General features: G+C 38.8%; 2 protein-coding genes and 2 long non-coding RNA genes across 6 annotated transcripts; 2 read left to right on the top strand and 2 right to left on the bottom strand.

Annotated features, from left to right (window-relative positions):
• Positions 1–14,150: 14,150 nt before the first annotated feature.
• LOC104107524 (uncharacterized) lies at positions 14,151–39,117 on the bottom strand. 3 transcript variants are annotated; one of them, XR_011413896.1, is made up of 6 exons: positions 38,899–39,117; positions 30,627–30,690; positions 22,621–22,684; positions 15,608–15,676; positions 14,618–14,681; positions 14,151–14,360 (listed from the first exon to the last, which is right to left on the bottom strand). It is a non-coding gene; the product is annotated as an uncharacterized lncRNA (long non-coding RNA). The 3 variants fall into 3 exon arrangements; XR_011413895.1 differs by lacking the exon at positions 30,627–30,690; XR_011413897.1 differs by lacking the exons at positions 15,608–15,676; positions 30,627–30,690.
• Positions 39,118–40,521: 1,404 nt separating this feature from the next.
• LOC104107516 (coatomer subunit epsilon-1) lies at positions 40,522–44,102 on the top strand. Its single transcript, XM_009616347.4, has 7 exons — positions 40,522–40,764; positions 40,861–40,950; positions 41,739–41,890; positions 42,867–43,002; positions 43,079–43,234; positions 43,487–43,566; positions 43,847–44,102. The coding sequence occupies exons 1-7, from the start codon at positions 40,597–40,599 to the stop codon at positions 43,938–43,940; spliced, it is 876 nt and encodes a 291-aa protein (XP_009614642.1). The 5' UTR covers positions 40,522–40,596; the 3' UTR covers positions 43,941–44,102.
• Positions 44,103–45,813: 1,711 nt separating this feature from the next.
• LOC138904847 (two-component response regulator 24-like) lies at positions 45,814–46,537 on the top strand. The gene is made up of 2 exons (XM_070193348.1): positions 45,814–46,062; positions 46,364–46,537. Exons 1-2 carry the CDS (start codon positions 45,814–45,816, stop codon positions 46,535–46,537), a joined length of 423 nt encoding a protein of 140 aa, XP_070049449.1.
• Positions 46,538–50,396: 3,859 nt separating this feature from the next.
• Positions 50,397–51,523, bottom strand: LOC104107510 (uncharacterized). Its single transcript, XR_688814.4, has 2 exons — positions 51,140–51,523; positions 50,397–50,656 (listed from the first exon to the last, which is right to left on the bottom strand). It is a non-coding gene; the product is annotated as an uncharacterized lncRNA (long non-coding RNA).
• Positions 51,524–72,089: the final 20,566 nt, after the last annotated feature.

Below are 72,089 nucleotides of genomic sequence, written 5' to 3'. Positions count from 1 at the left end.
CACAGACTTGTTTTCTTTTAGCCATAAAGATATGTCAGGTATCCCAAAGGATATCGCCACGCACAAATTGAACGTTGATCCACTCTACCACCCTTCCCCCTGGTGAGGCAGGTTCGGCATAAGTTCAACTCTACAATCAATGATGCAGTGCATAAAGAAGTGGAAACTTTGTTAGAAAACGGCTCTGTTAGAGAGCCGAAGTACCCCCAATAGGTCGCCAACGTAGTCATGGTGAAAAAGAAGAACGACAAGTGGCGTATGTGCGTAGATTTCACTGACCTAAACAAAGCTTGCCCCAAGGATTCATTTCCATTACCTCATATTAATCAACTCATCGACGCAACAACCAGGCATGAGTTGCTAAGTTTCTTGGATGCCTACTCGGGCTATAATCAGATCCTAATGGAGGAAGAGGACCAGTAAAAGACCACCTTCATCACCCACCAGGGGACGTACTGCTACAGGGTCATGCCTTTCGGACTGAAAAATATGGGGGCAACTTACCAAAGGTTGGTGACAAAGATGTTCAAAGAACAACTCAGAAAAATGATGGAAGTCTACATCGACGACATGCTGGTCAAATCCAAAAGGAAATAAGATCACATCGACCACTTGAGATAAGCTTTCGGCATACTCAGGCAATACTGCATGAAACTGAACCCCGAAAAATGTGCATTCGGCATGGCCTTAGGGAAATTCTTGGGTTTTCTAGTATCACATCGAGGTATTGAGGTCAATCCCGACCAAATCAAGGCCATTGAATGGATACCATAGCACTTGACCACCAATAAGCAGGTCCAGAGGTTGACCGGCCGTATCGCCGCCCTTTCGAGATTCATCTCACGATCCTCTGATAGGTGCCATAAGTTCTTCGGCGTACTCAAAAAGGAGAACGGCCTCCAATGGACCCGTGAGTGCGTCCAAGCCCTGAAAGAGTTAAAGGTGTATTTGACCTCGCCACCGTTGCTCTCAAAACCAGAACCGAGATAGCCCCTCCTCGTCTATCTCATCGTGTCCGAAGTAGCTGTGAGCGTAGTCCTGGTCCAAGAAAATAAAGGTACGCAATCTCCCATCTATTACATTAGCAAAACACTAGTTGATGCCGAGACAAGATACCCACATCTCGAAAAACTGGCTCTGGCTTTAGTCGTAGCTTCATGAAAGCTTAGACCGTATTTACAATGCCACCCCATCTCGATCGTCACGATTTTCCCTTTAAGAAGCATTTTACACAAACCCGAGCTATCGGGTAGGTTAGCCAAATGGGCTATTGAACTAAGCGAGCATGATATTACATATCGGCCGCGAACGGAGATAAAGTCACAGGTCCTCGCATACTTCGTCGCCGACTTCAGTGCAAATAATGCCCGTAGTCGAAAAAGAAGCCCTCCACACTTCTCCCCAAACACAAGACCTCTGGGTCATGTACATCGATGGCACGTCTAACGCGTCAGCATCCGGACTAGGACTCGTCCTCGAAGTCCCAATAGGAGAAGTGATTCGCCAGTCCATAGATTGCCCGGACATGACTAACAACGAGGCCGAGTATGAGGCCGTAATTGCAGGACTGAGACTTGCACTCAAATACGGAGCGAAACGACTAAGATTGCACTGCGATTCCCAACTGGTCAACCAAGTCACAAGGACTTTCCAAATTAAGGAGCAAAGGTTACAAAAGTACCAGACTGAAATCTGCAAGCTACTACCTGAGTTCGACGAATATCAACTCAACCAGATCCCCCGAGCACAGAACACCGGAGAGGATGACCTCGCCAAATTAGCAGCAGCTACCAAAAATATTACAACCGAAGAAAGAAATGTGGTCCACCCCCTCAACTCGTCGATAGATCAAATCGAGGTAAGAACCATAAACCTGACTTAGGACTGGCGCAACTGTATTATTACATATTTGTAGGACGACGTACTCCCCAACGATAAAAAAGAGGCCAAAAAGCTGTGAATGCAAGTAGTGAGGTATATCATCATCCACAACAACCTGTACAAAAGGACATATGGCGGCCCTCTAGCAAAATACTTAGTCCCAAATCTGACACGGTGCGTCCTTGAAGAAGTACACGAAGGCCACTGTGGATCTCACTCCGGTAATCGCGCTCTAGTCAGATGCCTCGTACGTGCAGGATATTACTGGCCCACCATGAAAAAGGAGGTCGCGGACTTCGTGAAAAAATGCGAGCAATGCCAGTACGCCCCAATGATCCACCAAGCAGGAGAACACCTACACTCAGTAACTTCCCTTTGGCTGTTCATTAAATGGGGAATGGATATCGTAGGCTCCCTCCCGGCAAGACGAGGTAACGTACGATTTCTCTTGGTTTTAACTGACTATTTCTCTAAATGGGTGGAAGCATGAGCATTCACCCAAATACGCGAACAGGAAGTGATCACCTTCATATGGAAAAACATCATATGTCGTTTCGGTCTCCCCAAAGAAATCAGCTGTGACAACGGACCCCAATTTGCAGGAAAGAAGGTCGCTGACTTTTTTGAAAAATGGCACATCAAAAGAATACTCTCAACACCATACCACCTCACGGGCAACGGGCAAACGGAATCCTCCAACTAGTCAATACTGAGCATCATGAAGAAGAAACTCAAAGACGCCAAGGGACTGTGACCGGAAATATTACCAAAAGTACTCTGGGCCTACCGAACAATGCCAAAGACGAGCATAGGAGAAATGCCATACTCGTTAGTCTATGGGACTGATGCAGTAATATCAGTCGAGGTCAGGGAGCCCAGCCTAAGATACTCTCCCGAAAGGTGACCCCAAAACGATGACAGTAGAATGCAGGAACTCGACGAAGTCGAGTTACAAAGAGATATGGCCTACGTGAGAATGGTCACCCAAAAGCAACAAGTGGAACGCTATTATAACAAAAAGGCAAAGATCATACCACTCAAAGTTGGGGACTACGTGCTTAAAGCCAAAACACAAGCAAGCAAAGACCCGCGGGAAGGCAAACTAGGAACAAACTGGGACGACCTTTACAAAATCATGACAGCAACAAACAAGGGGTCATTCACACTAGAAACAATGGAAGGAAAGCGACTACCAAACAACTGGAATATTATACACCTCAAGTGCTTCAACTTTTAAAGGATGAGGTCCCCAAAGTCGCACTCTGTTTCCCTCACTCGAGTTTTGTCCCAATTGGGTTTTCTTGAGGAGGTTTTTAACGAGGCGATGACGAGGATACTTCAGGATTGAAGTGCACACAGATGAAAGCACCGTACGGCTAGTTCATTGCTCGACCTCTCAACATTTCTCCAATTCGACCAATGAAGGGACTAAATAGACTGGGACTGAAATGCCAACCGGCGCCCAGAAAATATGTAAATCTCTCCAAGCATATGAATAAAGCATAAATACATGAGTTTATTTATGTTTTCCCCAAGCACAAGTTACATTCGACCTCGTTCGAATTAACGACCTATATCGGCCCGCAACCATAACTAAGCGCAGGTTACATTCGACCTCGTTCGAATTAACGCCTAAATCGGCCCTCGGCCAAAACTAAGCGCAGGTTACATTCAACCTCGTTCTAATTAATGCCTATATCGGACTTCGGCCATAACTAAGAGCAGGTTACATTCGACCTCGTTCGAATTAACACCTAGTCAGCCTTAGGTTATATTTGACCTCATTTGAATCAACACTTAATCGGCCCCCGACCATAAATAAACATGCGGTGTGTTTGACCTCATTCAACCTACTCGAACAAAGTTATTATGACTAAGGCAACCAAGCAACAAAATCAAAAAAGCATACAAACCCGAACAGAAGAAAAAGAATCAGGTATGAAAAACAGAACTAACATTTCACACTTAGAATATTTTTTTACAAAGGCTCGAATACACGCCTACAAAAAATACACACAAGTCTGCGATTAAACAAAAAAGAAGGAAAGGAAAAATAACTAATCTCCACCTAGCCCAGTAGCACCACCAGCTTGATCGCTCAGGCCATCTCCATCTACCTCTTCGCCGTCACCATCACCAGCGGGATACTCATCCTCGTAACAGGTGTCCTGTTCAATCCGAACCACGCCTGTACCCTCCTCGTCATCATCGACCTTCGGTGTAGCAGGATCATAGCCACAAGCAAACCGAAGTCTACATGCCTTAGCACGGGCATCCTCGAAGTCGTCTTATGAAACAACTCTCGCCTCTATCAAATCCCTAAATATATCCAGCTGGGCCTCGGTGTGAATCCATTTCTAGTACAAATCCCGCAAAACATCAGGAAAAGCAGAAGTACGGGAAGAAGACGGCTGAGCCAATAACTGTGCCTTCTCGGCCTTGAGAGCAGCAACTCGATCACAATGTCCTGAAGCCTCTTTTTCCAGCTCCCTTATCCACTCATCAAGCCGCTCCTCTCTGAGCCTGGCCTTCTCTAGAGCACTCTCCCACTTAGATCGGAGAATGCAGATCACGATCTCCAAAGCCTCCGCTTTCCTCACTTCTGACAACTGGGCCAACTCCGCCTTCTCCAAACTCGCTGCCTTCTCGGCGACCTCGACACTCAAAGTGTCCGCTTTGAGTTGACACTCCTCGAGCTCGACGCGCAATGAAACCACTTGGTCTTGAAGGTCGGCACATTGGGCCTCGACCTCCTAACTCACCTCAATCTCTTCCTCTTTATCCCTCAACTCACCCTCGAGAACACAGCATTTTCTGATGACTCTTATCAACTCGTCATCCTTCTCCTTTAGTTCATCTCGGAGAGCCTGGAAGTTGTCGCTCTCACCGAACCGTCTGTAGATCTCGCGATGCTTGTTACTGTATTCACGATATTTCTGCTCCATCTTCTAAAAAATAGCCTTACGCCTCTCCTCTCATCGGCGCTCTCAATCTCCAAAATCACAGTCTGAAAGAAAAATGGAAAACAAAGAGTAAGAACAAAACTTTGAAATCGCCATACAAAAACGAAGAGGGATCGAAAAACTTACCCTAAGAGCGAGGCCGGCTATGCTCTTAGATAGAGTGGCATCCTTCAACCTTTCGAGGGTTTTACCCTCCATATAGAAACAGAGGGGACCAAGAGAAGGGACCACGTCCTCCGTGTCAACTAGCAAATCCTAATATATGGGGATCGCAATAGTCCACGTGGTCCCCTCCAACCTCACCTCGAGTCGGGTATGTCCTTCCTAGATCATCCTCACCTCTTCGGCGTCCATGTCAGAGCCCGTCTCGTAAGTTTCCTCGGCTACGTATTTTCCTTTTAAGTCGGCCCTCGAAGGAAGATTCTCGGCCGGTCGCGAAGCCGATGGCTCGTCCTACCACAGGTCATCAGGGATTCTTGCTGATTGCCCTTCAAATCCCATCACGGTCTCAAGGAGAGATGTACTCTCTTCAGCTTTAGACGATGGCAGAATCACTGGCAGCAATTCGGCATCACCTTCAAGCTCTATGGTCGTTGTTTCTCAAATGACAAAATCCTCCATCATTGATCTCCTCTTGTGGGGAAGCAAGTTACCTCCACTCGGCGACGATTCCTCTTCATCATCCTCGTCTACTAAATGATGCAAAGGGGAAGTCGGGAGTTTTTCTGCAGATGTAGTCGACAACCGGCCAGACCTAGCCATAGTAGAAAAGGAATAAAAATGGACAATCGAACGGGCCTGGTCGCGGTCTTAATGGGAACAAACCCCGAAGAAGAAGAAGCCTTACTTTTACAAAATGAAGGAGGAGGGGACTTCGGTCTATTCGAAGGTCCTTGGGCTGAAAAAGAAAGATTAACACGGTCACTTCCTATGCAAAACTATAACGAGCAAGCGACCATGAGGCCAAAACAGTATGGATATAATAACTAATAAATAATAATAAAAATACATAGATGAACTCACCGGTCGCAGAAGACGCAGACTCGAACCTCTTGAGAAAGGCCGGTCATTCACGAATCCCCACTGTGTGAGGCAGAACCTAGCAGACCCAGTCATGAATGTCCCCCACCAAATGAGGGGGCGTAGTCTCAGCTGCACGAAGAAGGGACGAAATGTCAGACTACGACTGAAACAGGCAAAACAAGTGCTTGACAAAAAAGATACTTACGGGCGTAATTCTAGGTCTCAGGGAATCCGCTCGCTTTGGACACCACGTCCTCGGTTTTCACGAAAACATAGTTGAGCCAGAATTAACGATTTGCCTTATCGTACATCTTCACCACCAGGCACTTACTTCCTCGGTGGCGGAGGTGCAACATCGTCCCCCTATAGAAACTAGGAGCAAAAAGATGTATCAGGTGGCAGAGTGTGACCTAGACCCCGCCCAATTCCGCAAATTTTGTAAGCATGCAGATAAGCATGTAGATGTATGGAGAGAGTTGGGCCGGGCAAATGCCGTAATAGTGACAAAACTCCTCCGCCAATGGTAGAATAGGAAATGAATAACCAACGTAGAAAGAACATGCATAAAATGCGCAATACCCGATGCAGTGTATTTGTACCACATCGCACTCCGCTGGTATCAGATCGATATGGGAAGGAATTTTAAACTTAGCCCTAAGCTCGGCGAGATCAATATCCTTCATGGCTAATTCCGGGACCTCATGGTCATCCTCAGGAATCTTTGAGAAATCAGACCTAATTTTCTCATTACGGGGAACTATCTCCTCCGCCATACGGAAGTTCTCTTCTTTAGCGGCGATAGAGATCCTATCTGTGTGAGGGGGTATCAGCACCACCAAAGGGGTAGGATCAGTTTCCATACCGGGAACAGAGGACGCCTTAGTCATGATTAATTAAAGGAAGATGTTCGAACAAGGAAATGTTAGAGGCAGCAAGAATCGCTAAAACCAGTAAGAAGTTTCAAACAATGGAGAAAGAAGAAGATGCAGAGTTTGCTGGGTACAGGAAATTTCGTAAATGTTGAAACGTTACCCATACACCCTAATTTATTAGGATGCAGGCGTCGAAACCAAGGAACTAGCCATCATTACATGACACTATAACCAAAGCGGCAGGCTCTATCGGAAGGCGCACACGAAACAAAGCAACATCTCTGGAAATTGCACCATAATAACGTTAGATGCCATGACGTCACCTTGATTCATGGGATTTGTAACCCCAGAACTTACGGTTCACAATGGGACATGCTACCTACTTGCCTTAACCATCACAGATCATTCATCTCGTCTAAACACTTCGATCACGTTATGCAAAGTCCGCTCATCAAGGCCGTCTGGTGTTGGCCTTAATAAGCAGAGGGAGTAACTGTATAGGCCAAAATTCGCCCTAAAGATATTTAACATAATATGACATTGAGGAAAGAGTCAGTTGAGGTCACCCAAGAAGCAACAAAGTCTTGGCCGAAGTGTCGACATGAGCCGTAGTCAAGATGCCGACAGACCCGTAATCGAGATGTCAACAAGGGGTGAGGTCGAATATTGATGATAGGAGCTGTAACGGTTAGTTTGTCAGGATGGGATATTAAAAGAGAATATTCTAGTGGATATTCTCTGCACTTGTACTATTAGGGTTTCTTAGGAAAATATCCCATATATATAGAAAGAAGGGACAATGATAGGGGTATGTAATATTCATTTCGATAAGAACACTTTTCAGAAGAATATTCTATCTCTCTTGCGAAAATATAAATATTACCTTTTGATAAAGATTCTTGCTCATATCATTCCACACTTTTCCACCAGATCCGAGGATTGTTTAAACAAATCTTGGATCTTTCTGTCACTCATCATTGTCAGGAGTAATATTCGTCCGATCCATCTACTATTTGGTGAATCGTTCTCCCTATTTACTTAAATATTATTTATTGTTATTTATTTATAGCTACACCCCCACAATTTCTTATACGCTAAGAATATTTTTCACTTATTGTCATTAATCATTTACAGGATTTGTCCCCATTTTCCACACGTTTTCAAGATTTGCATCTAGTGTTATTATCCTTAACTTGATTTAACCCATTATTACATAAATTTAATAGTGCTTACCCGTAAAATAGTATAGTTTAATTTGTTCGTGGTGTCTAGACAAGTGAATTAATTTGATCCAAAAAGTAATGAAATAACTAATGAAATATAAAATACTCAACCTTAAAATGTAGATGAAATGACAGAGCTGACGAGTTCGGGAACAGAGTTTCCAGGCACGATAATGATGAGATCAAAGAGCGAGAAAGCAAAATTGTATTAGAATTCTGTATAGAATGTATTGTAAGTTAGCCACAAAATTCATGTCCCTTACAATGATCATTGAGCTTATAATTTATAGCTATGAAGAATGCCCTAGGGTCGTGCCCTTCTTTAATATCAATTATGAGGAGCATTGATGAAGACGTAACGGTGAACATAAATGCCAAATTCTCTGTAACGGGATGTTGATATTTAATGTTGTGGAATATTCCTCATTGAATGCTACCATGCGTAGAGTATTCAATGCCTTCACGAACGTTATCTTTTTCGGTGACACACGGGATATCTGCGTCAGGTTTTTTGTCCTCCCGGGTTAGGTTCCACGTGTCCCCTTCTTGGGTGGCCACGTGTCATAACATATTTTACCTAATACAGATAGTCCCCCTTCCTTCTAGTGACATAACTTTGTGTTACCGAGAAGTTGGTAGAAATATTATAATTCCTTTTGAAGGCCACTGACGGTTGATTAGACGCATGTCTCTCCGTATTTAATGCCCCGAACATGCGTTTTCCCATAATTTAGCACGCCTTTTGCTGGTTATCGAGGTAATCATAGCCAAGGATTTAGCCGCTAAAACTTTACTTATATGTATCAACTTCCCCCTTTATATTCCAACTTCCTTCATCTTATTTCGCCTACTGAATCTTCATCTTCTTCAAACAAAAACCCTTTCTCTTTTTCGATGGCTTCCTCCTCAAAACGTACTGGTTCTTCAAAAGGCAAAAACAAAATCGATGACTTTGTTGTTCCAACCCTAGAATCCATCATACCAAAAAGACTCAATACCGCAAAGGATTTTGAGGAGAAATTCCCTTCTGCTAACCCTCGCACATGGGCTGTTAGCAGGTACCCTTCTTCTATTCGTCCTTCCAGTATTCCCGTTGTAGAGGAAGATTGTCATTTCCATGAATTGGATATCATCGCTCCCGATCTATCGGAGCGAGTGACCCTTCCCAAGGAAGGTTTTACATACTTTTACATGTATCCCTTTACTTTGGGTGCATTTTCTTTGAGTGGAGAGCTTGATTCCATGATTGTGGAATTTGCCTCCGCTATCAAGTGTGTTTGGCACAGGTAAGTCCTTCTGTGTGGAGGATGGTTGCCTGCCTTCGACGCTTGTGCCAAGAAAATAGAGAAGAGCTAACATTAGCTCACATGATGAATCTCTACTCCCGCAAGATTTTTCGGGCGGGTATGATAAATCTCTGTAAACGAGGACACCATGCTTTGTTGACTAGCATGGATGATGAGTGTGATCGCAAGTGGACGGAACGGTTCTCCACGGTTGCCACTAGCAGTATCATTCCAACAACGGCTTCATCCTTTCCGGTCGCTTGGAACCGTGATCGTAAAATCTCTAATATTTCTTCTTTCATTAAATATTCTTATGTGGTCGTATTTTCATTCTTCGTATGTTTCAGCAACTCAATGGGTCTTGCCGGTGGTGAAATGCTTAGGCCGGTGGGTTCAAAAAAATTTGGACATCACAACACCCGAAACTCGCTTGTGGAAAGAGCTGACCCCGAAATACGGGTGGAAGGCCAAAAATCATGGTAATTTGAACTTACCTCGCTTCCATATTTCTCTACTTTACATATCAATTGAACCCTTCTAACTTGTTTATGAAATTTGGTCTACCTACGGGCTCTGTTGCTGTCCCCGAGGAGGACATTTTGGTTGATCCCATTGATGTAGTGAGGCTGCTTTAGGATGCTCTCGCTTGAACAGGTATCTTCGGGCCTGCTTCGGGTGCAACCACATCTTCACGGAGTCCTCGGCCAGAAAATAAGCAACCGAAGAGAAGACGTTCCTCCGTGGCCAGGGAGAAGAATAAGCGGGTGAAGACTATTGTCCCTGAGCTATCTTCGGTGGCGATGACGCCTGGTCCTCCTTCCGGGCCGGTCATAGACACTGTGATAATTGATGATGATGAAGAAGCTAGTGATAAGGGATATTCTCTTCATAGAAGGCGATTATCCTTATCATCTCAACATGTTGCTCAACCTATTGAGACAGTCATAGCAGCTGAGGATGATGTCTCGGCACTTTGGGGAGAATTTGATTTGGTAGATAATGCCAACTCCCGTTCTCGGGCCCAAATTATTGTGCCCGGTACTGCGAGGCAGAGTACCGGATCCTTGCCGTCTTTGGTTGGCGAGCACCCAACATCCAGTGTTGATTTTGACATAGTTGCTTCTCATTCTTCTACCCCATCAGCTTCATCACCACCTTTTTCCAATACCAACAACTGCTATATTATTTTCATCTTCATCCACTCTTCTACCAGCAACATCATCTCCAGCGGTCGCACCTGACCATGAAGAAGGCATTCCTCTTCCACAGTACCTAGTTCATGGAAATTTGGGGCAAAATTATGCTGCCCCTTCTGAAGATCCTCAGATAAGGAGGAATGTTGCACTTTCGGTCTCTACCGGGTGCAATCTTCTTTCCCGGCCGGTGGAGCTTGCTAACTATCTGAAGCCTTTGGCTTCAGAGAACGATTGGGAAAAGATTCAGACACTCTCGGGGGAGTGTTTGTTGAATAATGCTATGTATAACGCCGCAGCGGTACGTTTCTTTCTTCCTCTGTTATTTCTCCTTCTTTCGAATGAATGTATTTTAAGTTTTACCTCTTCTTGTTTTGCAAGCCAACTTCCTTGCTTCTGAGGGCCTTCAAAGGTTGAATCTTGAGAAGGAAGGACTTACTTCCGAATCAGATTTTGGTGGAACGGGACCAAACCATTCTCTGTCTCTCCAAACTGGAAACCAGAGCCACCAAGGCCGTCATTTTGAAAGCTCGTTTGTAGCAAAGCGAGCAAGAAGTGATAACCCTCAGCTAAGAAGTTGTCCCGTTGAGGGTTAGATTTGATAAAGCCAAGGCTAAATGGGCTGAAGTCCAGGACGCCATTCTTATTGCAACCGAGCGCAAGGTTGTTGCTACTGAAAGGGTAACTAACTAGGAAGTAGCCTTGAACTCCAAAGTCGAAGAGCTTGCTTCCGCGGGGGGCGAAACATGCCCATCTAGAAGAGAAGTGCAGGAAAATTATCGAGCATAACAGGCTCTTTAGTTCAACTGTTCATGAGCTTGACGTCAGCCTTAAATCTGTTAGGTCCGCCCGAAAAAATCTTTCTATCGAGATAACCCAACTCAAAGAAGAACTCAAGCGCCGAGAGGCTTCCCTCGTTGTTGAAAAAACTTACGACATGTACATCATGAGGAGAAAAAACTTGGAAGAAGCCAAATATGGTGTCATTGATATTGATGCTGAAATTGCTAAGGCACACGAGCTTAAGTTAGCTGCTAAGACTGGCCTTCCATCGAGGTCCGATGTATCAGGCCTATCTGGTTCTGGTTCCAAATTTTTGGGAACTGAAGAAGAATCGGAGGACGACAATATTGAAGATCAAATTGGGGAAAATCTCAAGCCATCGGTGCAACCGTCTACCACTCCCGGGGGCATGGACGCTTCTCTTTCTCTAGGGCCCGAAGGCACTGCAGTTTAGCTTTACTTATCTTTTCCCGTTTTGTATTTCTGTTGGCAAGTTCTCATAAATGAAGAGACATTTTTGCTTAAATGTTTTGTTTTAGTCTTACTTTTTCTAGAATATCCGTGCAAGTTTTTTAACCCTTATATTCTTTTAAGAATTTTGCGCATGTTTTTCTGTTCATATTTTTCTGTATGTGGTCTCTGATGCATTTTCTTCGATACACTTTGTTTCCGAGAATTATCCCTTTTACGTGAGGATTTCAATAAGTATTTGCGCAAGTTTGCTTTTTGCGTCCTTTTCATATGCGGCTTCAGGTGTATTTTTCCCCGATAGCATTTTTTATTCCGGGCATAAATTCTTCCAGATCCAACCCTTTAACATGAAGGTTTTTATAAGTATTTGCACAAGTTTGATTTTTGCATACTTTTCATATGCGGCTTTAGGTATATTTTTCCCCGCTAGCATTTTTATTCCGGGCATAAATTCTTCCGGAACCAACCCTTTAATGTGAGGGTTTTTATAAGAGAGGGCCCTCATATATTTACGGTGCACTTGAAGAGGACGTCACCTGTTTATTACGGCACTAACATTTGAAGTACTTGTTTAACTTTCAAATGACAAGGTTAGCTCATCGTTCAGACAAGAAACAAGATAAAAGTAAAAAGATTTCATTTTATTCCTTCTATTTTCAGAGATTACATAAGCATTTTGCTATGCAAAAAAGAAATTGCCATGACTTGTGGCTATCTTGTACAACATGTTTCTACGGGGCTGGCTATGCAATCTCCAGTCCCGATGATGTATTCTGTTCCCGGATTTTCGTTCCTCGGTTGACATGGCATTCAGTGTTGTCATATCCTCATATCATCCCCCCTAGTGTTCGAATGCGAAGAATGCGAATTGGAACACTGGAAGTCTTGTATCTTTGAAGGTTCAACCAATGAATTGCTAGGTAATCCTTCACTCGGTAACATATCTTGTTTCCCCTTAGGAATCCATGCTATCGAGCGAAAGAATACCTAACAGTCCTCTAGTGGTTTGTGCTCGTGAACGGTTGGGTAACCTCTATTTGGTAGCAAACTTAACTTCCCGGTGGGAATTTTCTATCGAGCCAAAGATTACCTAATCGCCCCCGAGTGAAACCTTGGCATCGGAAATCTTATTGATGTTGTCTTCGTAGTATGCTTTCTATCGCTGCCTCATTAAAAACCTTGCCAGAAAAACCCAATTGGGACAAAAACTGAATGAAGGAAAAAAGAGTGCAGTACATACTTTTCGCTTGGGTAATGTTTATCAGCAATAATATCTTTTGAGGTGTGCCACATTCCAGTTTCTAGGTAACTTGTCTCCATTCTGGTTTTGCAACTTGTACGATCATTTTCCAGTGACAGCTGAAATCCGATAGGGACCTTCTCACATTGGACCCAGCTTGCCCGCGTTAAACTCCCGGGTATTTCGAGTTACTTTCCTCAGAACTAAATCTCCCGCTTTGAAATAACGGAAATTAGCTCTTCGATTATAATATCACTCCATTCTCTGCTTTTGCGCTGCCATTCTTACATGCGCCAAGTCCATGCGTTCCTCGAGTAGCTCCAAGTTGATTAACATTGCTTCGTTGTTCAATTCTTTGTCCGCCTGGAAATACTTTAAGGTTGGTTCCCCTACTTCCACCGGTATCAAAGCTTATGCGTTGTACACAAGGGAAAAGGGGTTTCTCTTGTACTTGACTTGGTCGTTACTCGGTAGGCCCATAAAACCTCAGGTATTCTTCGGGCCAGTTGCCTTTTGCTACTTCCAACCTTTTCTGAAAATTTTGAATAATCACTTTGTTTGTTGACTCCACTTGACCATTTGTGCTCGGATGACAAGGTGAAGAGGTGATCCTCTTTATCTTCAAATCTTCAAGGAACTTTGTAACTTTTGTGCCGATAAACTGCGGCCCGTTGTCGCATGCAATCTCTTTTGGTATTCTAAACCTGCAAATTATATTTTCCCACAGGAAGTCGACTACTTCGCGTTCTCTGATCTTCTGATAAGGACCTGTTTCTACCCATTTAGAAAAATAGTCAGTCAAAATTAAAAGAAACCTTACCTTTCTAGGAGCTGGCGGTAACGGTCCAACGATGTCCATTCCCCATTTCATGAACGACCATAGGGACAGAACTGAATGTAGGGGTTCTGCCGGTTGATGTACTAGTGTTGCGTAGCGTTAGCACTTATCACATTTTCGTATGAAGTTTTTGGCATCGTGTTCCATACGGAGCCAGTAATATCCTTCCCGAACTAATGTCAGCACCAAAGAATCTGCACCCGAGTGGTTGCCACATATCCCTTCGTGGACTTCTCTCATGACATAGTTAGCTTCTGATGCTCCTAAGCACCGGGCTAACGGGCCTCGAAAGGATTTTATGTACAATTGGCCTTTCTTGAAGCTATATCGTGCAGCTTTGGTGCGTAACGCTCTTGATGCCTTGGGGTCTTCGGGCAAATTTTAATGCTCGAGATAATCGATTATTTCGTTTCTCCAATCCCAGACCAAACTAGTCAAATTCACCGCATAGTAACCATTCGTGTTCAAAACTGAGTTCATTAGTTGTACTACTGTCCCTGATTCTGATCCCTGGATTTCTGTTGATAAGCCCAAATTTGCTAATGCATCTGCTTCCGCGTTATCTTCCTATCACGACCCAATTTCACCTGTAGGTCATGATGGCGCCCAACATTACAGTTAGGCAAGCCAACTAATAAATTAAGCATACATTGATAAAATTTAAAACCAAGAAAATATAAACCCAAACTCTACCAATGTGTGTGTGCCAAGACCTGGTGTCACAAGTGAATGAGCATCTAGTAGATTATACAAAACTCCAACTACTGTCTGAAATAAAATAGACAGAATGTAAGTATAAGAAGAGACACTGATAGCTATAGAACAGCTCGGAAAGGCAGCTCACCACTATGCCTCGGGATGACGTGGGTATGTGATGATAGGTCCTCCACAAGTACCTGTCTCAGATCCTGCACAAAAAGTGCAGCAAGTGTAGTATGAGTACGTAAACAACGTGTACCCAGTAAGTATCAAGCCTAATCTCGAAGTGGTAGAGACGAGATGGCCGACTTTGACACTCACTATGGGTCAATAATAATTGAAATAAAATTAGGATATTCAAATCAGCATAATTTACAAAATTTTCCAATAATTTATTTAATCAGCGGAAATAATCAAATTCCTTCAAATGTAACAATTCTCAATATATTAATTAAATTCCTTCAATTCAAATAAATTCCAATTTATCAATTAAATCTCATTTACAGGAGTAACAATTAATTCCTAAACAAGCAAGAATAATAATTCATTAAATTCCAAGGATTTTCCAATTTATTACTTAGCTTCACAATCTGAAATAAATTATTAGAGTATCGTGTAATTATTATTATTAAGCACGATTTCTGTCGAGGATGTACGGCCTGATCCAGAGTGTCGTGTACACTGCCGAGGGACGTGCGGCACAATCCATAGATGTATCTATCCTGCCGAGGCGTTCGGCCCGCTCCACAAGAAAGGAGGACATTTTCTTATGTGCCTCCGGAAGGAGAGTATATTCATTATAAGATGAATTTGGGAGGAGAATAATTTTTTTTAATAATTAATTTATTTAAATAGACAATCAAGCCTATGAGATTTTCATCCTTTAATATCTTTATCTAACAATTCATAATATATTCATATAGATATCAATTAATATAAATAAATCAAAGAATACAATTTACACAAGTAAGGCATGCTTTGAGTCTTAAACTACCCGGACTTTAGCATTAATAGTAGCTACGCACGGACTCTCGTCACCACGTGCGTACGTAGCCCCCCACAATTAGCAACAATTATTTAATTTTAATCACCTATGAGGTAATTTCCCCCTCACAAGATTAGACAAGAGACTTACCTCGTCTTGCTCCAATTTAATCCACTATAAGGCCTTTTCCACGATTATCCAACTCCGTCTGGCTCGAATCTAGCCAAAATAATTCGATACAATCACTAAATATTATAGGAATCAATTTTATAAGAAAATACTACATTTTAAAGAAAAGATCCCGAAATTAATTAAAAATTCACTCGCAGGGCCCACATCTCGGAATTCGATAAAAGTTACGAAATCCGATAACCCATTCAATTACGAGTCCAACCATACCAGTTTCACTCAAATCCGACTCCGAATCGATACCGAAATCTCAAAATTTCATTTCTATGAGATTTATTTTTTCCAAATTTCAATCTCAAAACACTAATTTATGGTGAAAACAATGATATACTTGTATATGTAGACCAAATCCGAGTTAGAATCACTTACCCCAATGTTTTTCCCTTGAAAATCTGCCAAAGGTCGTCTCTGCTCAAGCTCAAGTTCGTCAAAAATGGCAAATGGGACGAATGCCCTCTTTTTATAAAACTGCCCAGCAGCCTTCGGAACTGGTCCTTGATCGCGGCATCGAACATGTGCCCTCGATCAGGGCATCGAGGTTGTACCTTCGATCAGGGCATCGAGCTTGGGTCTCGATCCTAGCCCTCGAGCCATACCTTCGATCATGCCATCGAGCCTTGCCTTCGATCGCCGCTTCGATCAGGGTATCGAGGTTAGGCCTTCGATCATATCCTCAATCATGGCATCGAGCTTGAACCTTCGATTGTGACCCTCGATCTTGGGTCTCGATCCTGGCCCTCGAGCTGGACCTTCGATCATGGCCCTCGAGTTTAGACCTTCGATCGTGGCCCTCGAGTTGGACCTTCGATCATGGATTCGATACACTAGCTCGAGCCTGTACCTCGTTAACCCTGGGCTCGATACCTGGGCTCGATATCTAGGCTCGATCACAGCCCAGAATGTCCAACAGAAGAGGAAAAATTGCAGCAGCTTTTTAACTCAAATTTTTGATCCGTTAACCATCCGAAACTCACCCGAGGCCCTCGGGACCTCAACCAAATATACCAAAAACTCCTAAAACATCATACGAACTTATTCGAACCTCTAAATCACATCAAACAACGCTAAAACCATGAATCATACCCCAATTCAAGCTTAATGAAACTAAGAGTTTCCAACTTCTACATTCAATGCCGGAACCTATCAAATCAACTCCGATTGACCTTAAATTTTACACACAAGTCATAAATTACATAACGGAGCTATGAAAATTGTCCGAACTGGATTCCGACTCCGGTATCAAAAAGTCAACTCCCCGGTCAAACTTTCAAACTTTAAATTCCTATTTTAGCCATTTCAAGCCTAATTTCACTACGGACTTCCAAAAAGAATTCCGATCACGCTCCTAAGTCCAAAATCACCATACGGAGCTGTTGGAATCATCAAAATTCTATTCCGGGGTCGTTTTCTCTAAATGTTGACCGAAGTCAAACTTAGCACTTTAAGGCCAACTTAAGGAACCAAGTGTTCCGGTTTCACCTCGAACTTCCAAATCCCGAACCAACCATCCCCGCAAGTCATAAATCATTACAAGCACCTACGAAAAGTTTTATTTTAGGGAACGGGGTTCTAAAAAAATGACCGGTTGGGTCATTACATTCTCCACCTCTTAAACAAATGTTCGTCCTCGAACGGGTTTAGAATTATACCTGAAGTGCTGAATAAGTCTGGATATCTGCTCAGCATGTTTTCCTCGGTCTCCCAAATTGCTTCCTCGACTGGTTGGCCCCTCCACTGGACTTTTACTACAGAAATCCTCTTGGATCTCAACTATCGAACCTGTTTATCAACAATGGCAATTGGCTCCTTTTCATAACCCAAGCTATTATCTAGCTGAACTGTGCTGAAGTCTAACACATGTGATAGGACAGCATGATACTTCCGGAGCATAGATACGTGAAAAACCGGATGAACTCCCGATAGGCTGGGAGGCAAGGCAAGCTCATAAGCAACCTCCCCAACTCGTTTCAACACCTCAAATGGGCCTATAAACCTTGGGCTCAACTTGCCCTTCTTCCCGAATCTCATAATTCCCTTCATCGGCGAAACCTTCAAGAGAACCTTTTCACCTACCATAAATGATATATCACGCGCTTTATGATCCGTGTAACTTTTTTGTCTGGACTGAGCTGTACAAAGTCGCTCCTGAATCAACTTTACCTTTTCCAAGGCATCACTTACCAAATCAGTACCATATAACTTAGCCTCACCTGGCTCAAACCATCCGATAAGTGAACAACATCGCCGACCATATAAAGCCTCAAATGGAGCCATCTCGATGCTGGATTGGTAACTGTTATTATAAGCAAACTCGGCCAAAGGCAGGAAACGATCCCACTGACCTTCAAAGTCAATCACACATGCCCTGAGCATATCCTCCAAAATCTGAATTGTCCTCTCTGACTATCCATCGGTCTGCGGATGAAAGGATGTGCTGAGCTCTACACGGGTCCCCAACTCACTCTGTACTGCTCTCCAGAATTGTGAAGTAAACTGAGTACTTCTATCTGATATGATGGAACTTGGCACACCGTGCAACCGAACTATCTCCTGAATATAAATCTGGGCCAACCTCTCTGAAGTATACGTAGTCACAACAGGAATAAAATGTGCCGACTTAGTCAACCTGTCAACAATTACCCAAACTGCATAAAACTTCCTCAAGGTCCACGGCAACCCAACTACAAAATCCATGGTAATTCGTTCCCATTTCCACTCTGGTAAGGTCATCTGCTGAAGTAGGCCACCTGGCCTCTGGTGCTCATATTTAACTTGCCGGAAATTTAGACGCCGAGCTACATACTCAACTATGTCCTTTTTCATTCGTCGCCACCAATAATGCTGCCTCAAGTCACGATACATATTCGTAGCACCTGGATGAATAGAATATCGAGAACTATGTGCCTCCTCCAGGATCTTTTTCCTTAGTTCATCCACATTAGTAACACATAGACGATCCTGAAGTCATAGAACACCATCTTCACCAATAGTGACTTCCTTGGCACCACCTTGTAGTACCGTTTCACGAAGAACCACCAGGTGTGGGTCATCATACTGGCGAGCCTTGATCTGTTCAAATAGTGAAGACCGGGCCACAACACATGCAAGAACTCGGCTGGGCTCTTAAATATCCAGCCTCACAAGTCTGTTAGCCAAGGACTGAATATCTGAGGCTAATGGCCTTTCCTCTGCTGAAATGAAAGCCAAACTACACATACTCTCCGCCTTTCTGCTCAAGGCATCTGCAACCACATTTGCTTTTCCCGGATGATACAGGATAGTAATATCATAATCTTTTAGTAACTCCAGCCATCTACACTGCCTCAAATTTAGATCCCTCTGCTTGAACAAATGATGCAAACTGCGATGATCAGTGTAAACTTCACAAGACACCCCATAAAGATAATGCCTCCAAATCTTAAGAGCGTGAACAATCGCAGCTAACTCCAAATCATGTACCGGATAATTCCTTTCGTGGGGCTTCAGCTGACGTGAAGCATATGCAATAACTTGCCCTTCCTGCATCAATACACAACCCAAGCAAACGCGCGAAGCATCGCAATACACTCGGAAGGCAACACTAACACTGGTATTGTAGTCAATGATGTCTTGAGCTTTTGAAAGCTCACCTCACAATCATCAGACCATCGGAATGGAGCACCCTTCTGGGTTAATTTGGTCAAAGGTGCTGCAATAGATGAAAAACCTTCCACGAACCGACGATAATAACCTGCCAAACCTAGAAAACTCCTGATCTCCGACGCCGAAGTGGGACGATGCCAATTTTGAACTGTCTCAATCTTTTTGGGATCAACCTTAATACCTTCACCCGATACAATATGTCCCAAAAATGCTACCGACTCTAGCCAAAACTCACATTTAGAGAACTTAGCATATAGCTTTTGTTCCCGCAATGTCTGAAGCACTACTCTCATATGCTGCTCATGTTCCTCCTTACTGCGCGAATAGATTAATATGTCATCAATGAAGACAATGACAAATGAATCAATATATGGCCTGAATACCCTGTTCATCAGATCCATAAACGTTGTCGGGGCATTAGTTAAACCAAAAGACATTACCAGAAACTCATAATGACCATATCTAGTACGGAAAGCAGTCTTCGGAACATCTGAATCCCGAATCTTCAACTGATGGTACCCCGACCTCAAGTCGATCTTAGAGAATACCCTAGCACCCTGCAACTGGTCAAATAGGTCATCAATACGTGGCAACGGGTACTTGTTCTTAATAGTGACTTTGTTCAATTGGCGATAATCAATACACATCCGCATTGTTCCATCCTTCTTTTTTACAAATAATACAGGTGCACCCCAAGGCGATACACTCGGTCTGACAAACCCTTTGGCTAGTAACTCTTCAAGCTGTTCTTTCAATTCTTTCAATTCTTTCGGAGCCGCCATGCGATACGGTGGAATAGATATAGGTTGGGTATCTGAAGCCAAGTAAATACAGAAATCAATATCACGATCAGGTGGCATACTTGGAAAATCTGACGGAAATACATCGGGGAACTCCTGAACTACAGGCACTGAATCAATAGCCGGAGTCTCTACAGTAGTATCCCGAACATAGGCTAGATAAGCCAAACAACCCTTCTCAACCATGTGTTGAGCCTTTATAAAATAAATAACTCGATTAAATGAACTAACAGGCGAACCCTTCCACTCCAGCTTAGGCAATGCTGGAATAGCCAAGGTAACAGTCTTGGCATGACAATATAGAATAGCATGATACGGAGATAACCAGTCCATGCCCAGAATAATTTCAAAATCGGTCATCTCAATCAATAGGAGATCTTCTCTAGTTTCATAACCACAGAATGTAATAATACAGGACTGGTAGATCCGGTTCACAACAACAGAATCGCACACAGGAGTGGACACATAAACAGGAGTACGCAAGGACTCACGAGAAACACCCAGGAATGGAGAAAATAGAGATGACACATATGAATACGTAGATCCTGGATTAAATAATACTGAGGCATTTTTGCCACAAACAGAAATAATACCTGTAATCACAGCATCTGAGGCCTATGCATCTGGTCTAGCCGGAAAAGCATAGAACCGAGCTGGAGCGCCAACTGTCTGTCCTCCGCCTGGCTGACCTCCACCTCTAGGACGGCCCCTACCCACCTGTCCTCCACCTCTGGGTGGTCGGACTACTGGTGGAGAAACTGGTCCGGTAAGCATAGGCTGCAGACCCTGCTGTACTGGCCTACCTCGAAGCCTGGGGCAAAACCTTCGCATGTGACTGGGATCCCCGCACTCGTAACAACTCTTCGGTGCGATGGGCTGCTGACTATGTGTCTGGCCCTGGGGACCTGAATACCCACTGGGAGGACCCTGAATAGCTGGTGGGCGGTAAGAACTCTCTGGTATAGCACTGAAAAAAGGTCGTACTAGAGCACCTCGAGGAGGTGGTGGTGCTGGATATGGGGGTCTGCTGGACTGTCCCCTCACGAATTGACCTCTGCCCCCGGACGGAGCACCTCTGAACTCTCCAGACTACCTGAACAACTTATCTCTCATAATCTGCTCTCGGCTCTGCTGACGTACACCCTCAATCCTCCAAGCTATCTCCTCAACTCGCTCATAAGAAGTACCCATCTCAACCTCTCGAGCCATAGTGGCCTGAATACCAGTATGTAAACCGGCTACAAACCTTTGCACTCTCTCCGCCTCAGTAGGGAGTATCATTAGTGCATGGCGGGATAATTCAGAAAACCTCGCCTCATAATCAGTCACTGACATCTGACCCTGCTGGAGCTGCTCAAACTGAAACCGCAACTCTTCCCTCTAGGAGGGTGGAATTTATATGTCCAAGAAGATACGGGTGAACTTGTCCCAAGTCATGGGAGGAGAATCTACTGGTCTGCCAAGAACATAAGACTGCCACCATCTACGAGCATAAGACTGCCACCGATAAACTGCAGCCCGTTGTCGCATGCAATCTCTTTTGGTATTCTAAACCTGCAAATTATATTTTCCCACAGGAAGTCGACTACTTCGCGTTCTCTGATCTTCTGATAAGGACCTGTTTCCACCCATTTAGAAAAATAGTCAGTCAAAATTAAAAGAAACCTTAGCTTTCTAGGAGCTGGCGGTAACAGTCCGACGATGTCCATTCCCTATTTCATGAACTACCATGGGGACAGAACTGAATGTAGGGGTTCTGCCGGTTGATGTACTAGTGTTGCGTAGCGTTAGCACTTATCACATTTTCGTACAAATTTTTTGGCATCGTGTTCCATACGGAGCCAGTAATATCCTTCCCGAACTAATGTCAACACCAAAGAATCTGCACCCGAGTGGTTTCCACATATCCCTTCATGGACTTCTCTCATGACATAGTTAGCTTCTGATGCTCCTAAGCACCAGGCTAACGGGCCTCGAAAGGATTTTATGTACAATTGGCCTTTCTTGAAGCTATATCGTGCAGCTTTGGTGCGTAACGCTCTTGATGCCTTGGGGTCTTCGGGAAAATTTTAATGCTCGAGATAATCGATTATTTCGTTTCTCCAATCCCAGACCAAACTAGTCGAATTCACCTCATAGTAACCATTCATGTTCAAAACCGAGTTCATTAGTTGTACTACTGTCCCTGATTCTGATCCCTGGATTTCTGTCGATAAGCCCAAATTTGCTAATGCATCTGCTTCCGCGTTATCTTCCTGTCACGACCTAATTTCACCTGTAGGTCGTGATGGCGCCCAACATTACAGCTAGGCAAGCCAACTAATAAATTAAGCATACATTGATAAAATTTAAAACCAAGAAAATATAAACCCAAACTCTACCAATGTGTGTGTGCCAAGACCTGGTGTCACAAGTGAATGAGCATCTAGTAGATTATACAAAACTCCAACTACTGTCTGAAATAAAATAGACAGAATGTAAGTATAAGAAGAGACACTGATAGCTATAGAACAGCTCGGAAAGGCAGCTCACCACTATGCCTCGGGATGACGTGGGTATGTGATGATAGGTCCTCCACAAGTACCTGTCTCAGATCCTGCACAAAAAGTGCAGCAAGTGTAGTATGAGTACGTAAACAACGTGTACCCAGTAAGTATCAAGCCTAATCTCGAAGTGGTAGAGACGAGATGGCCGACTTTGACACTCACTATGGGTCAATAATAATTGAAATAAAATTAGGATATTCAAATCAGCATAATTTACAAAATTTTCCAATAATTTATTTAATCAGCGGAAATAATCAAATTTCTTCAAATGTAACAATTCTCAATATATTAATTAAATTCCTTCAATTCAAATAAATTCAAATTTATCAATTAAATCTCATTTACAGGAGTAACAATTAATTCCTAAACAAGCAAGAATAATAATTTATTAAATTCCAAGGATTTTCCAATTTATTACTTAGCTTCACAATCTGAAATACATTATTAGAGTATCGTGTAATTATTATTATTAAGCACGATTTCTGCCGAGGACGTACGGCCCGATCCAGAGTGTCATGTACACTGCCGAGGGACGTGCGGCGCAATTCATAGTTGCATCTATCCTGCCGAGGCGTTCGGCCCGCTCCACAAGAAAGGAGGACATTTTCTTATGTGCCTCGGAAGGAGAGTATATTCATTATAAGATGAATTTGGGAGGAGAACAATTTTTTTTAACAATTAATTTATTTAAACAGACAATCAAGCCTATGAGATTTTTATCCTTTAATATTTTATCTAACAATTCATAATATATTCATATAGATATGAATTAATATAAATAAATCAAAGAATACAATTTACACAAGTAAGGCATGCTTTGAGTCTTAAACTACCCGGACTTTAACATTAATAGTATCTACGCACGGACTCTCGTCACCACGTGCGTACGTAGCCCCCCCACAATTAGCAATAATTATTTAATTTTAATCACCTATGAGGTAATTTCCCCCTCACAAGATTAGACAAGAGACTTATCTTGTCTTGCTCCAATTTAATCCACAATAAGGCCTTTTCCACGATTATCCAACTTCTTCTGGCTCGAATCTAGCCAAAATAATTCGATACAATCACTAAATATTATCGGAATCAATTCTATAAGAAAATACTACATTTTTAAGAAAAGATCCCAAAATTAATTAAAAATTCGCTCGCGGGGCCCACATCTCGGAATTCGGTGAAAGTTATGAAATCCGATAACCCATTCAAGTACGAGTCCAACCATACCAGTTTCACTCAAATCCGACTCCGAATCGATACCGAAATCTCAAAATTTCATTTCTATGAGATTTCTAGATTTTTTCCAAATTTCAATCTCAAAACACAAATTTATGGTGAAAACAATGATATACTTGTATATGTAGACCAAATCTGAGTTAGAATCACTTACCCCAATATTTTTCCCTTGAAAATCTGCCAAAAGTCGTCTCTGCTCAAGCTCAAGTTCGTCAAAAATGGCAAATGGGACGAATGCCCTCTTTTTATAAAACTGCCCAGCAGCCTTCGGAACTGGTCCTCGAACTGGGCCTCGATCGCGGCTTCGATCAGGGCATCGAGGTTATACCTTCGATCAGGGCATCGAGCTTGGGTCTCGATCCTAGCCCTCAAGCCATACCTTCGATCATGCCATCGAGCCTTGCCTTCGATCGCCGCTTCGATCAGGGTATCGAGGTTAGGCCTTCGATCATATCCTCAATCATGGCATCGAGCTTGAACCTTCGATTGTGACCCTCGATCTTGGGTCTCGATCCTGGCCCTCGAGCAGGACCTTCAATCATGGCCCTCGAGTTTGGACCTACGATCGTGGCCCTCGAGTTGGACCTTCGATCATGGATTCGATACACTAGCCCGAGCCTGTACCTCGTTAACCCTAGGCTCGATACTTGGGCTCGATATCTAGGCTCGATCACAGCCCAGAATGTCCAACAGAAGAGGAAAAATTGCAGCAGCTTTTTAACTCAAATTTTTGATCCGTTAACCATCCGAAACTCACCCGAGGCCCTCGGGACCTCAACCAAATATACCAACAACTCCTAAAACATCTTACGAACTTATTCCAACCTCTAAATTACATCAAACAACGCTAAAACCATGAATCATACCCCAATTCAAGCTTAATGAAACTAAGAGTTTTAAACTTCTACATTCAATGCCGGAACCTATCAAATCAACTCCGATTGACCTCAAATTTTACACACAAGTCATAAATTACATAACGGAGCTATGAAAATTTTCGGAACTGGATTTCGACTCCGGTATCAAAAAGTCAACTCCCCGGTCAAACTTTCAAACTTTAAATTCCTATTTTAGCCATTTCAAGCCTAATTTCACTATGGACTTCCAAAAAGAATTCCGATCACGCTCCTAAGTCCAAAATCACCATACGGAGCTGTTGGAATCATCAAAATTCTTTTCCGGGGTCATTTTCAAAAAATGTTGACCGAAGTCAAACTTAGCACTTTAAGGCCAACTTAAGGAACCAAGTGTTCCGGTTTCACCTCGAACACTTCCAAATCCCGAACCAACCATCCCCGCAAGTCATAAATCATTACAAGCACCTACGGAAAGTTTTATTTTAGGGAACGGGGTTCTAAAAGTTAAAATGACCGGTTAGGTCATTACATTCTCCACCTCTTAAACAAACGTTCGTCCTCGAACGGGTTTAGAATTATACCTGAAGTGCTGAATAAGTCTGGATATCTGCTCAGCATGTTTTCCTCGGTCTCCCATGTTGCTTCCTCGACTGGTTGGCCCCTCCACTGGACTTTTACTACAGAAATCCTCTTGGATCTCAACTATCGAACTTGTTTATCAACAATGGCAATTGGCTCCTTTTCATAACCCAAGCTATTATCTAGCTGAACTGTGCTGAAGTCTAACACATGTGATAGGTCAGCATGAAACTTCTGGAGCATAGATACGTGAAAAACCGGATGAACTCCTGATAGGCTGGGAGGCAAGGCAAGCTCATAAGCAACCTCCCCAACTCGTTTCAACACCTCAAATGGGCCTATAAATCTTGGGCTCAACTTGCCCTTCTTCCCGAATCTCATAATTCCCTTCATCGGCGAAACCTTCAAGAGAACCTTTTCACCTACCATAAATGATATATCACGCGCTTTATGATCCGTGTAACTTTTTTGTCTGGACTGAGCTGTACAATGTCGCTCCTGAATCAACTTTACCTTTTCCAAGGCATCACTTACCAAATCAGTACCATATAACTTAGCCTCACCTGGCTCAAACCATCCGATAAGTGAACGACATCGCCGACCATATAAAGCCTCAAATGGAGCCATCTCGATGCTGGATTGGTAACTGTTATTATAAGCAAACTCGGCCAAAGGCAGGAAACGATCCCACTGACCTTCAAAGTCAATCACATATGCCCTGAGCATATCCTCCAAAATCTGAATTGTCCTCTCTGACTGTCCATCGGTCTGCGGATGAAAGGATGTGCTGAGCTCTACACGGGTCCCCAACTCACTCTGTACTACTCTCCAGAATTGTGAAGTAAACTGAGTACTTCTATCTGATATGATGGAACTTGGCACACCGTGCAACCGAACTATCTCTTGAATATAAATCTGGGCCAACCTCTCTGAAGTATACGTAGTCACAACAGGAATAAAATGTGCCGACTTAGTCAACCTGTCAACAATTACCCAAACTGCATAAAACTTCCTCAAGGTCCACGGCAACCCAACTACAAAATCCATGGTAATTCGTTCCCATTTCCACTCTGGTAAGGTCATCTGCTGAAGTAGGCCACCTGGCCTCTTGTGCTCATATTTAACTTGCCGGAAATTTAGACGCCGAGCTACATACTCAACTATGTCCTTTTTCATTCGTCGCCACCAATAATGCTGCCTCAAGTCACGATACATATTCGTAGCACCTGGATGAATAGAATATCGAGAACTATGTGCCTCCTCCAGGATCTTTTTCCTTAGTTCATCCACATTAGTAACACACAGACGATCCTGAAGTCGTAGAACACTATCTTCACCAATAGTGACTTCCTTGGCACCACCTTGTAGTACCGTTTCACGAAGAACCACCAGGTATGGGTCATCATACTGGCGAGCCTTGATCTGTTCAAATAGTGAAGACCGGGCCACAACACATGCAAGAACTCGGCTGGGCTCTTAAATATCCAGCCTCACAAGTCTGTTAGCCAAGGACTGAATATCTGAGGCTAATGGCCTTTCCTCTGCTAAAATGAAAGCCAAACTACACATACTCTCCGCCTTTCTGCTCAAGGCATCTGCAACCACATTTGCTTTTCTCGGATGATACAGGATAGTAATATCATAATCTTTTAGTAACTCTAGCCATCTACACTGCCTCAAATTTAGATCCCTCTGCTTGAACAAATGATGCAAACTGCGATGATCAGTGTAAACTTCACAAGACACCCCATAAAGATAATGCCTCCAAATCTTAAGAGCGTGAACAATCGCAGCTAACTCCAAATCATGTACCGGATAATTCCTTTCGTGGGGCTTCAGCTGACGTGAAGCATATGCAATAACTTGCCCTTCCTGCATCAATACACAACCCAAGCCAACGTGCGAAGCATCGCAATACACTCGAAAGGCAACACTAACACTGGTGTTGTAGTCAATGATGTCTTGAGCTTTTGAAAGCTCACCTCACAATCATCAGACCATCGGAATGGAGCACCCTTCTGGGTTAATTTGGTCAAAGGTGCTGCAATAGATGAAAAACCTTCCACGAACCGACGATAATAACCTACCAAACCCAGAAAACTCCTGATCTCCGTCGCTGAAGTGGGACGATGCCAATTTGGAACTGCCTCAATCTTTTTGGGATCAACCTTAATACCTTCACCCGATACAATATGTCCCAAAAATGCTATCGACTCTAGCCAAAACTCACATTTAGAGAACTTAGCATATAGCTTTTGTTCCCGCAATGTCTGAAGCACTACTCTCATATGCTGCTCATGTTCCTCCTTACTGCGCGAATAGATTAATATGTCATCAATGAAGACAATGATAAATAAGTCAATATATGGCCTGAATACCTTGTTCATCAGATCCATAAACGTTGTCGGGGCATTAGTTAAACCAAAAGACATTACCAGAAACTCATAATGACCATATCTAGTACGGAAAGCAGTCTTCGGAACATCTGAATCCTGAATCTTCAACTGATGGTACCCCGACCTCAAGTCGATCTTAGAGAATACCCTAACACCCTGCAACTGGTCAAATAGGTCATCAATACGCGGCAATGGGTACTTGTTCTTAATAGTGACTTTGTTCAATTGGCGATAATCAATACACATCCGCATTGTTCCATCCTTCTTTTTCACAAATAATACAGGTGCACCCCAAGGCGATACACTCGGTCTGACAAACCCTTTGGCTAGTAACTCTTCAAGCTGTTCTTTCAATTCTTTCAATTCTTTCGGAGCCATGCGATACGGTGGAATAGATATAGGTTGGGTATCTGAAGCCAAGTCAATACAGAAATTAATATCACGATCAGGTGGCATACCTGGAAGATCTGACGGAAATACATCGGGGAACTCCTGAACTACAAGCACTGAATCAATAGCAGGAGTCTCTGCAGTAGTATCCCGAACATAGGCTAGATAAGCCAAGCAACCCTTCTCAACCATGTGTTGAGCCTTTATAAAAGAAATAACTCGATTAAATGAACTAACAGGCGAACCCTTCCACTCCAGCTTAGGCAATGCTGGAATAGCCAAGGTAACAGTCTTGGCATGATAATCTAGAATAGCATGATACGGAGATAACCAGTCCATGCCCAGAATAATTTCAAAATCGGTCATCTCAAGCAATAGGAGATTTGCTCGAATTTCATAACCACAGAATGTAATAATACAGGACCGGTAGATCCGGTTCACAACAACAAAATCGCCCACAGGAGTGGACACATAAACAGGAGTACGCAAGGACTCACGAGAAACACCCAGGAATAGAGAAAATAGATATGACACATATGAATACGTAGATCCTGGATCAAATAATACTGAGGCATTTTTGCCACAAACAGAAATAATACCTGTAATCACAGCATCTGAGGCCTCTGCATCTGGTCTAGCCGGAAAAGCATAAAACCGAGCTGGAGCGCCAACTGTCTGGCCTCCGCCTGGCTGACCTCCACCTCTAGGAAGGCCCCTACCCACCTGTCCTCCACCTCTGGGTGGTCGGACTACTGGTGGAGAAACTGGTCCGGTAAGCATAGGCTGCTGACCCTGCTGTACTGGTCTACCTCGAAGCCTGGGACAAAACCTTCGTATGTGACTGGGATCCACACACTCGTAACAACTCTTATGTGCGATGGGTTGTGACTAAGTGTCTGGCCCTAGGGACCTGAATACCCACTGGGAGGACCCTGAATAGTTGGTGGGCGGTAAGAACTCTCTGGTATAGCACTGAAATAAGGTCGTACTAGAGCACCTCGAGGAGGTGGTGGTGCTGGATATGGGGGTCTGCTGGACTGTCCCCTCACGAACTGACCTCTGCCCCCGGACGGAGCACCTCTGAACTCTCTAGAGTACCTGAACCGCTTATCTCTCATAATCTTCTCTCGGCTCCGCTGACGTACACCCTCAATCCTCCAGTCTATCTCCACAACTCGCTCATAAGAAGTACCCATCTCAACCTCTCGAGCCATAGTGGCCTGAATACCAGTATGTAAACCGGCTACAAACCTTCGCACTCTCTCCGCCTCAGTAGGGATTATCATTAGTGCATGGCGAGATAATTCAGAAAACCTCACCTCATAATTAGTCACTGACATCTGACCCTGCTGGAGCTGCTCAAACTGAAACCGCAACTCTTCCCTCTGGGAGGGTGGAATTTACTTGTCCAAGAAGATACGGGTGAACTTGTCCCAAGTCATAGGAGGAGAATCTGCTGGTCTGCCAAGAGCATAAGACTGCAACCATCTACGAGCATAAGACTGCCACCGATAAACTGCGGCCCGTTGTCGCATGCAATCTCTTTTGGCATTCTAAACATGCAAATTATATTTTCCCACAGGAAGTCGACTATTTCGCGTTCTCTGATCTTCTGATAAGGACCTGTTTCCACCCATTTAGAAAAATAGTCAGTCAAAATTAAAAGAAACCTTACCTTTCTAGGAGCTGGCGGTAACGGTCCGACTAAGTCCATTCCCCATTTCATGAACGACCATGGGGACACAACTGAATGTAGGGGTTCTGCCGGTTGATGTACTAGTGTTGCATAGCGTTAGCACTTATCACATTTTCGTACAAAATTTTTGGCATCGTGTTCCATACTGGGCCAGTAATATCCTTCCTGAACTAATGTCAACACCAAAGAATCTGCACCCGAGTGGTTGCCACATATCCCTTCATGGACTTCTCTCATGACATAGTTAGCTTCTGATGCTTCTAAGCACCGGGCTAACGGGCCTCGAAAGGATTTTATGTACAATTGGCCTTTCTTGAAGCTATATCGTGCAGCTTTGGTACGTAACGCTCTTGATGCCTTGGGGTCTTCGGGAAAATTTTAATGCTCGAGATAATCGATTATTTCGTTTCTCCAATCCCAGACCAAACTAGTCGAATTCACCTTATAGTAACCATTCGTGTTCAAAACCGAGTCCATTAGTTGTACTACTGCCCCTGATTCTGATCCCTGGATTTCTGTCGATAAGCCCAAATTTGCTAATGCATCTGCTTCCGCGTTATCTTCCTGTCATGACCCAATTTCACCTATAGGTCGTGATGGCGCCCAACACTACAGCTAGGAAAGCCAACTAATAAATTAAGCATACATTGATAAAATTTAAAACCAAGAAAATATAAACCCAAACTCTACTAATGTGTGTGTGCCAAGACCTGGTGTCACAAGTGAATGAGCATCTAGTAGATTATACAAAACTCCAAGTACTGTCTAAAATAAAATAGACAGAATGTAAGTATAAGAAGAGACACTGATAGCTGCAGAACGACTCGGAAAGGCAGCTCACCACTATGCCTCGGGATGACGTGGGTATGTGATGATAGGTCCTCCACTAGTACCTGTCTCAGATCCTCCACAAAAAGTGCAGCAAGTGTGGTATGAGTACGTAAACAATGTGTACCCAGTAAGTATCAAGCCTAATCTCGAAGTGGTAGAGACGAGATGGCCGACTTTGACACTCACTATGGGTCAATAATAATTGAAATTAAATTAGGATATTCAAATCAGCATGATTTACAAAATTTTCAAATAATTTATTTAATCAGCGGAAATAATCAAATTTCTTCAAATGTAACAATTCTCAATATATTAATTAAATTCCTTCAATTCAAATGAATTCAAATTTATCAATTAAATCTCATTTACAAGAGTAACAATTAATTCCTAAACAAGCAAGAATAATAATTCATTAAATTCCAAGAATTTTCCATTTTATTACTTAACTTCACAATCTGAAATAAATTATTAGAGTATCGTGTAATCATTATTATTAAGCACGATTTCTGCCGAGGACGTACGGCCCGATCTAGAGTGTCGTGTACACTGCCGTGGGACGTGCGGCGCGATCTATAGATGCATCTATCATGCCGAGGCGTTCGGCCCGCTCCACAAGAAAGGAGGACATTTTCTTATGTGCCTCCGGAAGGAGAGTATATTCATTATAAGATGAATTTGGGAGGAGAACAATTTCTTTTAATAATTAATTTATTTAAACAGACAATCAAACCTATGAGATTTTCATCCTTTAATATCTTTATCTAACAATTCATAATATATTCATATAAATATCAATTAATATAAATAAATCAAAGAATACAATTTACACAAGTAAGGCATGCTTTGAGTCTTAAACTACCCAGACTTTAGCATTAATAGTAGCTACGTACGGACTCTCGTCACCACGTGCGTACATAGCCCCCCACAATTAGCAATAATTATTTAATTTTAATCACCTATGAGGTAATTTCCCCCTCACAAAATTAGACAAGAGACTTATCTCTTCTTGCTCCAATTTAATCCACAATAAGGCCTTTTCCACGATTATCCAACTCCGTCTAGCTCGAATCTAGCCAAAATAATTCGATATAATCACTAAATATTATAGGAATCAAGTCTAAGAAAAATACTGCATTTTTAAGAAAAGATCCCGAAATTAATTAAAAATTCGCTCGCGGGGCTCACATCTCGGAATCCGGCGAAAGTTATGAAATGCGACAACCCATTCAATTATGAGTCCAACCATACCAGTTTCACTCAAATCCGACTCCGAATCGATACCGAAATCTCAAAATTTCGTTTCTATGAGATTTCTAGATTTTTTCCAAATTTCAATCTCAAAACACTAATTTATGGTGAAAACAATGATATACTTGTATATGTAGACCAAATCCGAGTTAGAATCACTTACCCCAATGTTTTTCCCTTGAAAATCTGCCAAAAGTCGTCTTTGCTCAAGCTCAAGTTCGTCAAAAATGGCAAATGGACGAATCCCCTCTTTTTATAAAACTGCCGAGCAGCCTTCAGACCTGGTCCTCGATCGCGGCATCGAACATGTGCCCTTGATCAGGGCATCGAGGTTGTACCTTCGATCAGGGAATCGAGCTTGGGTCTCGATCCTAGTCCTCGAGCCATACCTTCGATCATGCCATCGAGCCTTGCCTTCGATCGCCGCTTCGATCAGGGTATCGAGGTTAGGCCTTCGATCATAGCCTCAATCATGGTATCGAGCTTGAACCTTCGATTGTGACCCTCGATCTTGGGTCTCGATCCTGGCCCTCGAGCTAGACCTTCGATCATGGCCCTCGAGTTTGGACCTTCGATCATGGCCCTCGAGTTGGACCTTCGATCATGGATTCGATACACTAGCTCGAGCATGTACCTCGTTAACCATGGGCTCGATACCTGGGCTCGATATCTAGGCTCGATCACAGCCTAGAATGTCCAACATAAGAGGAAAATTTGCAGCAGCTTTTTAACTCAAAGTTTTTATCCGTTAACCATCCGAAACTCACCCGAGGCCCTCGGGACCTCAACCAAATATACCAACAACTCCTAAAACATCATACGAACTTATTCGAACCTCTAAATCACATCAAACAACGCTAAAACCATGAATCATACCCCAATTCAAGCTTAATGAAACTAAGAGTTTTCAACTTCTACATTCAATGCCGGAACCTATCAAATCAACTCCGATTGACCTCAAATTTTACACACAAGTCATAAATTACATAACGGAGCTATGAAAATTTTTGGAACTGGATTCCAACTCCGGTATTAAAAAGTCAACTCCCCGGTCAAACTTTCAAACTTTAAATTCCTATTTTAGCCATTTCAAGCCTAATTTCACTACGGACTTCCAAAAAGAATTCCGATCACGCTCCTAAGTCCAAAATCACCATACGGAGCTGTTGGAATCATCAAAATTCTATTCCAGGGTCGTTTTCTCTAAATGTTGACCGAAGTCAAACTTAGCACTTTAAGGCCAACTTAAGGAACCAAGTGTTCCGGTTTCACCTCGAACACTTCCAAATCCCAAACCAACCATCCCCTCAAGTCATAAATCATTACAAGCACCTACGGAAAGTTTTATTTTAGGGAACGGGGTTCTAAAAGTTAAAATGACTGGTTGGGTCATTACACTTCCCTCGGGACATGAGTAATTGACCACTCGCGGAATCGTGCCAATAAAGCCTAAACCTTTACCACATATTGTTGCATACGTTCCTCTTTGGTGTCAAAAATTTTGTAAACCTGATTTACTACCAACTGCGAATCACATTTGATTTCGATGACTTCGGAATCAGTTCCCCGGGCCAATTCGAGCCCTGCAATTAAAGCTTTGTACTATGCTTCATTGTTAGTTAAAGGAATCGTTCTGATGTCTTGCCTTAGGGTTTCCCCCGAAGGCGTGATCAAGACTATTCCGATCCCAGACTCTTTTACGTTTGAAGCTTCATCCGTAAATAAGGTCCAAACTACCTATGTCGATTCTGACACCATTATTGCCTCCTTGGTTGCCAGAGACAATAGTCCCAGGCTAAAATTGACCATAAAGTTAGCCACGACTTGTGACTTAATTACAGTCCTCGGTTTATACTCTATATCGAACACGTTCATTTCGACGACCCGTTTGGCCAATCTACCTGAGAGCTCGGGTTTATGGAGGATATTCCTCAAAGGAAAAGTAGTCACCACAGCTTTCGGGTAGCATTGGAAGTAGGTCCTCACCTTCCGAGCGGTGACTACGAGAGCTAAGGCCAGCTTTTCCAGATGTGGGTAGCGAGTTTATGCTCCCACTAAAAATTTGCTAACGTAATAAGTGAGAAATTGCATACCTTCATCCTCTCGGACTAAAACTGCACTTACCGCAACTTCTGAAACCGCCAGGTAGACTAGCAATATTTCACCTTCTTTTAATTTTTGAGAGCAACGAAGGTCTTGACAAATATTTCTTCAACTCCTTCAAGGCTTGCTAACACTCCGGGGTCCATTCGAAATTATTTTTCTTTTTGAGTAGTGCGAAGAAGCGATGGCATTTTTCCGATGATTGGAAAATGAACCTGCTCAAAGCTGCCAATCTCCCTGTGAGCCTCTGGACTTCCTTTACGTTAGACAATTGATCCGGGATGTCCTCTATGGCCTTGATTTTGTCTGTATTTACCTCAATTCCCATTTGTGAGACTAGGAATCCTAAGAACTTACCCGAACTTACCCTGAACGCACACTTCTCGGGGTTAAGCTTCATATTATGCTCCCTCAGGATGTCAAATGTTTCTTGCAAATGCTTCAGGTGGTCACCTGCATTCAAAGACTTAACGAGCATATCGTCTATATATACTTCCATAGTCTTTCATAATTGTTTTTTGAGCATCTTATTCACGAGTCGTTGATAAGTAGGTCTGGCATTTTTTTAACCCGAAGGGCATTACATTGTAACAATATGTACCAAAATCCGTTATAAACGAAGTCTTTTCCTGGTCTTCTGGGTTCATCTTGATTTGATTGTACCCAGAATAAGCATTGAGGAAACTCATTAACTCGTGCCCCGGTCGTGGCATTAATCATTTGATCGATATTCGGTAATGGGAATGAGTTTTTCGGGCACGCCTTATTAAGATCCTTATAATCTATGCACATGCAAAATTTATTATTTTTCTTAGGAACTACTACTACATTGGTTAGCCAGTACAGATATCTTCCCTCTCGGATTAAACCAATCTTAAGTAAACGGGTTACCTCTTCTTCGACGAATTTATTCCTTGCTTCAGCAACAGGGCACTTCTTTTGCCTTACCGGAGGTATGTTGGGATCCAAGCTTAACTTGTGCATGGCTATATCCATCGGGATTCCTAGCATATCCTCGTGCGACCATGCAAAACAATCAGCATTAATTTTAAGGAATTCAACAAAAACAGATCTGAGCTCCTAGTGTAGTCCTGTTCCCAAATGGAATTTCCTTTCTACGAATTCTTTGAACAATGCAACTTGCTCTAGTTCTTCTGTTGTGGACTTCGTCTCGTTCATCTCTTCTGGTACTTGAAAACACCTTGGTACATGGTATTATTTTGACTCTTCTATCCCCGGGCTAACTTCCTCTAGTTCGGGGGCAGATGTCGGTTCCAGTAATTGCTATGCCGCACATTCATTTCCTTTGCTATTGGAGACCGAAATTGCATTCATCTCTCTTGTTGCCGGTTGATCACCCCTTATCCGTTTAATCCCTTCGGGTGTCAGAAACTTTAACAATTGGTGATATGTTGAAGGCACGACTTTCATCTCGTGCAGCCATGGTCTTCCCAAGATGATATTATACCTCATGTCTCCATCTACCACTTCGAAGAGAGTTGTCTTCATTACTCCCTCAACGTTCGTAAGCAGCAAAATTTCTCCCCGGGTTGTCACGCTTGCGAGGTTTAACCCGATGAGGAGTTTGGTTGCTAGGATAATGCTTCCGGTGAGTTTAGCTTGTTCCAGTACTCTCTATTGTATGATATTAGCTGAACTTCCTAGATCCACTAAAACACGTTTAATTTTAAAATCTAACACATTTAAAGAAATTACTAGAGCGTCATTGTGCAGTAGCAGTAATCCATCTGCATCTTCGTCCATAAATGTGATATCGTCTTCCCGTAGCCTCTTACTATGAGTTATCGATACTTTTGTCTTCTTCGTTGCCGAAAAGGTGACCCCATTAATCTCATTCCCTCTGAAGATCATGTTGATCATTTGGCATGGGGGTTCTTCTCCTGCTTTCGGGGTTTTCACGTCGCCCATGTTCCGACCATAATTTTGTTTAGCTCTGTCACTCAAGAATTCTCTGAGGTGACCATTCTTTAACAGTGCTGCCACTTCTTCCCAGAAGTGTCGGCAGTCTCCAGTCTGGTGGCCGTTAGTGCCATGGTATTCACACCATAAATTGGAATCCCTCTGGATGGGATCGTATCTCATAGGTCTCGGGAATTGTGCATCTTTGATATTTCCCATGCCTGACACCAACCCCACTATACTGACGTTGAAGTTATACTTTGATAACTTTGGGTAAGAATAATCTCATGACCTCGAGATTTCTTTATCCTGCAATGATCTGTTGTTCAATGGTGAACTTGTCTACTGTCTGGAAGCTCCTGCCACGACCTTCTGTCCGCTCGTAAGGGCAAAAACCGGCCCCTTGAAGTCCGTTTATCCGTGTCAATATCATCTTTTATTTTTTCTTTGTTCTTCTCCCGTCCTTTGCTCGATGATGAAAAGCCAACCTGATCGTCTTTGATCCTTATTTTCGATTTGTACCCGTTGTGGACATCCGCCCAAGTCGTCGCTTGAAACTCGAGTAGACTTTCCTTCAACTTTCGGGAAGCGTCCGAACTTCTCGGATTTAAACCTTTGGTGAACACTTTAGTTGCCCATTCATCCGGGACTGCTGGTAGTAACATCCTTTCCTTCTAAAACCGGGTAACGAACTCTCGTAATAACTCGGATTCTCCCTGCGCGATCCTGAATATGTTGGCCTTTCGGGCTTGTACCTTTCTACCTCGACATGGGCCTTGATGAAAGAATCTGTGAGCATCTCAAAGGAATCTATGGAATGCTCGAGTAATAATGAATACTATGTCAGAGATTCCCTCGTGAGAGTCTCACCAAATTTCTTTAGCAACACAGACTCAATTTCGTGAGGAGCCAAATCATTTCCTTTCACCGTTGTTGTGTAGGGGTAATGTGCTCCTGTGGATCTGAAGTTATATCATACTTTGGCACTTCGGGCATTTTGAACCGTTTCGGGATTAATTCTAGGGCCGCACTCGGCTTGTACGGTAACTGAATATATTTCTTCGAGTTCGGGCCTTTCAATACTGGTAGCGCATCCGGGATTTGATCCATGTGGTTTACTTCCTTCATGAACCGCAAAAGTTCATCCTTGAATGGATCGTTACCGTTGTTGAGGCCGGATCTACTCCCCTCGGCCTCGTCGGAGCCAACTTCACCCCTGGGAGTGTTGTTGTCGACTCTTTGTGTCCCTTGGTTTGCGGGAACATCAGGAGGAACTGGATCTCGCCTATTTGCATTATTTGAGGCACCCGATAACGCCTGCTTTAGTTCCGTCATAACATGATCCTGCCGCGTGAGATAGCCTGGAATGATTGCTTGTTGCTCTTGCAAGATTCTTACTGCATCCGCTACATGCTCCTCATCAGCATCATCGAGGGTACCGCCTATCATGTACCGGTGTGGCGTCGTTCCCCTTATTGCGAGTGTCACTAATTGAATCCTCGAAATGAGGTTGTTCCCCTTGAATTTCAGGGTTGCGTGTGCCATTAACAGTGTTATCTACCATTTTTGTGATTTTTTGCTAAGACAAAGTAATCAAAATACGTTAGTAAAAAAGACAAGGATCAATTTAATTGTACGACTGTCTAGGCCCCACGATGGGCACCAAACTGTTTACCCGTAAAACGGTACAGTTGAATTTATTCGTGATTTCTAGATAAGTGAATTAATTTGATCCAAAAAGTAACGAAATAACTGATGAAATATAAACTACTCAGCCTTAAAATGTAGATGAAATGACAGAGCTGACGAGTCCGGGAACAGTGTTTCCGGGCACGATAATGATGAGATCAAAGAGCGAGAAAGCAAAATTGTATTAAAATTTTGTATATAATGTATTGTAAGTTAGCCAGAAAATTCATTTCCCTTACAATGATAGCTTATTATTTATAGCTACGAAGAAGGTACTAGGGTCGTGCCCTTCTTTAATGTCAATTATGAGAAGCATTAATAAAGACGTAACGGTGAACATAATTGTCAAATTCTCTGTAACGGGTCGTTGCTCTTAAATGCTGTGGAATATTCCTCATTGAATACTACCAGGCGCAGAGTATTCAATGCCTTCACGAACATTACCTTTTCCGGTGACACACGAGATATCTGCGTCCGGTTTTTCGTCCTCACGGCTTAGGTTCCATGTGCCCTCTTCTTGGGTGGCCACGTGCCATAACATATTTTACCTAATACAAATAGTTTAGTCGAAAGTTACACTTTTTGGTCAAACAACGATCATGTTTTGTTAGAGAACTTTTGCACAATTTTATAATTCGTTGATTTTGTTAAGTTAATTAATGATGCTTTTTATTCTGTTGTCTTTATTATTCAGCAATCACTAAGAGGTACTCGCCTATGATGCATGTAGAGTTGTTGACCATCATATATATACAACATCAAAGTTCAAAGTAGGGTGCTTATCGGGCGGATCAGACGGATAATTATACTTAACGGTTCGGCTTATCGGTTATCGGATTATAAATGTAGTAATCTGTTAGCCATCCAATAAGATAACGGGCAGATTGGTATCGGATTAATAATTATCGGGCGGTTAACGGGCAATTTATCGGATAAACCAAATAGAATATCAAAAACATGTTGTAGAGAAACTATTAGCTAAGTCAAAAATCACAAAGGTGGCAACTAAAATGAGATCTTGTAGTTATAGTGGAGGAACGAAACGACGACTTAGTGTTGCTATAGCCCTTATTGGAGATCCAAAGTTGGTTATTTTGGATGAACCAGTAGGTAGTGGTAATTGGAATTCTTACTTTTATGCTAAAAATAATTTATGCTCAACATTTTCTTTTCCTGATACCTTTATAGACTACTGGTATGGAATCGATAACACGATGCGAAAAAAGGGCGTGCCATTATCTTGACAATCCATTCAATAGAAGAAGCTGATATCTTAAGCGACCGCATACCTATCATGGCAAAGGGAATCAGAAAAACCTTACCTGAAGTTGAAGGATTCTGCTTTTCTAAGCTCTGGTCGAGAGAAAAGCCAAGCCCAAAAGCTTCAGCCTTCAAGAGAGAGACCAGACTAACGAGTAACGAGTGATGAGTATACTCAGATTGAGAGAAATTTTGATTAGGGATTTAGGACTTAGGAGAGATGAGTGAATAGTGATGACTGGTCGAATTCTCAGTTCTCACCCTCTGGCTGCAGACTTCAATTGAGAACTAGAAATTAGGGATTTAACAATTTAGGGTTTCAATAGTACTTTATATACATAGGGGTAAAAGTGTAGATATAAAAATTCTTAACGGGTTAACGGTTTATCCGATAACAAAATTCAGTAATCTGCCCCCAAACCGTTAAGCCGTTAATTATAAAATCTCAATCTGTTCACCATTCATTACCCCGATAATCTGATACCAATAAGTCAATAAGCCATCGGTTCGGTTCGGTTAACGGTTTCGGTTCGATTTTGAACAGCCCTAGTTCAAAGATCATAATAGTACGGGTGAAAATTATTTACATCCCCCAAGTTTACTTTAAAAATCAAACTCATCCTCCAAGTTTACTTTTAAAATCAAACTCATCCTCCAACTTTGAACGATTCATAAAACATACTAGTACTATTTTTCGGTCTTCAAAACATAAGCTAAAAGATGCCTTTTTGAAAAGGAAAAAAAAAAACAAATAAGAAAAAATAGACTTTAAAAAAAGGATTGTTTTATTATTATTATTTGGGTGAAATTTTAGGTATGCCAAAATACATTTGGTAGGAAATGAAGATGTTTTTACGATCTTATACTTTTAATTTTTTTTATTTTTACTGTTTACTTAATTGGTTATAGTTTAAAATATGGTTATGACAAGCTTGAGTTTTTTTTTTTAACTTGCTGACGTGACAAGATGTATCAATTTTCGATGCCTAAAATTTGACGTTCCATGCATTGAGTTGTATATAAGAAATTAACACATAGTTGAGGATTTTAATGATGGAAAAAACAATTTTGCCATTGCTAATACAATATGTAAAGTTCAATGACTTTAATAAAATAAAATAATAGGTAGAAGCGTACCAGTAGTCACTTTTAAGCTTATTATTTAAAATATATTCATAATTTATAATGTATTTAAAGATTAACCAATTTATTCAAACTTTATAACTAAGTATCATGAATTTTTGTATCCAAAAATTTTGAGCTACTAATTCGAAATTCAGGACTTGTATCCTAATTTTTTGAGCTGCTAATTTAAAATTCAAGACTAACTGTCCTGAATTTCTAAACTGCTAATTTGAAATTCAGGACATAAGATTTGAATTTCTAGACAGAATTTTCGAACTTTAGTACACGATATCCTGAAATTTGAACTTTTGAAATTTAAACTTTAGGACGTCGTGTCCCGAAGTTGAATGAATTGGCTAATATTTAAATACAATATAAAGTATAGATATATTTTAAATACCATATTTAAAAGTGGCTACATGGTATCATTTCCCCGATAAATTTTGAGATGAACTAATATAATGAAGAAAAGAAAGAAGCTACCCGGCCCAATAACCAGAGGCCCGCCCAACTCATTCCTAACGCTCTTTGCTCAATTCTTAAAAACCATTTTCTGAGATCTGAATCTAAACAATACTAGCAAAGAAGAAGAATAAAGAGTTTTGTTTGAGAAGAAAAAAAAGGACATTTGAGAAATGGCAGCCGCAGGACCAGACCCGTTGTTCGGATTGAGGAACAACTTCTACATAGGTGCATACCAAGCCGCAATTAACAACAGTGATGTTCCAAATCTTTCCCAGGACGACGCCGTTGAAAGAGACACTCTTGTTTACCGATCTTATATAGCCCTAGGGAGTTACCAGGTTTTGATTATTTGGGATTTGATTTGAGTTGTTCTGTGATTGTAAATTCTTTTTGTATTTACCAGATAGTTTCTTTTTTTCTTTTTCTCATTGCAGCTTGTGATCAATGAGATCGATGCATCAGCTCCTACTCCACTTCAGGCTGTCAAATTGCTTGCTTTGTACCTTGCTAGCCCTGATAATAAGGTGAACATTTTTATTCCATTTTTCCCCTTTTTACTCCAGTGATCTTTTGATTTAATGCTAGCACTGCGTCATGTTATCCGTAATTTTGAAGGTGTCCATGTATTGTCAAGGTTAACACATAGATCTGACTGAAAATTGGGCCCCAACTAAGATTTTTTTTTGGGGGGGGGGAGGATACAAGAGTGATCTTCCAATTGTTAATTGTGTTCGTTCCTTACATAATTTAATGCCTAGTGGTAAAATTTAGCGATCCAATTTATTATCCTTCTCTTTTACCATCTTTCAGCTAGTTTCATCTCCAAAAATTGAGCGTAAGGTGTGACTCCAATGTTATTGTTTGGGTAGCTTTGTCACTTAAGGTTCTTTGAATCCCTTTTAATTTAATAAACTAACTAGTTTGTCTGTGTTTCTTAAAAGTACGAGATACCCCTGATTAATGGCATATTATGTAACATATAGTGTTTTGCCTTTTGTGAATTCATGTCCCGTTCCATAAACTTGAGGGATTTATGCTGGGCATGATTGGTACAACTGCAATTTAGGAATTTCAGTTCAAGTGACAGTACGGGACCCTTTTTACGGATACACATGGAGAGGAGTTGAGATTATTTCTCTCTCCTGTATGATCCCTGATTAAATAAAATGAATCATTTATTTGTAATTATCTGGAAGTTTTTGGAAAATGATTTATTATAATCTTCAATTTTCCTCTTTGCAGAAGTGTTATTCCCTATTTGTTATAGGCTAGAGAAGGGTAATAAGTAATAACTTTCTTCTTTATTATGTAGGAAACAGCAATTTCTGGTCTTCATGAATTATTAGGAGATCCAGCCATAGGAAGCAACCCTATATTAAGGCTTATTGCTGGGATTGTGTTCACGCATGAGCAGGATTACAATGAAGGTCTGAAGCACACAAATGCTGGTGGAACAATGGAATTGTGAGTTGCTACTTTTATTTTGTTGTATGATTACTTAGAAGGTCACTATGCTAAAATGTAGAAAACGTTGAGAAATTTGCTTTGTGATGGATTAATTGCTTTATTTTCTGTGACTATTGGCACTGTACTAATTATACTATGGTGCTTCATGCTTATGTGCGTCTAAATACAGTTCTATTCTTTAAATGACTTACTATTTTTCCTTAGCAAAGGACAAGTGCTATTCAAAAATTCTGTGTCAGGAACTCTGTGAGCTCTCATTCTGAGACAAAAGGCATGTGTATGTGAGATGTGATAGAGACAATGGTCGTCTACCAGAAAGTTAAAGAAAGGATATAATAACATAACTTTTTTTCCCGGGGAAGTATAACTAGAATTCACTAATTATCTTAGTGCAGTCATTTGCAAGTATGAGTTTATGCTGGATCACCTGGCGGCTAATCAATCACAGAATCTTCGTTGTTCAACTCTAAACCCTCCCCCCAATCCTCCATTTCTCAAGTGGCTCTTTCCAATTTTTTTGTTTGATTATCTACTTCTATTTGTGCACTATTGTACACCATGTTTCGCTTTTCATTTATTGTTTTTACCAATCACGATTTTGTATTGATTGGAATTTCATCATTTTGAAGTTTGTGGACAGTGATCACATCCTGGAGAGGTTTGGCTAAAAAAATGTAGACTAAGACATCTCCGTACCTCATCATGGTTGAATTTGAATTAAGCTAGATTAAGAAGCTTCCTTTCAAACTGAGTTTATCGTTCCGTTCCTGCTTTACCTGGTTATAGTTTCTAGATGTACCTTGCCAGGCTTTTAAGTTATAGAACTGGAAATGTTGTAGTGTTAACGTTTTTGTGTTTCTGCTTTAACGGATTTGAGGTCTGGAATATTTTTTTCTTTTCCGACCATCTGCTTTGATTTGAGTTTATGTATTGAGAGTACTTTTCATTTCCCTTACTAAATGTGTTTATGCAGGCATGCTTTGAACGTCCAGATACTCATTAAGATGCATAGGTCAGATTATGCAGAGAAACAGTTGAGAATCATGCAGCAAGTTGAAGAAGATCATACACTAACTCAACTTGCGAATGCATGGTTAAACTTGGCAGTGGTACATAACAATTCCAATTGTTGGTTGGTTCAAAGACTATTATTCAAGAATATTCATAAATAAATTTTATTTTCAGGGTGGTTCAAAGATACAAGAAGCATATCTTATTTTCCAAGACTTCTCTGAGAAGTATCAGATGACTAGCTTAATCCTAAATGGAAAGGCTGTTTGTTGCATGCACATGGGTAACTTTGATGAAGCTGAGACGCTGTTGCTTGAAGCCTTAAACAAGGTCATTTGAGATTATCATTGTCTTCTATTATTATCAATTAAGCTTTTTATTACTTTTAAAAGAATCAAATTCTGTTGATTGTACTGAATGCTTTTGGTAATTATTCACTAGGCAAAATCTTTCTCAGAACACGTTATCTTGGCATTTGCAGTTTTTTTTGTCTTCTTTTTATATGCCCACAGTTTTTATGAAAATATTTAAGAATGTGCTCCTCCACTCCTATATCACTTGGAAGCTTATTGATTTATGCAGGACGCAAAGGATCCAGAAACACTGGCTAATCTGATTGTCTGCAGTCTTCACCTTGGAAAGCCATCCGCCCGTTATCTCAAGTATGATGATTAATATTGTTATCATTATGTTTAACTTTCTTATAAAAGAATTACATGTTATAATTTGCCAGATTAAGTCATATCGTTGATTCGCAGCTTTGGAAGTATCTTTGGTTCATAAAAGTTTATGTTAATCTAGGCTGTTCAGCGTCTTATAGTTCCTTGTTTAGCTTTAGTGAAATTCAGGAGGATCTCCCTATTTATACTGAGTGTCAATTTGTTTTGATGGTAGCAAGAAAGGATAACTAATGGACTGGTTTATGTGACTTGGTTTTTGCAGCCAGCTGAAATTATCGCACCCAGACCACACACTTGTCAAGCGTGCGGCATCTGCTGAAGAAAGTTTTGATAGAGCAGTCCAAACTGTCGCTTGAAGAATGGACTTATGTTAATGTTGTTTCAGTTATGGTCCATTCTGCTACTGATGTGGCTTTGTTTTCCTACTAAAGCAGTACACCATGTTGAAGCTTTCTTTTTGGTTATTCTCACTGGACAATTTAAAGATTTGCATGTCAATATAAAAATTTTACCGGCAATTTTTTTTTATAAAAACTACTCCGTCCATGAATTGCACTTTGATAATTATAGTTTGATCTGGCGGGATGCAACTGTTTGTCATTTTTTTTTTAATATAGCTCTAGTTCTTGTTATCGCCCTGCTGCTGCGCGTGGGAGGTAAGAAAAACCTGGGAAAATTGAGAAGAATTAATGAGCTTACTAGAGTAAGTTCCTACTGTAGTATAATATTTAGGTTAAATTATCTACAATAGTGATACCACCACAATTAAATTGGTTGTTTTTTATTGTTATGTAATTATTATTTAATGATAAAATTTGAGTAATAGTCAAAGCAAAGAAGTACTATTTAAAATAACAAAACAATGGATAAACTAGCTGTGAGTTGCCTAGGATGCATTAGAAATGAAAATACGCTAAAGAAGTTTGTATTAACAGAGTTGTTCTTCATATATAGTATCTCCTACTAAACCAAATGGTTCCTCATGGTCAGTTGCTTTTTAGGTATGATTAAAAATATGAATTTAGCTGGACAATGTTTAAGATGCTATTTCAAACTTTCAAGACAATTAACTTGAAGATATGCATACATGGATATATTTATTATTCTAATCATGGTTAAGACTCTAGTTTAGTTAATCAAATCTAAACAATTAATATTAAACTGAAGCATGTGTCACCTATATATCTAAGTAAGAACTCAAGAAAATTTAGCAGCTAAATTATTATTTTTCTTTTCAAATATCCTAAATTTCTAAAAAAAAATTATTCCAAAGGCAAATTAGAGAAAAGATAAAGAAGGGAAAGCAAACTTCCATTGGATTCGCTATTTGAAATGAAATCTATAAAGACATCAAATCTACTACTACATAGATTTATTTTTACAGATGCAAATCGTAAGTGTATCCCCAGAAATTCAAATCAGATTTGAAATATATAGCATGTACATGATTTCAAAAGCTTCTTTTCAAAATGTAGGTAAAATAAATGATGATATCTAGTTGTGTGATACCAAATCTCAGGTGTAACTCCTCTTCTGGGGTTATCATTAATGTACTTTGTCAAATATGGCTAATGAGAAAACATTGTTGCTTATTTATTTCTAATATAAATATGAGATACTAGGCATACTTGTTTGTGTACTATCGAGGTAAAGTATTCAAGTTTTCATTTTGGGCAAAAAGAAAGGTACTACCATTGACTGACTAGTTTTTCACTTTTGTATATGAATTTCATACTTCTTTCTCTTGTTTTTCCAAAGTCATCGTTCGTATTTCATGCATGTTAATTAGCAGGAGAATGAAAATTTGTAGCCATTTCTCTAAATAATAAAGAACATAAGATCATGGTCAACTTGAAAGAATACGAGTCTTGTTTTAAGAAGGTTAGCTATGTGCCATAATGGATGTTGATAGTGTCATGACATTTGCATATGTAACATGGTAATAAATTGTCACACCAACAAAGTGGTAACTTTTTTTCATTTGGAAAATAAACAATGGTGAGCTACACCATATATTGCTCGGACTCTCCGAATATGTCGATGGGTGTGTGTCGGAACCTCCAAACATAGTGTATTTTGGAGGATCCGATACGGATGCGACAACTGTTTTGGAGAGTCCGCAACATAGGCTATAAGAATAGATTGATTTCAATTATTGAAGTTCTCAATTCAGTTTACTAATTTGATAGTAATATTTTTGTGATTTTTTAAGTGTTAAGATCAGGAAAAATGTCATCATGCTATGATATCAATGTGTCTTCTTCGAATAAGAACCTCAACGTTGGGAAAAAACTCAAAGCGCTTATAGTAGATGATGATCGTGTAGTTCGAATGGTACACAAAGGACTTCTAAAGAAATTTGGAGTGGAAACTCATGAGGCAAAAAATGGCCAAGAAGCTGTTCTTGCTCATCGCGCTGGTGCATGCTTTGATCTGATTTTAATGGACTTAGATATGCCAGTGATGAACGGTCGCCAGGTATGCATTTGTTAAATTCTTTTCTATTAATCGCCATTTGAAGGCAAGCCTTAGAGCAACGGTAAAGTTGTTTCCGGGTGACTTATATGTCACGGGTTCGAGCTGTGGAATCAGCCGTTGATACTTGCATCAAAGCAGGCTATACACATCACATCCTCTTGAAGTGCGGTCTTTCGCCAAACCCTATGTGACTGGGCTGCCATTTGTCCTAATTGTCATTTGTTTTTAGTTTGGACATTGAACTTTATCCTAATTTATGTAAAAAAAAAAAAAGCATTTTAAAAAGTTTTTTATTATGTAGGCAACTCAAGAACTTCGAGATATGGATGTGGTAAGCTTGATTGTGGGAGTGACTTCTACTGGAGAAGCAGAGAAGGAATCATTTGTGAATGCTGGTCTTGATTATTATTATCAGAAGCCTCTTACTGTTGATGTTGTTCGCCTTCTTGTGGAGAAATTTAAAGACGATGCTTAGACCTATCAAAAGCAAATATATATATATATATATATATATATATATATATAATTCGTCGGGAATAGTTACAGTATTTTCTTGTTATGAATTTTAAAGTATGTGTAGCATACTTAGAAATATTAATAAACTTGTCTTGGTAACAGTCGACTCTTTCTTTTTCCAAATTGAAGCACTGAACAATGAGACAAAATAAACATAACATATAGTCGAAGTGTATCCTCATTTAGTTATTGTTCTTTACTCTTTTTCACTTGTTATTGTATCTGAGTACAATTTTTCTGCATTTTCTACTAGTGTATTCTATCAGATTCATTTCTTCTCGTCTTTTATCTGATTTAGTTTTCAGCTTAATGTAAATTTACTGTACTGCCTTGATCTAAAGAATTTCCGATATGTTCGATTTGGCTTGAATTTGCTTGTCTTGTCACACAAACAAAATATGAATTAGTTACATTCTTTAAGACCAGTTTATTTTAGGGGTTAACACCTTAATTAGTCTACAAAAACACAAGTCATAGCTGCACGAGAATTGTCTTCGGTTGAACAGAATTTGTCTCACGTCCTAATCAGGGGCGGCTGAAGGGGAGGCTAGTAAAGCCTTTGCTTTAGGCCCTCTAAATTTTGGGGCCCCATATTTTAAGTTAGATTTACTATCTTATTTTCGCTTAGACGATATTGAAGTTTATAGAAAAAAGAAAAAAAGTACAAAATTCTTATAAAAAGTAGAAAGAAAGACTATCTATTTTTTAACAGTAAAAATATTTTAGAACTGTGAATAAAACTACTCAAATCTTCATAATGGTAAATAACGTTTTTTACAATAATATTCAAGATAACTAATTGTAAATACGTGACTAACATCTTATTAACGTGAATTTTCTTATCAATATGGATATTAATATTATATTTTATAAGATAACTACACTACAAACAAAAAAGAAAGAAAAAAAAAAAGAAACCATTGTAATATTAATATTATATTTTGCAAGATAACTACATTATAGAAGGGGAAAAAAAGTCACTTATTGAAATTTGGCTTTAGGCCACGAGTTTTATTGAGACGTTCTTGCTTTCTACTTTGATCCTAAACGCACAAATCGATCACATGAAGTTAGGAAGTAACATACTTCAACAAATATCAAATAAAAAATTGACCTCTTTAATGACATATTCGAAGCAATCTTTAGCTTTACGAAGTCCTCCCGCCTAATTTCAAGCAGCAATTACCACGAGTGATATATGCTTCGAGCAATTTCTCATCCAACTTAAGCTATTAAGAAAATACATGGTTAAAATGTAAAAAAGAAAATGACAAAGCCATGAAATTAAGGTATAAATCACAGCTTGTTTAAGTTGATTTTCAGCCTCCGAATTATAATTGGGGGAAGATACCTCCAATAAAAATCTTTTGAAGTAATGATAAAATGCTTTTGTTTTATTTGATTACATTTTCTCCGTCTAATTCAAAATATAAAATTATTCACACATATATAAATTGAACTTTATTTTCTCAAATATACATTAATCGAATTTCAATTTAAACATTTACCTGTTTGAATTTGATCAAGTTTATAGAGAAGTCCTTTAAGCTTTTCTCGTTGTTAACTTATCAAGTTGTTCATCCCGGTCTCTTGTGAAATTAGTATTCCGATGTTGATGGATCGATATTTGAAGTGCAAATACGTTAGAATCACTCATTTAGTAGTGAAAAAAATAGAGAAGACTTCCCAAAAAAAATATAGAGTATGTATAGATAAAGGACTAACTTTCAAAAGAATAATCTCTAACAAACACTTAATGGGAAGTAAGAAAAAGAGAAGGAAAAACTTTTGGGGCCTGATTATAATTAATGAGCATATTCTTCCATCTCTTGCTCACTAATATCAGTTTCCTCTTCAGACGACATGGACTTCTTTCAAATAACCTAAAGCCAGAAATAAATTGGATAAAAATACGTTAGCATACCATTTGGTTGAAGTCTCAATGACAAAAGGATTCATAGCATAAGGCAACTAAGTAAAAATTGCACGGCCCTTATTTAACTTGTATCCACTTTTTAAAATTATTTTATTAACTTGTTCTTCTTGTAACAATGATTTTATATGGTGTTTGTAAACATATTTTGATGTAGTTTATGATATTTTACAATGGTGAGCTGTTGTGGCGCTTTATTTTTTATTATTACTTAGGGTTGCTTCTTCTTTTTTTTTAATTGCAAAATGGTTCGTTAGATTTATTATTGTTTTGACAAATTGATGATTGTGGTTTGTTCTTGATGATATTTGAAAGTTATGTTTCAAATTTGAGCTCATTTGGAGTAGATTTAGAAATTAAATCGTATATTTGATTGTTAAAATTCGAAGAACAAATTTTTGTTTCTAGCAATTTGCACTTCAGGCATATTTGGCCTTAAGTGCATGAAAACGTTAGTTGCACTTCAGACCTTTTGGCCTTAAGTACATCTGAAGTGTAATTTTTTACTTTAAACTTATCGGCCTTAAATGTATGAAAATGTTTGTTGCACTTTACACATTTTGGCCTTAAGTGCATCTGAAGTGCAATTTTTGACTTCACACTTATTGATCTTAAGTATGAACACTTGAATAGATGATGGAAATACTGTATCTATTATTGAATGCCTCAATGAGTTTAAATACAAGTTACAGTGACCATCTTTCTAGAATTTTATGTAAACCAAATAACTGACGAATCCTATCTAAATCAAAGGGATAACTCTGAATACCTAACTATAATATCATCTAATCTAGAAGATAAATGCAATCTAATCTAAAGAGATAAATACTAAAAATAAACTGATAATTACTAGTAACCAGGATTGTTGATCCAATATTAAGTGCATGAAATTATTGGTTGCACTTGAGATCTATTTGGCCTTAAGTGAATCTGAAGTGTAATTTTTTCACTTTAGACTATTTGTTTTTAAACTTTAGACCCGATAAGTCTGAAGTTGATCGTAAAGTGGGTAGGCTTGCAAATTTTTTACAAAATGGGTATAAGTTAAATTGTGACCCCAAAACCGGATATAGATACAAAAGCCCGGGTAACTAAAGCAAAGGCCTTCGGCCTCAAAATTATGAAGGCCCCATTTTTTACTAGTAATGAATTAATTTTCTTTAAACATTGGTTACTTTTGATGAAGAAATACAACATTTTTATTTTTAAAAAAAGAAAAGAAGATTTTTTTTAATGATGATTCTGACAGTACACAAGATTTTGATAAACGGTGTCAAAATTTGAAAAACTAAATGAATGAATAAATCAATATAATAAAAAGCGGTGTCATTTTTTTTATTTATACCTAATATTTTTATTTTGTATACTATCTATATATATATATATATATATATATATATATATATATATATATATATATATATATATTATATTTAATAAAAATTTCGGTGAAGCGGCACTTGCCGGAAGGTGTATCCGCCGGCGGGTATTTCCCCACTTATGAGATTTTAGTAGGTTGTTGATTCTGACAGTTGGGTATTACTTTCGGGAACAAGAATAGTCTTTAATTTTGAATCGGAAAATAGGCCTTCTGGTGCAATGGAACAGAGAGCACTATCAATTTGATTGCAGAGCAAAAAAACTGGACTATATTGAATTTTAAATTTAATCACGGCGAACAGTGGTCAGAAAATATGAATGCTGTATGTCTTTTTTGTATCTTCCGAAAATTTTACACTACTATTGAAGTAGCTCATCCTCGATCATCATATGATGTTATGACTTTTGTTTTTCTGTTAATACCTTTGATTCGCAAACACGAGAATTGTCGTCCTTCAAATGTTAACACAACTAATTGTGCACTATTTTTGGGGTTGAGTAGATCTAAAGAAAAATCTCGTATAGTCATAACCTGCATTTTTGCACTGAAAGCAAAGGTACAGATGTTGCAGAACATAATAGAATCAAGATTGAGACATTAGGAGTGTAACATAAACAGAAAAGATACAAACATAAGAAATGCAACACTTAATGTTCTTCTACTTGTGCTCTTCTGATGTGACTTCTTCTGCTTTATGTAAATCTACTGCATTGCCTTGATTCAAAGAACACCTTCCTTTTGACCTGGGCTTGAATTTGCTTATTCTGTCACATAAACAAATACTGTGAATTAGTCACATTCTTTACAACTTCAGTTTAATTTAGGGGCTAACACCTTAATTAGTTTACAAAGACACAAGTCATAGCTGCACGAGAATTGTCCTCAATTGAACAAAAGTTGTCTAACGTTCTAATGCAAGAAGTGTTTGCTGGAGATGACGCAGACGCAACTCCTGTAGAAACTACAACCGCTATTTTGGGAGAGTAAATGTAAAGACAGATCTCGTATAGCTATGACTTGTGTTTTTGAACTGAAATCAAGGTACAAAATGCAGTAACATCATAATTGACTCTAGCAGTGTAACATAAACAGACTAAGTTATAAACATAACACATGCAACACTTAAACTTTCTACTGGTACTAGATGCCATAGAGTGATGTTAGCAAACTAGGCACCAACAACAACAACAACTCAGTATAATTTCACTAGTGGGGTCTGGGGAGGGTAGCGTGTACGCAGACCTTACCTACTAGTGGGATCTGGGGAGGGTAGTGTGTACGCAGACCTTACCCCTACCCTGGGGTAGAGTGGCTGTTTTCGATAGACCCTCGGCTCCCTCCCTTCAAGAACTCTCCATCTTGTTCTTGGGGTGACTCGAACTCACAACCTCTTGGTTGGAAGTGAAGGGTGCTCACCACTAAAGCAACTCACAACACAAAATTGCTTTAACATGAGTTAGGATTTGAGACTGCATTAAGTTGCCTCACAAGGCTAGGATTTATAGGCCTCAATTTTACAATAAAATAACAAACTCAGCTTCAGTGACATATGCAGTGACATTATCATATGCGTGTACACCCAAAGTAGGGATAAGATCTGCGTACAATTTACCCTTCCTAGACTCTACCTATAAGACCACTGAGTATGTTGTTGTTGTATTAGCATATGCTGTCACAAGATCTACATATACTGTGATACTCTTTATTCATACGCTAGGAATTCTGTTTTTATCTTTATTTATTAATCTTTTGAGTCTTTAAGATGGTGCTTTACTTCTCAGCTCCAGTTCACTTGTACTTCTCATTAGGTAAAAGCAAGATTATACTATATGATTAGATTAATTGTATTTGTGTGGAAAAAGAGTGAATGGAAGATTCAGATTAGTTTTTTGTGAATTTTACATATTTGACCAACTTATAGCCTATAGGATTCAAGTGAGACCCATGTTACTTTGCGCACAGAACGGGTCATATAGCACTATAACTTTTAAGTAGTACTACTCCATTAAATAACAATGGATCATGTGCAACTTTTCTGCATTGGCTGGCTATCATTAAAACGAAATCAAAGAAGAGATTTTTTTGCTCAATTTCAAAGGAAAAAGTTACGACTTCATATCTCGGTTTTCCTTTTAAGCTTTTTGAGTGAATAGCTGAGGTCCCTTGTTTAATCTTTCACCGAAAATGCAATTAGGATTTAGGACTAACAGTGCTCCATTACTTTAAATGAAATTTAGTCGCTAGTACCTGATAGAATGTACAGTATATTTTTTATATATATCTGTATATTTTATAGACTTTTGGCTATCAAATCTAATTAATTTCGGTGACCAATTTTGTTTTTTACCCTTACTTTAAAGAATTGTTTGTGCTCCACTTCATATTTAAAGCCTAAGGACCATTTTAATCCGGGAATGATTTTGGACTTTTTCTCTATTGACATTATTGAACTGAAAAATTGAAATTCAAAATCCATCGGCTAATTCCTAAATATCAGTCATTTAAAGTGGCTATCTGGTGTCATTTCTACCTATTCCTGACTAATTGGGCCAACATTTCAAAGCCGTCCTTCCCGGGGGATTTGCAGTCGTACCATATATTTGTGTCACCTTTTAACGTGTACCCAATTTTTAAAAATTATTGATTTGGTAGCCAGCTGACAAAAAATCCGTAATAATATAACAATTACACCCCTGACAAAAGATATAAAATCTACATCACACATTAAGCCTCGAAAACGGTCTGCTTTATCCAGTCTTGAGGTACCTCAGCTTGAGGATTCTACCATTACATCAGGAGAAGGTGTTGGACGTGTTTCCCGCTTCAAAGAAGTTGGCAATCCTGAAACTTTCTGGAAAAGAATTAAAAGGAGAAATAGTTCTTATCTACACAATTCAATGACTAGGAGAGATGATATCATTTTGAATTCTTTGTTCTATTTTTTTAAGAATACATAGTATTATCAATCACCGTAAGAATTGAAATGACCGATTTCCCAGTGATTATCAAAAAGCAAACAATTATACAGTATTTACATCAATGTTTGAGAAGTTGTGAAAATATTTGAGCAAATCAACAACTCTAGTTAATATAGCATGAAGTTATTTCGCATTGAAGCTAAAACTTCATGCTAATTGTGAGCACCTAATTTTTTACCGTGCTTGAATATTTCCCGCTCTCATCTTCCTAGGCGTGTCCCCACTCCACTTTCTTTTGTCCCCCATGCTTTGTCCCCCCATGCTTGTCCCCCACACTTTGTCCCCACTCCACTCTCCTTTGTCCCATATGCTTGTCCCCCATTCACTTGAACTCTTACGATAAATACCACCAAACTTCCAGCTAAAAGAGTCTCTCGGAACTAACCCCAAGGATCAGGTAAAATTCCATTAAAACAACCTTAAAACCACCAGAAAATAGCTGAAAAATCAGCTCCAAACCAGCTTATCCCCACATCCAAAAATGCAACAAAACAACCCCAAAATCCATTGAAACAACAACCAGAAACCTATTAGTTATAGCCGATACCTTTCAGTCCAACGACTCTATCCATAGCTTCAATGGAGTCGAGGTCCGAGTTGAGTCCGTCGAGGTTGACGACGTGATTTTTGGTCCATTCTCGATCTTTGGTATATGGTCGTATCGGTCTTCAAATTTGGTCACTGTACTCCAACTTTTTGGAGATTCTTCATTAATATTAAAGGAAATCTTCTCCATTAAGGTACCTCTCTGATCATCTCTCTATTGCTTTGGATGAATAATTTCAACACAAATTGTTTCACTATTAGATGAGGCTAAAATTCGTATTTTCTTGTTTGTTCTGAGCTTTAGTATAAATGAACGTTAAAATAGGTGTGATTATTGACCTGACTGTGAGCAGATTTGGCTTCAAAAGTTTAGTTTGAATGTTATTAATGCTTGTTGCTTCCGGTCAAGCATATTGTTTAATCCTCATTGTATCTGCAGTTTCCTAATAACTAAAGGCATGATAATTTGGTTAGTTCTATTACTAATATTAGTGCTAGGATCGGTAGCCTTCCGGTCATGTGAGTTTTGGTTTTATCTAATGTTATTAATATGTTTGGTTGATGAAAGTTTACAATAGATCCCTATAGTATTTAATTTCTTCATTCATGCCATTCACTGTTCGCTCTTTTATGGCTTAGTTTTCTTAGATGATTGATTATTCATATATTAATTTAGTCAAATAAGTTTAATAATTTTTTTTTAATAGTTAAATTATACATCTTTTCCCGCAAATTAATATCCATAAATCATGACCTCATAACAAACTCAAAGTAGTTTTTTTTTTAAAAAAAAAATCATGAATGCTCGTAGAATGCTTTAGGCGTGCTTTAATCCATTATCGTGGTTATGTATACGTTCGCGTGATGTAACTATGATCCCAAAATAAATCAAGGTACGCGTCCGCGCAACTTTTAACCAAAAACAATCTTAATAATAAATGTTATCAATTGTGTATACGTACGCGTGACATGATTTTGGCACAATAAAAAATGGATTCACACACGTGATTCGTTTCAAAGATAATTCCATATTTGAATAATTAAAAGTAGATAGATAAAACATGAAAACCAATAAATCACAATTTATCCAAAAATTAATTCAAGCTAAGTTGTAGTCAATAAAGCGACCGTACTAGAACCACGGGATTCGGAGAATGCCTTATACCTTCTCCCCGGTCAACAGAATTCCTTATCCGGACTTTGTTTTTGTAGACCAATAATAATAGAGTCAAACCTTCCTTTGACTAGGGATTCAAATAAAAGATGACTTGAAACACCAAAAAATCAATTCCAAGTGGCGACTCTGAATAACAAAATAATCCCTACTCAATTTTGTCACTTTAATTGGAAAAATCCTTTAATCCACATTATCTTTTTGGGGTATAAAAAGAGGTGTGACAACTCTGGCGACTCCGCTGGGGACTCATGAATTCGAGCTTGTATATTGACTTTGTTTGGCTTTATTAATTTTTGTATATATTGTGATTTATTTGGGCCTAATGTGTTACTTGTCCATTTTTTTTCGTTTTGATATTGTTGAATTGTACATATAAATTGTATCCTCTCGCACCCCTCTGAGTCTTCTTATAGTTAGTTATGTTGTGTTTGCCTACCATCATCATAAAATTTCTGTCTTGAGATAAAGCCAGTTAGCCTACCAGCTTCTGGTGAAGGATTTAGTCACACATGCTTAGGCGGGAGAGCCGTTAGCTAGCCAGTGTTGTTCTACTACTGGTAATGCTTGACGCTCCTCGGCTCGGGTTGTCCGCCCGGGTGAGCCAGGTCGAGATACCATCTCCTTTAGGATTTACAAACTTAGAAGAACAAGCCATAAGCAATGAATATCCCTAGTAGGCTACGCTTTATTTGCATCATGTGCATTTGACTTAGCAGCAGTCGACTCATGGGCCGAGTTTTGTTTTAGGACAGGTACCTGGTTGAGACCATTGTGTCATGTTATGTGCTACTTGTTGCATTATTTGGGAGGCTTGCATGTCGACCGACTTTAGCATAAATCAGTTGAACGAAAAGGAAAAAAAATGATGTGGTCTAGTGCATATGGTTTTTGAAGATTAATTTTCATTAAAAAAAAAAACATAGTCGATTTTGACTGAACTACACGGGTCTGATTCTCACCGGATGTGAGATACGTAGACAAACCTCATCGGTTTCGGCCCCCAATTTAAAAAAAAATCCAAAAAGATATTTTCCTTTAATTACTTCTTTAGAAGCTTTTTTTTTTTTTAGACCAAAAGTCCAAAAATATTTTCTTCCTTTTTTTTAAGTTTTTCTCCCAAAATCCAAAAAAAAAAAAATCTTTCTTTTGAAATTTAAAAAAAAAAAAAATCAAAAATAGTTTTTTTTACTTTAGAAGTTTTTCTTTCACCAATTAAAAAAAAAACAATCGGAAAAAAAAAATTAAAAAATATTTTTTTGCTAGGAAATTTTGTCGGATTAATTGTACATGAAAAAGAGTTAGTTTATCTATTTTATTTCTGATCTACCGAACTACTCGGGTCTGATTCTCACCGGAAAAAAAAAATAAAAAAAATAAATCCAAAAATATGTTTTTTCCTTCTTTAGAAGTCTTTGTTTCTCCCAAAAAATCCAAAAACAAAAATAAACAAAATCCAAAAAAAAAATATTTTCTTTCTCCTTTAAGAATTCTTCTTTTCAAACATTCCAAAAGAAAAAAAAGAGCTAGCTTATGTACTTTGTTCCCGGTATTCCTGAACTACGTAATGATCTGATTCATGCGGCGTCATGATACGTAGGCATTCCCCATCGGATTCGATCATAGCCATAAACAAATTGAGTAAAAAAAAAAATTGAAAAAACATTGAGTGAAAAAAAAGAAGAGAAAGAGTGACAAAAAATAACAGAGAAAAACAAAGAGCGAAAAACAACAAAAAGAGAAAAAAATCAAGATATGAAAAAAAAAAAGGAAAAAAAAAAAGAAAAAAAGAAAAAAGAGAGAGAGTCTCCCGAGATGGATTACCCATGTTGGTAAATCATACTCGATCTTGTTCCAAAAGTTAGTCAGGCTAGGTCTACTGTGGCCAGTAGCCCCGAACCGGCCAAACCCTGAGTCCCATTCGCACCAGGCTAATGCTAGATGTGAATACCATTCCGGAGCAGTCAGACATGATACAGAAGACTGTTAGACTCTTAAGAGAGCAGTGGAAGACCTCATCAATGTCAAGAAAATAATTCTTAGGGATGAAGAGGCCCTTAATATGATGAACAATTCTCTGCCTACTCACACCAATGGGCTAGTAATCGGAATGATCTGTGAAGATGAGAAATTTGATCTAGCACTAAAGGCCATTACAGCCATTGCCGAGACAGAAGAGAAACCTAAATACGGGCGCCAAACCTGAAAAGTTCTCTGTCATATGGGAGCCTCGGTAGCCGGTCTTGCTATCTTTTCTGCGTCCGAATTATTTCAGGATCTAATCCGAATATTTTTACTTCACTGCTTTGCTTTCTGATGTAAACCCTTCTATCTTAAAAACTTTTAAAATAAAAAAAAAAATCAAATGAAATTAATATTTCATTGTCGGGGAATGTTTCTTTTCTTAATCTTGTCACTTTTCTTATTCTCCATTAAGTTCTGTTAATGCAGATTTTAATGACATGACATGCTTGCGTACTTCATGCCCAGATCCTAAAACGTTGTCAGACCCCGAAATAATAGATCAAGAAATAAAATATTTTAAAGACAAGGCTTGTAAGAAAATTGGAACGAAGTTGAGATTTCCTCTCTTCGGATCATTGTTGTAGCCGGGATTGAGGATAAAGATTGGGTCAAGAACCGATTGAAATAATTGACACTGATGGATGAAAAATGATTGGCCGCAATTTGCCACGGGCAGTTGTGCTAACAAAGAATGGTCCGTGTCTACAACAAGAAAGTGCGGCCCAATAAATTTAAAATAGGACAACTCATTCTGAGACGTATCCTCCCAACTCATGAAGAAGCTAAAGGAAAATTGGCTCCAAATTGGAAAGGTACATACATTGTAATGAGAATACTGCAAAAAAGAGCGTTGTACCTGGGAAGCAATGAAGAAAGTGTCCCTGAAACAACCGTCAACGCGGATGCAGTCAAAAGGTACTATGTTTGACCTTCTATATAGCATTAATGTTCTCTGATTGGGATGATGAAGGCTTTCATTCTCGCTATCCAAACATCATCAACCCTTTGCTAACCCTTTTGAGTCAGTTACCTTTCTTTGATTACCCTCTTTGGAACCTAAAGATGTTATTTTTTAAAAAAAGAAGAAGAAAAACAAATAAAATCAAAAAAAATGAAAAAAAATCAAACAAGTTCATGTTAATCGAACTACGTTCGACTTGATTCCGAAAGGATACGTAGGCAGCCTCTCTCTGGGGTTCAGTCACACCAAAATAAAAATCTACATTCCCCCAAAAGTTGAAACTAAGGCAGGTGTTATAATGGTTCGGCGATGGTTTCGCCTAAGAGGTTCCAAAGTTGTAATTCAGTCCAAATCCTTTTTACCCAAATCCTTTTCAAGTCCTTCCGATCAATCAACGAGAATGTTCAAGAATTGGAGGATACAATCACTTGGATCTGATGCCACCAAAATGAGAGAAATAAAATGAGAGAGTCTTATTGGTGAAAACCCTCACGGGCACCATAGGGCGACGACGAGCAAAGAAAATAAAAATGAGAGAGTCTTGTTAGTGAAAACCCGCAAAGGGCACTATAAGGCGATGGTGAGAAGAGAATTGAGAGAGTTTAGCTGGCGAAAACTCGCAAAGGGCACTACTGATCGAAAAGAGGATCTTCACAGCCATTGGTATTAATAATCCTAGGCAAGGTTTCTAGGTTTCGAGGCAAAAGTTGTGATGAATTTCTAAGAGTCGGACGGTTTACACAGATCAGACATCAAGTCCAAAAGGCATATCATGTTCATTGAAGTCCGCATATACTCCAGATAAGTCATTCTTTCCTTCCCCGAAAGGGATACCTCTTGTCTAAATTCATTGTCCATTCCATTATTTGTTTTTCTTCGAATCCATTTTGGTCTAACTCTGTTCCAAAACTAAGGCAAAGAAGGGATAGCATGTTTTTCTTCGAATCCATTTTGGTCTAACTCTATTCCAAAACTAAGGCAAATAAGGGATAGCAAGACTGATTTACAGGGCTTTCGTTTGATACAAGCTAATATGCAAAAAAGGCACCCAGACTCGGCAGCGACATCAAGTCAACCCCGACTGGCCATGGCGGCTGATGCTTAGAAATCAAAAACTCTTGTAAAGAGGAAATCAAATTGAAAGTGCCTACGAGGAAAAATGAAGTTGAATAGGTTAAGTCCCAAGTGGCTAACCGTTTTTGCAAAGTTTGAAAAGCTAAAGGTTCCCCAATTCTCAGAAATTAAAAGTTTCGGAGGAAAGAAGTCGAAAGTGAAATTCCACAAAACAAAGTTGAAAAGGTTAAGTCCCACGCGACCAACCATCATGTAAAAGTTTGAAAAGTCAAAGGCTCTCTGGGGCCAGACATGCTAGTGGTATTCAGGAAACATCTAGTGGCAGGTTGAAATCATCATCAAAAGAAGATGGGCACAAAGCCAAGCTTCCAAAGACATCAGGGCCACAAACTGACCACTATTTTCAAAACTCACAATTTTTCTTTGTTTGCAGCATGAACAAAACAGTGAAGAATGGTGATTTCTAAAGGACGAATGTCGCCAAAGGTAAGTTTCCTCAAAATCTCCATTTTCCTTTATTTTTAGCATGCATAACTATTGTTCATACCTCTCATTTTCGTAGCTTAACCCAGGTAAAACCTTTTCGCCTAGGGGGATTCAGCTCATAGTTTCGGGTAGAAGCACTCTTTGCCCAGGCTATTTTTTGTTGCTTAACCCAGGTAGAACATTTTCGCTTAGGGGGATCCAGCTAATATTCCCGGGTAGAAGTACTTTTCGCCCAGGTTGTTTTTCGTAGCTTAACCCAGGTAGAACCTTTTTCGCCTAGGAGGATCCAGCATATAGTTCCGGGTAGAAGTACTTTTTGCCTAGGCTGTTTTAGGTAGCTTAACTCAGGTAGAATATTTTCGCCTAGGGGGATCCAGCTCATAGTTTCGGGTAGAAATACTATTCGCCCAGGATTGGTTTTTGTAGCTTAACCCAGGTAGAACCTTTTCATCTAGGGGGATCCAGTTTATAGTTCCGGGTAGAAGTACTCTTCGCTCCTTTTGTTTTTTGTAGCTTAACTCAGGTAGAACCTTTTCGCCTAGGGGGATCCAGCTCATAGTTTCCAGGTAGAAATACTATTCGCCCAGGATTGGTTTTTGTAGCTTAACCCAGGTAGAATCTTTTCACCGAGGGGGATCCAGCTCATAGTTCCGGGTAGAAGTACTTTTTGCCCAGGCTGTCTTTCGTAGCTTAACCCAGGTAGAACATTTTCGCCAAGGGGGATCCAGCTCATAGTTCGGGTAGAAGTACTCTTCGCCCAGGTTGTTTTTCGTAGCTTAACCCAGGTAGAACATTTTCACCAAGGGGGATCCAGCTCATAGTTTCCGGGTAGAAATACTATTCGCCCAGGATTGGTTTTCGTAGCTTAACCCAGATAGAACATTTTTGCCTAGGGGGATTCAGCTCATAGTTCGGGTAGAAGTACTCTTCGCCCAAGTTGTTTTACGTAGCTTAACCCAGGCAGAACCATTTCGCCTAGGGGGATCCAGCTCATATTTCCGGGTAAAAGTACTTTTGCCCAGGCTATCTTTCGTAGCTCAACCCAGGTAGAACATTTTTGCCTAGGGGGATCCAGCTCATAGTTCGAGTAGAAGTACTCTTCGCCCAGGTTGTTTTACGTAGCTTAACCTTGGTAGAACCATTTCGCCTAGGGGATTTAGCTCATATTTGCGGGTAGAAGTACTTTTCGCTCAGGTTTTTAATCATACCTTAACCCAGGTAGAACCTTTTCGCCAAGGGGGATCCAGCTCATAGTTCTGGGTAGAAGTACTCTTCGCTCAGGTTTTTATGCATAGCTTAACCCAGGTAGAACCATTTCGCCTAGGGGGATCCAGCTCATATTTGCGGGTAGAAGTACTCTTCGCTCATGTTGTTTTACGTAGTTTAACCAGGGTAGAAACTTTTCGCCTAGGGGGATACAGCTCATATTCCGAGTAGAAGTACACTTCCCCCATGTTTGCTTTTCGTAGTTTAACCCAGGTAGACCTTTTTCTCCTCGGGGATTCAGAATTTTTTCAGTAATACAGGGCGCCAACCCCTAGTTATATTTCCTTTTCCAGTAATACAGGGTGTCAACCCCTGGTTACATTTCCTTTTCATTAATACAGGGCACCAACCCCTGGTTACATTTCTTTCCCAGTAATATAGGGTGCCAACCCCTGGTTACATTTTCTTTTCAGTAATACAGGGCGCTAACCCTTGGTTACGTTTCCTTTTCAGTAATACAGGGCGCTAACCCCTGGTTACATTTTCCTTTTCAGTAATACAGGGCGCCAGTCCCTGGTTACATCTCTTTTTCCAGTAATACAGGGCACCAACCCCTGGTTCCATTTCTTTCTCAGTAATACAGGGCGCCAACCCCTGATTACATTTCCTTTTCAGTAATATATTGCGCCAACCCCTGGTTATATTTCTTTTTCAGTAATACAGGGTGTCATCCCCTGATTACATTTCCTTACCGGTATAGGGTACTGATCTCCTTACTAGTATAGGGTACACCAATCCCTTGTTGTGTTCTCCAACATAGGGTACACCACTCCCTAGTTGATTTTATTTTAAATGCAAGATACACCACTCCCTGGTATCATTGCCAATATAGGGTATCCCATTCTCTGACCACAGTTTCCCAACATAAGGTACATAAATCCTTAGTTGAGACATTCTTTTGGGACAATAAAAAAACAAAATCATCATGACTTTTTCAGGGTACACCATTACTTTTTTTATTTGCTTTCAATAAATAAGTAGTTTAGAATTTTGTTACAATAACTCACGAAATTTTTCTAGTGAAAACTGGGGCAGAAAAATTTTGTTTGTTTGTTTGTTGTGATGTGTGAGCAGGTTTTACCTCGAGGCACAAGGTTCGAGATGAACAAAAGAAGAAGTTTGAATCCACAATAAAGAAAAGAACAGGAAAAAAAGTGAATCCAAATGCAGAAGCAGATGGAAATGATATGGACTGCTCAAAACATGACTGAAGTTACGAGCTTCACATTTCCCGTTTTGCTCAGAAGAAGCCGTAGAAGAATGAACTAGCACCTACAGCTAGCAAGCATCAAGGTTCAGATCAGAGTCTGCATGAACAACCAGTCAAGACTCAAGATCAAGGTTCATAAGACTTATAAATAGGAATCTTGTAACTTATAATTGATAGGCTTATTTAGTTCCTTTAGATTTTGATGTAATAACAGGGCCACGGACCAGAGCCTCGACAGAACCTAGCTCGACTTTCGAACTCATCACTCTATCAGTTTTCTTGAACTACACGCGACCTGATTCCCTTATAACCCGGGATATGTAGGTTGTCCAAAACCAGGACTCGGTTGCACCTTTTTCTTTTATTTTCTTCCTCTTTTGAGTAACGATATGGTCAAAACTTAGTCACACGGCTCACTTTATCTTTGCCTGAAAACTTTTAATATTTCCAAGCAAAGAGGGGCATGCTGTGAGCACCTAATTTTTTACCGTGCTTGAATATTTTCCGCTCCCATCTTCCCAGGCGTGTTCCCACTCCACTTTCTTTTGTCCCCCATGCTTTGCCCCCCATGTTTGTCCCCCACACTTTGTCCCCACTCCACTCTCATTTGTCCCCCATGCTTGTCCCTCATTCACTTGAACTCTTACGATAAACACCACCAAACTTCCAGCTAAAAGAGTCTCTCGGAACTAACCCCAAGGATCAGGTAAAACTCCATTAAAACAACCTTAAAACCACCAGAAAATAGCTGAAAAATCAGCTCCAAACCAGCTTATCCCCACATCCAAAAACGCAACAAAACAGCCCCAAAATCCATTGAAACAACAACCAGAAACCCATTAGTTATAGCCGATACCTTTCAGTCCAACGACTCTATCCATAGCTTCAATGGAGTCGAGGTCCGAGTTGAGTCCGTCGAGGTTGACGACGTGATTTTTGGTCCATTCTCGATCTTTGGTAAATGGTCGTATCGGTCTTCAAATTTGGTCACTGTACTCCAACTTTTTGGAGATTCTTCATTAATATTAAAAGAAATCTTCTCCATTAAGGTACCTCTCTGATCATCTCTCTGTTGCTTTGGATGAATAATTTCAACACAAATTGTTTCACTATTAGATGAGGCTAAAATTCGTATTTTCTTGTTTGTTCTGAGCTTTAGTATAAATGAACGTTAAAATAGGTGTGATTATTGACCTGACTGTGAGCAGATTTGGCTTCAAAAGTTTAGTTTGAATGTTATTAATGCTTGTTGCTTCCGGTCAAGCATATTGTTTAATCCTCATTGTATCTGCAGTTTCCTAATAACTAAAGGCATGATAATTTGGTTAGTTCTATTACTAATATTAGTGCTAGGATCGGTAGCCTTCCGGTCATGTGAGTTTTGGTTTTATCTAATGTTATTAATATGTTTGGTTGATGAAAGTTTACAATAGATCCCTATAGTATTTAATTTCTTCATTCATGCCATTCACTGTTCGCTCTTTTATGGCTTAGTTTTCTTAGATGATTGATTATTCATATATTAATTTAGTCAAATAAGTTTAATAATTTTTTTTTAATAGTTAAATTATACATCTTTTCCCGCAAATTAATATCCATAAATCATGACCTCATAACAAACTCAAAGTAGTTTTTTTTTTAAAAAAAAAATCATGAATGCTCGTAGAATGCTTTAGGCGTGCTTTAATCCATTATCGTGGTTATGTATACGTTCGCGTGATGTAACTATGATCCCAAAATAAATCAAGGTACGCGTCCGCGCAACTTTTAACCAAAAACAATCTTAATAATAAATGTTATCAATTGTGTATACGTACGCGTGACATGATTTTGGCACAATAAAAAATGGATTCACACACATGATTCGTTTCAAAGATAATTCCATATTTGAATAATTAAAAGTGGATAGATAAAACATGAAAACCAATAAATCATAATTTATTCAAAAATTAATTCAAGCCAAGTTGTAGTTAATAAAGTGACCGTGCTAGAACCACGGGATTCGGAGAATGCCTTATACCTTCTCTCCGGTCAACAGAATTTCTTATCCGGATTTTGTTTTCGCAGACCAATAATAATAAAGTCAAACCTTCCTTTGACTAGGGATTCAAATAAAAGGTGACTTGGAACACCAAAAAATCAATTCCAAGTGGCGACTCTGAATAACAAAATAATCCCTACTCAATTTTGTCACTTTAATTGGAAAAACCCTTTAATCCATATTATCTTTTTGGGGTAGAAAAAGAGGTGTGACACTAATGCATGCTGAAGTTATTTATCCTACAGTCTACAGTTTTGTTATGAGTTTTATCCGAAATTTTAGTCTAAACATGCTGAAGTTATTTAGCTCATTTGCTAAAACTTCAGACTAAACATGCTTAAGTTATTTAATTCATTTGCTAAAACTTCAGTCTAAACATGCTGAAGTTATTTAGTTAATTTGCTAAAATTTCAGACTAAACATGCTTAAGTTATTTAGTTCATTTGCTAAAACTTCACACTAAACATGCTTAAGTTATTTAGTTCATTTGCTAAAACTTCAGACTAAACATGCATAAGTTTTTGTCTTGTAGTATGTAATTTTCTAATGAGTTTTTGCTAATGCATGCTGAAATTATTTAGTAACAAAACATGTTGAAGTTATTTAGTTCATTTGCTAAAACTTCAGACTAAACATGCTTAAGTTTTTTAGTTTATTTGCTAAAACTTCAGACTAAATATGCTTAAATTTTTAGTTCATTTGCTAAAAGTTCAAACTAAACATGCTTAAGTTTTTTTCTTGCAGTATGTAATTTTCTAAAGAGTTTTTGTTAATACATGCTGAAGTTATTTAGTTCATTTGCTAAAATTTCATACCAAAACATGCTGAAATTTTGTAACGCAATCTACATTTTTGTCCTAAGTTTTATCCGAAACTTCAGTCTAAACAAGCTGAAGTTTTTTAGTTTATTTGCTAAAATTTCAGCCTAACATGCTTAAGTTTTTTTCCTGCAGTTTGTATCTTTTATTAAAGAAGGGCAAAATTATCTTTTTAAAATATTTTAACAAAAAAATGGGTATGAATGCAAACGGAAAAATAAAATGGGTATAAGTTAAAAAGGGGCTACCATATAGGGCGCCCCATGCAATTTTTACTCCTTCCCTACTATCGTTATATTATGAAAAATGGGCTATTGTGATAGTCTAAAATCTCTATGGCATGGCATGACAACGCATAAAGAGAATTGGCAATTCTTTAGCCTTCTTTTAGGTTTGGCAAAGACAACCCCAAAAAATTGGTATTATATAGCCAAATCCTAAAAAATTCTAGTTCCTTATTTATTTTATCTCCTCGTATCTCTTCTTCTCTCTCCCATATCTCTTTTCTCTTTCCCCGTAATCGTCTTAAATTTGTACTGCACCATTATAGTTTGGATCAAGTAAAACGAAAAATAATATTAGTAGACGTACGAAAAAACTCCATCAACCAGCTGATCTATCTCAAACAAATCACTCAGCAAACCCATCAACCAGCATTAGTTAGACTTTTTTCGGGGATTAGGTGACGATAATAGATAATTTTGCGGTGATGACTTTTTTCGGCGATTCTGAATCTGTCTGGTGTGAGTGTGACGAGTAAAGCAAAAACTGGATTATCTCATAGAGAAATTGAAGGAGACAGTGGTGGAAGGTTCCTATAGTGAATAGCTCATTTCCACGCCATTAACAAAAAACCCATTTCAATTTAGGAATTTTTCTTCCAAATAAATTTTATATTTTGTGCTTTAAAAGTATTTCAATTAAAAAAAAATTTACATGGACTCTTAGTTAGACCCGCATTAGCGTTCGCTGTCCCCCATCCCACCTTAATTCTTTTGAGATTTGATTTTATTCTAGGGAATTCTCATCTTGTATATCAATGTATTTTTAGTATATATTTTATGTATATCCGTAAGAAATTATGTGTTATACAGTGAGATATACAAGGAAAGAAAATAACTATTTTATATATATTTTAATATACACAAATAATGAAAATAAAATTGTGATATATATTTTGGTATACATATTTTTTAATGTGTTATACACTGTGATATATAAAAAAATATAATTATTTTTATGATATATAAAAAATACACTGTGATGTTTTATATTTTAGATATACCAAGAAGGAAAAAAAAAGTTATGATATACTTTTTAATATACATGAAGAAATAAAATAAAATTGTGATATACATGTTAATATACACAAAGAAAGGAAAGAAAGTTGTGATATACCTGTTGATATACACATTATGGTTATGATATACATTTATTAGCTATCTGGTGCCAATATCTATAACTAGGGTTTTTTTCTGCTAATAATGGGGGTATGTTGTCACACCATGCCAAAATCCCTATCTAAATTGGAAGTTTTAGAGCTTTACCCATAAAAATCAAACTAATTACCCCTTGTCTATCTATTTACTTTTGTACCAAGCAAATTAATTACCCTTCCTACCCATTGTAGCTTTTGTGGGGAATTGACTCTTTTTTCTCCCCTTTCGTTACTTTTTGTTCTTTCTCCCTTTTTGTTATGTTTTTTCAATCATAAATTTTTTTTATTTTTTTTATTTTTTTTACCATAATTTGATTACATACTCAATTTTGGCTCCTTTATTTTTATTTTATTTTTTTCCTTTTGTTCATTTTTCTCTATTTCTTGTTCCTTTTCTAATTTCATTTAACTCTTTTTTTTCTTTTTCCCCCCTACATAATCTAATCACATTCACCTTTTATGTTCCCTTTCTTTATTCTTCTTTATATTATATAGTAATAAAAGATAACTAATATAGTAAACATTTATTCACTATTTTTTAATATAACTGATATAATATACCTTATATATTTTATCTTATTTTTTTCTCTAAATCAATTATTAGAACAACTTATACACTATACATGTTTTTTCTTCTCTTTTTTCATTGCATTTTTTTTCTTTTTTCTCCTTTTCTAATATTATTTTTATTATATTTAAATTATTTTTCTGTATTTCCTATTTTTCCTCATAATCTAATTCTACACATCTTTTTGGCTCCTTTATTTTTGTTCTTTTTTCTCTCCCTTTTTTTTACTATATCAATAAAAAAAAACAACCGATATAGTACATCTTTTTATTTTATTTAATTTTTCTTAGACTAATTATCAGAAAATAACTTACTTTAGCCTATAGTATACAAAAAATAACATATTAGTAGCAGTTGAAGTATATTGTTGTAGCATATTATGATACTCACATGGTATATTATCATATACTGACATGGTATCATAGAGGTCTGGTTCATTCGTCCCAGAAATACACTCAGTTCTCTATGATACATATATAGTCTATACCATATACTGACAGGATATAATGTGGCACTCCTTTCAAAATAACACTCAGTCTCGATGATATCAGCCTGGTATATAGCATATGCTAACAGGGTCTCATAGAGGACTGGTTCATTCCTTCAACAAAAAGATACTCGCCAGTACTCTATGATACCCACATGATATATATTATATATTGACAAAATAGAGTTCTGGTTAATTCCTTCAAACAAGAGCCCAGTCCTCTATGATACCGAACTGATATACAAGTATACCATTTTGGTATATAATACAAATTCTTTTACTTTGCTACCTCAACTTAATTTCAACCCAAATTTCATAGTTCTAGTGCAAAATCTCTACCAAATTAGCTTAAAATTTAGGCACATCCTCCATTCAACATTTCAAACTAAGTATTTTTGTTTAAGGAAAAAATTAAAAAAAGGCGTGAAATCTCTATTGAAACATTAAAAAAGATTTCAATTAAAAAGATACCAACCTGGTATATATCATATACTAACAATGTATCATAGAGGACTAGTTCATTCCTTTAACAGAAAAAATACTCATCAATCCTCTATGATACCCATATGATATATATTATATACTGACAAAATAGAGTTTTGGTTAATTCCTTCAAAAAAGAGCCCAGTCCTCTATAATACCAAACTGATATACAAGTATACCATTTTGGTATACAATACAAATTCTTCTATTTCGCTACCTCAACTTAATTTCATCTCAAATTTCACATCTCTAGTGCAAAATAACCACCAAATTAGCTTATAATTTAGCCACAACCTCCATTTAACATTTCAAATCAAGTATTTTTGTTTAAGAAAAAATTAAAAAAAAAATGCGTGAAAACTCTATTGAAACATTGAAAAAGGTTCCAATGAAAAAGATACCAATGTCATATATATCATATACTAACAGGGTATCATAGAGGACTAGTTCATTTCTTTAACAGAAAAAAATACTCGTCAGTCATCTATGATACCCACATGGTATATATCATTACTGACATGATATAGGTATGGTTCATTCCTTCAAAAAAGAGCTCAGTCTTTTATGATACCAAACCGGTATACATGTATACTATTTTGGTATATAGTATAGATTCATCTTCTTCGCTAGTTCAACTCAATTTCAACCCAAAATTCACAACTCTAGCGCAAAAAATCCACCAAATTGGTTCAACTTGAGACACAACCTTCATTCAACATTTAAAAGTAAATATTTTTGTTTAATAAAAATTTGAAAAAGGCATGAAAACTCCATTAAACATTTAAAAAGATTCCAATGAAGATTTTCAATAAATTTCAAAAGGACCAAATTGTAACGGTATAATATTACACTATATTATATATTATAAAAGTATACTGTTGGAATAAATTGTATAAATTAAAAAATTATATACCGAAGTGGTATACATGTATACCATTTTGTTATATAGTACAAATCCATCATCTTCGCTAGTTCAATTTAATTTCAATCCAAATTTCACAATTCTACTGCAAAATCTCCATCAAATTGGCTCAAGCTTTTGCTACAACTTCTAATCAACATTTCAAACAAACCCCAAGCAGAATCAGCTCAAGACAACTACAAACTCAACAAGCCCACTCACTACATGAGTTTTCAGCTTCAAAGTCCTTCAATTGTGCATTTGATTTTTTCTAATAATAAATCTTCAAAAATCTCTAGTATGAACTTTCTAAAGATACTATAAATAACTTTTTTAAAATATTTACTTTAAATCAAATAACAAATCTTAAAGTTGAAATTTCAATTCAAAAGTTTCAAACTCAACAATATAATGGTGGGTCTTTAAAAATTCAATCCCAAGCACCTCAAATCAGCTCCAAATAAAATCAAATTTCAGTATGATTAATTTTCTTTCTTTTACTATGGCATAGCATCTTACTTAAGAACCACATTCGGGCTACAAGTATAAATGCTTAAGCTCAGACCTTTGAGAATCCACAAATAGGATATATTTTCATCATATATGTTAGGACAATAGTGATTTTTCCATAATCTCTATAAATAGTTGTAGTAAATAATGAGTTAAGCACATAAGTGAGAAATGGGGGAAGATGGTCATAGCAACAATGACGTCATGATTTGTGAATGCAACGCCTTGACAGAAGATAAGTGAAGAGGCGAGTAATTATTTTTAACTGTATGGGTAGTCTTTGTAATTAATTTGAGAGTAGATAATTAGTTTAGGTTTTATGGATATTTTGCGTAGATTCCCCATCTAAATTGGGCTACTGATTTCCGGATGGTATATGGCTATTTCTCTAAAATTGTTTACCCATGAGGCCATTTTGCCTCGCTGCGGTCATTTTGTCCATATGGCCAGAAACAGTGAAAGCTAAGTTGAAATTTTTGTACTCAAATTAAAGTGGGGGCATTATGACTGTTACTTCATGATATGATATTGGAAAATTTTATTGGGAGTATAGGAAGAACCGATGATTCGAACATATTTTTTAAGTTAATCAAACAATGAAAGTAAAAAAGCTGATTTGAAACAAAGAGATTAACATTTCTTTTCTTACGTAAGTGGTTAACAACTAAGAAAAAATATGTACAGATCAAACGCTTGCTAAAATAACCAACTTTTTAGACCGCATTTCACTCTTAAAGTGATTACTTGCTTGTCTTTCCACAATAAATGTGCAGGATACTCTTAAGAGCTTCTTGAATTATAAAATTAATTAATTCTGTTACAAAGAGTACAGTAACCTTGGAACATACACTCCATCACCTCAAAATAAGATCAATATTGAGATTTAAGGCCGATTAACTGAAACTTCCCTTTCGACAAATTTTTTAATTCCACTTATTTTATTGAACCTTATTTATGAAAGTCGGCAAAAGCGCAAGACATGTGTCTTGTAATAGCGGTTTCAATTCCGTCGTATAATAAGTAATGTTATAAATATATTATATTATGGATGCTCATTTAGTACTCCGTTGTAAATAAGTTTCATGAAAAAACTTATCCATATGAGACTCCGCCGTAAATATGTTTATCTATTTAGTACTCTATTGGAAATAAGTCTTCTGAAGAAGCTTATCCTTTCGGTACTCCGTTATGGATAAATATTGCCCATGGTAGAAGATTATCTATATCTGGCACGACAGCTTAGAGTAGTAGCTTACAAGTAGCTTACACAGCAACTTGCACCAGCAGCTTCATTTCTTCTATAAATAGAGGAGAATTCAGTTCATTATGTACACAAGTTTGAAGTTTGAATAATATATCAGTTTCTCTCTATACTTTTCTTTATTTTATAACACGTTATCAGCACGAGACTCTGCCATCTCGAGAAAATACTTTGAAAGTGTCAGAGAATATGGATAATCCTCAAATTATGTTTGGATCAAAGACCAATCATGAAGATATTTGTATAATTGATAGTGGAACAACTCATGTCATATTCAAAGATCAGAAATACTTTTCTTATTTGCATAAGGAAAAAGTAAATGTTTCAACAATTTCTGGTAATATAAGTTTGATTAAAGGCTCCGGAAGAGCTACTATATTTCTGTCTAAGGAAACAAAACTTATTATCGACAATGCATTGTTCTCCTCCAAGTCCCGAAGAAACTTGTTGAGTTTTATAGATATCCGCCGAAATGGGTATCATGTTGAGACAATAGATGAAATGAACGTGGAATATCTTTATATTACAAAGAATATTTCTGGCCAGAAATGCATTGTAGAAAAGTTACCAACTTTATCTTTAGCTTATACTATTCAAAGATTAGTACAGTTGAAGCACACTCTATCGTAAACAAGAAGTTTACTTATTCAAATACTTTTGTGCTTTGGCATGGCCGTTTGGGCCATCCTAGATCAATAGTGATGAGACGAATTACTGAAAATTCGAGTGGGTATCCATTAAAGAACCTGAAGATTCTTACAAATGATGAATTTTCTTGTGATGCTTGTTATCAAGGTAAAATGATTACTAGACCATCACCAATGAAGGTTGGCATTGAGTCCCCTACCTTTATAGAACGTATACATGGGGATATATGTGGACCCATTCACCTACCAAGTGGGTTATTTAGATATTTTATGGTCTTAATAGATGCATCTTCAAGACGGTCTCATGTGTGCCTACTATCATCTCACAGCCTGGCGTTTGTAAAGTTATTAGCCAAAACAATTCGATTAAGGGCACAATTCCCAGATTATCCTATAAAGGCTATTCGCCTTGATAATGCTGGAGAATTCTTATCTCAAGCTTTTGATGATTACTTTCTATCAGTTGGGATAAAAGTTGAACATCCTGTAGCTTATGTTCATACTCAAAATGGCCTTGCAGAGTCATTTATTAAACGATTGCAATCGATAGCAAGACCACTACTTATGAAAATAAAATTGCCCATTACTGTTTGGGGCCATGCTATCTTGCACGCAGCATCACTTATCCATCTCAGACCAACATATTATAATAAATATTCTCCGTCACAATTAGTTTTTGGTCATGAACCAAATATTGTCCATCTACGAATTTTTGGATGTGCTGTATATGTGCCAGTAGCACCACCACAGCGCAGTAAGATGGGCCCCCAAAGAAGGTTAGGAATATATATTGGGTTTGAATCACCCTCTATTATTCACTATCTTGAACCATTGACGGGAGATTTATTTACTGCTCGATTTGCAGATTGTCGATTTGATGAAATAAATTTTTCACAATTAGGGGAAGAGAAAAAGGAAATTAAAAGAGAAATGGTATGGAAAGTTTTATCATTATCTCATTTTGATCCACGTACCCCTATATGTAATCAGGAGGTCCAGAAGATCATCCATTTACAGAATATAGCAAATTAAATGCCAGACGCATTTACTGATTTGAAAAGGATAACTAAGTCGCATATCTCTGCAGAGAATGTGTCTATCCTAATTGATGTCCCAACAGGACCATCTACTAGCATGAGAGCTAGTGAACCTAAAGCACGCCTGAAGCGTGGTAGACCTTTAGGTTCTAAGGATCGAAATCCTAGAAAGAAAAAAATCGACAAATGATAAAAATAATATTATGAAGGGATCTCCTGAAGAGACCCAAGATCTCATTAGTTCTGAGGTTCCTGAAGAAATCGATGAACCCGAGACTCAAGTGAG

This window comes from Nicotiana tomentosiformis, chromosome 2, assembly GCF_000390325.3.
Source record: "Nicotiana tomentosiformis chromosome 2, ASM39032v3, whole genome shotgun sequence".
Classification (NCBI taxonomy): Eukaryota; Viridiplantae; Streptophyta; class Magnoliopsida; order Solanales; family Solanaceae; genus Nicotiana; species Nicotiana tomentosiformis.
The sequence above is the reverse complement of the archived record's forward strand: the minus strand, read 5'-3'. Positions and strand labels throughout refer to the sequence as shown.

Coding starts and splice junctions, on each gene's coding strand:
- LOC138904847 (XM_070193348.1), top strand. CDS start 45,814: ATGTCATCATGCTATGATATCAATGTGTCTTCTTCGAATAAGAACCTC. Junction 46,063..46,363: donor CAGTGATGAACGGTCGCCAG/GTATGCATTTGT, acceptor TTTATTATGTAG/GCAACTCAAGAACTTCGAGA.
- LOC104107516 (XM_009616347.4), top strand. CDS start 40,597: ATGGCAGCCGCAGGACCAGACCCGTTGTTCGGATTGAGGAACAACTTC. Junction 41,891..42,866: donor GCTGGTGGAACAATGGAATT/GTGAGTTGCTAC, acceptor GTGTTTATGCAG/GCATGCTTTGAACGTCCAGA. Junction 43,235..43,486: donor TGCTTGAAGCCTTAAACAAG/GTCATTTGAGAT, acceptor TGATTTATGCAG/GACGCAAAGGATCCAGAAAC.